Genomic DNA, 72089 nt, shown 5'->3' on the forward strand with positions numbered 1-72089 from the left:
TATGTTGTTGTAGTTTCAAATTAAATAACAGGCCTGCATTGGCTACAGCCATCCTTTGGCCTGGAGAATCACAAAGACACAGATGGTGGTGTATCAAAATGGATTCTGATTTATTGTTACAGAGAGGTAGTATTTATACAGACAAAAGCAGGTTGGACTTATAACATAACATACCAGGATTGGATGTGGAGTGCTGACATGATTGGTTATAACATAAGCTGTGGCACATGACTATTGGATAAGGCCTACTGTAATCTGCATCTCATTATTACTTTCTAAACTGGGATGACCTTTCTCATGACATAAAGGAGAATCTAAAATATTTATTTATAAACCAACATCTTACACTAATTCTAGATGTATATATCACAGCAAGAGAGATAATGATCACATGCTGTCTGACCACTCTGGTTTTGGCCTAACGATCAACAGGTTATAGAACCTCTTTCTACACACATCTTCAAAGATGAGACCCTTACCACAAACAGACAAGGAGTTATAACCCATCCATTAACATTCCACACGCCTTATCCCCTAAAGGGGTCTCTTAGACTCTAAACAGACATCCTTATAAAGCTTATATAAGAAAAAGGTTACAAGATGGAGGATGTGATCCTAACAATACCCAGCTGGGTGTCTAGTCCACAGTCCAGGTACTGTAGAGGGGCTGCCACGAATGTCCTTTGTCATTATGAGCAGGGGACGTGGGCTAGGACGTGGATATCCAGCTGTATATCCACTCCACAGTCCAGGTACTGGAGAGGGGCTGCCAGCAGCAGCAGGGGACATGGGTGAGGACGTGGATAACCAGCTGGGTATCCACTCCATAGCCCAGCTACTGGAGAGATTCAGTCAGCAAACAATTTACTCTTCCTCCTCATACTCCTCCTCCTCCTCCTACAACCCTAGCCCCTAATTCTGAATGTGAATTGTTGTTTTTTTTAATATTAAAAAAATATATATATTTCCATTATTTCCCCCCCCCCAGGGGGGTTGCAACTCAATTTTTTAGGGGACATCCCAAGGGCCAAAAAATTAAACATGCATGGCTCTGCTCACCCCAAGGGCCAAAAGCACTGTATTTTAAAGGCTCTACTCACTCTAAGGGACAAAATCTGAATCTCTGCTGTTTAAAGGCTCAACTCACCCAAAGAACCAACAAATCTCTGCTAGTGCAAGGCTGAACTAAGTTAAAGGGCCTAAAACTCTGCAGGTAGAGGCTGAAGTCATCTGAAGGGCCTCAATCTCTGCTGGTAGCTCAGCTTAAGGGCCTGTAACTTAATTTGGAAGGGCTCATGTTAAGGGCTAGAAAAGTGAATTTTGGAAGGTCTTACCACATCACACACACACACACACACACATCCACAATGACAGTTCAGGGTGGGGACTGAAGGATTTCCCAATGCCTATTCCATCTGTGGTTGTCATGGGCAATGGGATTTAACGGGGTGGTTGTTAATGTTTTTTTAGCTTAAATTGGGGTTTGTGTCCATCCATCTGGGGAGTAAAGAAGGTTTCCAGGTATTTTCTCACTTTGATAGAGGTTTTTTTGTATGTGGAAAGTGTGTAGTTGTTAGGCTGTGATGGTGGGGTAACAGAGGGTCTTTGGTGTGTTAGATGCCCCCAGACATGCTTCCCCTGCTGTCCCAGTTGCATTGCAGAGGTGTTGGCATCATTTGGTGAGGTGTCATAGTGGACTTGGTGACCCTCCTGAGTCGAATGGTGGGATCCCCTGTAGCGAAGCATTTTCTCCCATAAACTATAATGGGGTTCGATATTCGTTCGAATAGTCGAATATTGAGATGCTATTCGAAACAAATAACGAACATCGAATATTTTACTGTTCACTCATCTCTAGTGTTGACCCTTTGGGAAATTTTTTTCCTGTATTTATGTGTATTCAATTTTTAATGTTTTTCAATAAAAATCTTTTTTAGATTTTCTATATCATGTTGAGTGCTGCACCTTCTTTGTTCTTTTCTTCTCCATATTATTATTATTATTATTATTATTATTATTATTATTATTATTATTACTATTATTACTACATTATTATTACCTCTACCTCCAATGTCACCCCTTCTACCTCATAGATTGTAAGCTCTTGCGAGCAGGGCCCTCAGTCCCATTGTGTAAAATGACTTTCTTTGTAATGTATCTTTCCATCTGTATTTGAACCCTACAAATTGTACAGCGCTGCGGAATATGTTGGCGCTATAGAAATAAAATGTATTATTATTATTATCTTTTATTTTATCATTTAGATTTTATTTGTAGGTCAAAAGTGTTATAATTGTCCTGACTGATAAAGGTGTAAATGGTTCATTAGCCCCCTGGCAGCAGAAGGGTTAAGGAATGTTGCAGGACATTGGGTGAGGGTCTACAGTCATGAACCTTTGTATTAGGCGATATCCTATAACCCGTGACTACACAATACACAAATAGACACGGTGTACACTATAGGCAAATAAAGAGTCTCGGAACAGACTGAACAGGTAAATATTCTGCATATCATATGTACATAGTGCAGGCCCCATACACTATCTATACCACAAGCGTCAGCACAATGTGAACACAGCCTAGGAATAATCATTGAGGGAATCATCACCAAAAAGCTCTCATTGCAGTTTATACAATGTCCAAATGATTGTTCTCCTATCACTTCTAGTATCACATAAAGTCTAAACTGAACACAATTTAACCCCAAATGTACTGAAAATTAACAAAATGGTCTAACGTGAGCCGTATCTTGGAACCAGTTATCTTGGCATAGCGCCACCCCTGCCCTCAGGCTGTGTCTGGTACTGTTACTACTCTGTTACTGCCATACAAGATTATTTATTGAGGGGAAACCTGTTAATTGTGGACAAAAGTAGACAAATGTATTCAATACGTCTTCAAGGCTTAGAGTAACTATAGGCTAAGAACCTGGATTGCTCAGGCACAGGCTTGTATATGAAGGAGTCTTGTATACAAAGCAAGGGGTTATTATAAACCTTTATGGGCACACAAGGGTATTATTATATCAATGGGGAGTTCAGCAGAATTATTAATTTCTAGGATATTTTCAAGACTGATCAAGACTACAAGATTCCAGGTACCTTCACCTGCAGCACGCCTAATGTGGGGTATGTAATAATATGTACCAAGTGTCCCACTGGGGATCTGTATGTAGGAGAGACAGGACAGACACTTAGGATGAGGATGAATTCACACAGACATACGATTAGAGAGCAGAGAATGGAAGATTATGTAGGATTATGTAAGTTTAATAAACTAACAAACTTTGCCCTCCCATAAAAGGCCCAGGAGACCTCCCCCTCCCTGTGTTAGTCTCCAAGCACCATACAGAGTATAACCGTGTATAATCAAATAAAGCCAGAAGGGAGGGAGCTTTGTGCTGCTGTTTGGGCTAAGGGAAAACAGATTATCTACATAATCTTCCATTCCCCCTACACCCAAACAGCAACACAAGATGGGGATCTAGCGAGTAATACCCCTTCTAGGGAGGGCGATCCTGGCAGGCAGAAGTCAGGATCGAATACCCAAAGGCTTTCGCCTTGGTGGTGTGCCAGTCTAGTCTGTAGTGCCTTGCGAAAGTTAAATGTGAGCTCCAAGATGCAGCCGCACAGATTTGATCCACCGAGAGGGACTGTCTCTCAGCCCAAGACGCAGCCACCGCCCTAGTAGTGTGGGCGCGCAAAAATTCTGGGACTGGCAACCCTTGTGCCTGAAGGGCATTCGAGATGGCTTCTTTAATCCACCTGGATAGAGTGGTCTTGGATGCCTTCCTTCCCCTGTTGTGGCCAAAGAAATTGATAAGTAAATTTTCTGCCCTGCGGAATGAACTTGTCCGATCTAAGTATATCTGCAGCGTCTGCACTAGATCCAGACTATGCATTCTCTCCTCCCACTCGGAGGAGGGTGAGGGGAAGAACGCTGGTAAGGTTATTGTTTGGTTGATGTTTTGATTTTTGGTTGTAGGAACTTTCGGCAGAAATCCTTGGATAAATCTGAGTTGGACCCTGTCCGGAAAAAAAGTCGTGTATGGTTCAGAGGCCGCCAGGGCCTGAAGTTCTCCTACTCGCTTGGCAGATGTCATTGCCAGCAAAAAGGTTACCTTCCACGAGAGGTATTTGAGCTCCACCTCTGTTAAGGGCTCAAATGGCGGGGCACATAGCCCCTGCAGGACCTCAGCTAGGTCCCATTGGGGGGCCGGGGGCCGTACTGGGGGTCGGAGCCTAGAGGCCCCCTTCTGGAATTGCCTTATTAGAGGATTCTGAGATAACTGGGTCCCCAATAGAGCGGATAGTGCGAAGACGTGCACTCTTAAGGTGGCTGGGGACAACCCCTTGTCCAATCCTTCCTGTAAAAACTCCAGGACTGACTCAATAGATGATATGTCACACTGTCTCCTGGCCCCCCAGTCCTTAAATACCTGAGCAATCCTCTGGTAGCTACGATTGGATAGAATCCGCTCTAGAGTGGGCCGATGTCCTTAAGACGGCCTGGGACAATCCTCTGTCTCCACATACGGTGCGGTCAACCTCCAGGCAGTGAGGTTGAACCTGTCCAGGTCCTGGCAGAGCTGACTGTTTAGAGTTACCAGGTTTTGGACACGCGGAAGCCTCCAGTAGGTCCCTCGACTCATTAACATGAGGTGGGTAAACCATGCCCTTTTCAGCCAGAACGGCATGATGACAATGGCTGATGTCTGGTTCTGCCTGAGTTTTGCCAACACCCTGGGAATCATCGGAATTGGAAGAAAAACATATACTAGTTTGAAGCTCCAGGGTATTGACAGGGCATCGATCGTCAAGGGATTGCCCTCCCGATATAGGGAGGAAAAAAGTCCTACCTTGTCGTTGTGTTGGGTGGCCATCAGATCCACCTCGGGGAGACCCCACATCCTGGTGAGTTGTTGAAAAATCTTCGGGCTCAGAGACCACTTGGCTGTTGTTACCAGGCCCCTGCTTAGTTGGTCCACCAGGACATTGAGGTGGTCCTTAATATGCACTGCTGACAACCGGGATAAGTTCTTCTCTGCCCAGGAAAATAACTGGTTTGTCACCTGCATCAGGGAGGGAGACCTGGCACCTCCCTGTTTGTTGATATATTGCATGGCAGTTATGTTGTATGTCCTTACTCTGACCGCCTTCCCCCGTAAGTGGAGAGTCAGACTCCGAAGTGCCAGATATATTGCGGTAAGCTCTCGCCAATTGGAGGAGCGAGTCCTCTCCTGTTGGCTCCAAGTTCCTTGTATCAGGGTCTCCCCCAGATGCGCTCCCCCCTAACTCCGCCCCCTCCGTTCTTCCGCCTAATTTCACATTCGGGGAACACTCTGAAACCCCGAGCCTAATCTGGTCCCCCTTACCAGAAGGGACCCTAGCTGGGGACTCATGCCCCCTAAGAAATCCCCAGCAAAGGGCCAAAAAAAACCAAAAAACGGCCGGAGCGCTATTTTGTACTGCGCATGCGCGGGTCGGAAAGACCGCACATGCACGAAGCAAGTCCCTCGCGCATGCACAGTGACCGCCGGAAGGCCGCGGAGCACTCACGCAGTGCCCACGGCCGGAAACCTGGAAGCGCCGCAAGGTTCCCCCCCTCTGCCGGAGAAGACCTGTTCCTAGGTGGCGGGGGAGCGGCGCTGGAAGCAGATGCAGGACGCTGCACCCACCCTAGGAGAGGACCTCCACTACCCCAGGTAAGTGACCGAAGGGGGAACAGAGGCCACATCTAATCTAATCAAAATTTCGGGAGAGGAGAGGAGACCTCTCCCTCCACCTGTCCTGGTAACAGGACAGAAAAAAACACAGGGAGGGGGAGGTCTCCTGGGCCTTTTATGGGAGGGCAAAGTTTGTTAGTTTATTAAACTTTCCACCTGTCCTAACAGTACACAGGGGCAGGAATATCCCATCTTGTGCTGCTGTTTGGGCGTAGGGGGAATGGACCTCCCAGGGCCAAAACACTTCTGCAATCAAAATCATAATATCATCAATGACATGAAGATCCGGGTTTTAAGAGGAAATTTCAAAAGCAGAAAACATAGGAGGATATGGCAATATATAAACTCAAGATGACCTTTGACATACTGCAAAGGGGCTAAACCAATCACACGGTTATATGTCGTTTTACAACAATGAGACACCACATGACTGATCAAAGGAGCCATAAACCCTTAGAACCCTAAATCCTGTGAACTGATATATATATATATATATATATATATATATATATATATGGTTTTTTGAACTGTTTATTTGCATGTTCTGCTTTCCATCTATTCACTCTATTCCTGTATATATATATATATATATATATATATATATATATATATATATATATATACAGTCCTATGAAAATGTTTGGGCACCCCTATTAATCTTAATCATTTTTAGTTCTAAACATTTTGGTGTTTGCAACAGCCATTTCAGTTTGATATATCTAATAACTGATGGACACAGTAATATTTCAGGATTGAAATGAGGTTTATTGTACTAACAGAAAATGTGCAATATGCATTAATCCAAAATTTGACCGGTGCAAAAGTATGGGCACCTCAACAGAAAAGTGACATTAATATTTAGTAGATCCTCCTTTTACAAAGATAACAGCCTCTAGTCGCTTCCTGTAGCTTTTCATCAGTTCCTGGATCCTGGATGAAGGTATTTTGGACCATTCCTCTTTACAAAACAATTCAAGTTCAGTTAAGTTTGATGGTCGCCGAGCATGGACAGCCTGCTCTCAAATGATCTGAAAATAAAGATTGTTCAACATAGTTGTTCAGGGGAAGGATACAAAAAGTTGTCTCAGAGATTTAACCTGTCAGTTTCCAATGTGAGGAACATAGTAAGGAAATGGAAGACCACAGGGACAGTTCTTGTTAAGCCCAGAAGTGGCAGGCCAAGAAAAATATCAGAAAGGCAGAGAAGAAGAATGGTGAGAACAGTCAAGGACAATCCACAGACCACCTCCAAAGAGCTGCAGCATCATCTTGCTGCAGATGGTGTCACTGTACATCGGTCAACAATACAGCGCACTTTGCACAAGGAGAAGCTGTATTGGAGAGTGATGAGAAAGAAGCCGTTTCTGCAAGCACGCCACAAATAGAGTCGCCTGAGGTATGCAAAAGCACATTTGGACAAGCCAGCTTCATTTTGGAAGAAGGTCCTGTGGACTGATGAAACAAAGATTGAGTTGTTTCATCATACAAAAAGGCGTTATGCATGGTGTCCAAAAAAAAACAGCATTCCAAGAAAAACACTTGCTACTCACTGTAAAATTTGGTGGAGGTTCCATCATGCTTTGGGGCTGTGTGGCCAATGCCGGCACCGGGAATCTTGTTAAAGTTGAGGGTCGCATGGATTCCACTCAGTATCAGCAGATTCTTGAGAATAATGTTCAAAAATCAGTGACGAAGTTGAAGTTACGACGGGATGGATATTTCAGCAAGACAATGATCCAAAACACCGCTCCAAATCCTCAGGCATTCATGCAGAGGAACAATTACAATGTTCTGGAATGGCCATCCCAGTCCCCAGACCTGAATATCATTGAACATCTGTGGGATGATTTGAAGCGGGCTGTCCATGCTCGGCGAGCATCAAACTTAACTAAACTTGAATTGTTTTGTAAAGAGGAATGGTCCAAAATACCTTCATCCAGGATCCAGAAACTGACTAAAAGCTACAGGAAGCGACTAGAGGCTGTTATCTTTGCAAAAGGAGGATCTACTAAATATTAATGTCACTTTTCTGTTGAGGTGCCCATACTTTTGCACCGGTCAAATTTTGGATTAATGCATATTGCACATTTTCTGTTAGTACAATAAACCTCATTTCAATCCTGAAATATTACTGTGTCCATCAGTTATTAGATATATCAAACTGAAATGGCTGTTGCAAACACCAAAATATTTAGAACTAAAAATGATTAAGATTAATAGGGGTGCCCAAACTTTTTCATAGGACTGTATATATATATATATATATATATATATATATATATATATATACCTGCCTTCAGACATTGTGTTATACCGGCCTGATGAAGGGAGAGCTTTAATATCCCGAAAGCTCGCAATGTGTCATCATTTATAGTTAGCCATTAATAAAGGTATCAACTACTGAAGACTCCTCAAATTTTTTTATTTTGTTTTATATTACGTATCCACTGGCTAACACGGTGCAAAGATATTTTTCCTTATAGAATGTTTTTGTATTTTATAATTGGGGGATGGGGGCTTTGTGTAGGTGAGGACACTGTGGTCGAGTGCCTGGAGAAGATCAGGAGATGTCTGTACTGCAAACTTTACAGAGACAAAGTCATGACTGGAAGAAGATATCATGGCGTCCAAACCTGAAGGAATAGACAGGAAATGTGAAAAACTATAGTCAGAGACGTCACCTATAAGTCATTACATCTATTCTGTACTCTGCTCACCTAAGTGGTCTACAGAGTCCTGTATAGAGCCGGAACCTGCCACTATATGGTCACTGTATAGAGCCAGTACCTACCACTATATGGTCACTGTATAGAGCCGGTACCTACCACTATATGGTCACTGTATAGAGCCGGTACCTACCACTATATGGTCACTGTATAGAGCCAGAACCTACCACTATATGGTCACTGTATAGAGCCGGAACCTACCACTATATGGTCACTGTATAGAACTGGAACCTACCATTATATGGTCACTGTATAGAGCCGGAACTTACCATTATATGGTCACTGTATAGAGCCGGAACTTACCATTATATGGTCACTGTATAGAGCCGGTACCTACCACTATATGGTCGCTGTATAGAGCCGGTACCTACCATTATATAGTCACTGTATAGAGCCGGTACCTACCACTATATGGCACTGTATAGAGCCACAACCTACCACTATATGGTCACTGTATAGAGCCGGTACCTACCACTATATGCTCACTGTATAGAGCCGGAACCTACCACTATATGTTCACTGTATAAAGCCGGTACCTACCACTATATGGTCACTGTATAGAGCTGGAACTTCCCATTATATGTTCACTGTATAGTGCCGGAACTTACCATTATATAGTCGCTGTATAGAGCCGGTACCTACCATTATATGGTCACTGTATAGAGCCAGAACCTACCATTATATAGTCACTGTATAGAGCCAGTACCTACCATTATATAGTGGCTGTATAGTGCCGGTACCTACCATCATATGGTCACTGTATAGAGACGGTACCTACCACTATATGGTCACTGTGTAGAGCCGGTACCTACCACTATATGGTCACTGTATAGAGCCGGAACCTACCACTTTATGGACACTGTATAGAGCCAGAACCTACCATTATATGGTCACTATATAGAACCGGAACCCACCACTATATGGTCACTGTATAGTGTTAATATTGGTATACTTGGGTTATTGGCCCAATTGGATGTGTTATTTCCCCGGCTTCGCTTCTGTGTTCAAGGAGATCTTTCCCAAGCCTTGAGAAATGTCCATGATTTGGACTGAAGAGTTGCCCATCGTTCCAATATCTGTCACCAGAATGCTGTGCTGTCTCTTCAAGTTCTCTTAATTTTGGGCATATGGTCTGTGTCCTGTGGCGATTTGCACCCAGTATTGCTGCGCTACAATATTGTTTTTAGACATACAGTAATGGTACATGTGAACCCCATGCACCCTGAACTTTTATTTTCAGATGTTTGACTTTTCTGCATCTTCTTTTCAGTTTCAGTTACATTTGTATCATAAAAGTCCCCGGTGTGTATAAAGTAGTGAGATGTGAGAAATTCTATCAGATGGGCAAAAACTCCCTGCAGTGAAAGGGTTAAGGGGATGTACGAGCTGCCCCCGGGATATTGAGTAACTGTATACTGTAATACAGCCCGATAGACACAATGTACCGCTATAGGCAAATAAGGTTTCTCTAGGAAAAGAAGGAACAGGTAAATATTTCATCTATATGTCATGTTTACATAGTACAAACCCCAAACCTTATCTATTCCACCACTGTCAGCATATTACATTATTACTTCAGGTCTGAGCTGCATGTGGGCCTTTGTCCGTGGCCACTGGTCAGCCATGAGGACAAGAATGGTGGCTGATTCACTATAGGCACTTCTATAAGGGATGTGTATACAGTAATATGGGTAAATATTAAAACATAACACTTAATTCAAAATAAAATAAATATACTTGCATATAAGCCGAATTTTTCAGCACAGTTTTTGTGCTGAAAGCTTATACTCGAGTCAGCAAAATTTTTTTTTTTTTTTTTTTAGAAAGGGGGGTCTATGACCAGCCGCAATATCAATGTATAGAATCTCCCATATAATAGTGCAAAATAAATAAATAAATAAATAAATAAATATATAAAAACTCTAAATCGCTCCTTTCCCTAGAATACATACAAAAGTAGAAAATGACTGTGAAACACATACACATTAGGTCTCCCTGTGTCTGACAGTGCCTGGTCTACTGAATATAGGGTATCTGCAGTGCTCCTGTTCCATCGTGAAGGGCAGTGGCGTAACTACCACCATAGCAGCAGAGGCAGCTGCTGCAGGGCCCGGGACATTAGGGGCCCGGTGACAGCTGCTACCGCTGCTATCATTATTCTCGGAGGTCTTTTCGGACCCCTGAGTATAATGATCAGGGCCCCCTGTTGGCGGAATACTTTCCACCAACAGGGGGCCCCGAAGCTGCAGCAACGGCTGACACAAAGGAGCTACAGGTCTGGCTCCTCTCAGTGCTTCAGGACTCTCCCCCTCCCCCTCTCTCCCCCCATCCCTTTCTCTGCCTGTCCTCTGCCCACCAATGAGAGGGCTGAGGAGAGCCCAGGAGGCGGGGCTTATCCCTGCCGAGCTGCACACAAGAGAAGAAGAAGAAGCTGCTCCAGGAAAATGAAACTAAAGAAGGAAAGCAGATACATACTGGGGTTACTATACTTATTAATATCAGGCATTTGGGGTGATTACTTTTGTTTTAGTAACTCCATGTGCCTCATATTAATAGCAGTTAACCCTATCATGTCCCTCACATTAACCCCTGTGTGCCTCACTATAAGAGTTACTGATATGTGAGACATATGGGGGTAATAATAATGAAGATACTTTATTATCATCTCACATATCACTAACTCTTATGTGAGGTACACAAGAGTTAATGTGAGGGACATGATGGGGTTAACTACTATTAATATGAGGCACATGGAGTTACTAAATTGTAATGCACATGACCAGATTTTTTATCCACAATTGTCCTGGTATAGCGGTCAGCGGTTGACGTGACAGTATTTAGTCCTGTAGGGGCCACTATGGGGGATAATACTGTGTGCAGTGGCCACTATGGGGCATAATACTGTGTGCAGGGGCCACGATGGGCCATAATACTTTGTGCATGGTCCACTATTGGTCATAATAGAGTGCGCAGGAATGCGTAGGAGGGACTCGGTTGAGATCTTCGGTGTCGGGGGGGCCCCATGTCTAAAGTTTGCCACGGGGCCCCGCCATTCCTAGTTACGCCAATGGCGAAGGGGTTAATAGGAGCACTGCAGATACCCTATATTCAGCCAGACTGAATTCCAAGTGGGGGGAAAAAAAACTCAGTCCTCAAGCTCAGGGAAGGGGCAGACAGACAACCAAAACACCCCCTCCCCTTTCCCAGCACCCAGTAACTACTGCACCCAATAACTCCGACCATTTAAATTTTTGAAATTTTCCAGTAGCTGCTGCATTTCCCCCCCTCGGCTTATACTCGAGTCAATAAGTTTTCCCAGTTTTTTTGTGGTAAAATTAGGTGCCTCGGCTTATATTTGGGTCGGCTTATACTCGAGTATATACGGTATACAAATAAACCAATCAAATATAAAATATCAAATATAAGATACATTGCAGGATGGGAGATAAAATATACACATATACTACATATATGTCTCACGCCATACAGTATTGTATCCATAGTGCCTGCTATCTTTCAACATGCAAAAGTTTATGTTACCGGCTTCAGTATCGCACCCAGCCAATGTATAACTACCGGCCAGGAAAAATACCGCACCCAAATATCATAGGCCCAAAATATCCAAATATGGAACAATGACCGAAAAGGAGAAAAAAAATCTGCAACAGACAATGCGAGGTCTAAGCCAAAAGTAGACAAAAGGATGCTCAACGGCCGTCCAAAATGGCTATTTACATGTACAATTGGGTGTGTTAAAAACCTAAAGGCCTATCTGAGATACATTGTGCCTGCCAGCTCCTAGAGGAGTCATATAGAGGGGTTCACTTACTTTTTCACTGTGAATATTTACTTAATGCATGGGTGATACATCTGTTCGTGTGCTATTAGGTTAGATACATTGTATTTGTCTATAATTCTGTTTGCGTGTTATTAGATTAGATATATTGTATCTGTCTATAATGGTGACTTAGATAACAGACTCTGTTTAATAATAATCACTCCAGAAATTTAGGTAATTCCAAAGGGTTCACTTACTTTTTCTTCAACCTGTATGTTGAAAGGAAAATCCCTGTAAATTATTACATATAGCACCTTCCATTGTGACTAGTTGCCGGGTGAATGGTCGCAGGTCAGACTATTTTTGTCTTCCATGGAATGTCCGCCCTCCATCTATTGGGTAATGTAGTCAGGCTGTGCCGCGTCCAGCTCAGAAATATTTGCAAAATGATCTTTTTCCTGATTCTTAGTTGCATGACCAGATGGACCTATCACAAATCATCTAAGCCCCCACCTTATATAAGCCCAATTCTGAGAGAAGCAGCGTTACACCCCTGCACAGACACTAAGTGTGAACATGCTTCTTGTCACAACTGTTCTCCTCCTGGTCTTCCTATGTCTGCTCTGGACAATATGGCAGAAAGGAAAAAACAAGGATCAAGCTCATCTCCCTCCAGGTCCTCCTCCATTACCAGTGGTCGGGAACATTCTCCAGATAAATCCTCGGAAGTTTATACGTTCGCTCCAGCAGGTAAACAATGGGGGTTAATAATATAAGTCTGATTTTATGCAAAGAGATTGAATAGGATTAGAAAATGAACACTTGTCTGATATAGTGAAAGAGCTGCAGTACCAGACCCAGACCAGGCATAAGAGGGGCGCTGTCTCTAAAAAGGCAGAAAAAAGCAAGGGTTAATTTACAAGACGTCCATACACTTTAATCGGATGATTCATGGGGTCAATGCTTTTGGATCAATGCTCCATGGACACCAATGATTGCTAAACCAAAGGGGCAATGATTCCATGACCCTTATTCTTCTGGCTTAAAAGTCCTATAGAGCGTTCTTGGATTAGAGAGTCTCGGCCATTTAATTTTATCAAGCTTTCAGACTTAGATCCCGATGATGACATTTGTATAAATTGTAAGTAATACATCAAATTGGTCTAGGGGGATCCATTAAGCGTAATATGTATGGGCGGCCCTATTAGGGTATGTTCTCTATTAATTCTCTACTAGTTCTCTATTTGTATCCAAACACAAAAAAACCTTGAAACGCGTCATCAATAAACGGTGTTGCTTTCAATCACTTGAGTGATGAAGACATTGTGAGCGCCATCAGGGGTCTTTTTCTTGGGCTTCAATCCATTGGATCCCGTTGTACTTCCTTATCTTCCAACAGCTCTTTAATCCCAAGGTGGCGAACCATTGTCTGGATACCAATCATCTCCCATTTTACCTAATTTGAGAGGACAATAGTCCTAGGAAACGTATGGGACTTTTTTGAGAACAAGGTTCCAAACGTGACCCAATTTAATATTTCCAAAAGGAAGCGCAAGATACCCTTCTTTGTTGGTTCCTCTCCATCCAGCAACTCTAATAATATATCTAGCATAAACAATAAATTGACTTTCCGTATGATATTGATTAAAAAATCTTCTGTTTTTGTGTATACAGCTCCTATGTAGAGCGATGTGTCTCCATGGTTACAGACTACAATGTATTCCGGTGCAGTTAGACCCCATTCCATAAAATGAACATTTGCAAAAAATCAGGAGTTGATGGAATACGGAGCCTATTTGCAGGGTTAGACTATAATGGTGCGTGCTTGTAGACTTCGTAGGGGCCGTATACACAATAGAGCACAACTAAACCTGCCCAGAACGTGGAAGAGGTGCAAACAGATCCATTGTACTTTCTTTGTACAGATTCCATAACTGGATTACTACCATGTGAATGAGGTCTAAGGACAATTTCAGGAGTTAATAGGGGCAGAAGTTGTTCTTACGGCCACCAGTCCCAGCCCTCGTGCAATCTATTATATTGACCTCATTCTCTCTGCAGTTCCAGGAAAAATATGGCCCAGTGTTCACCGTGTATTTTGGATCTCGACCATCTGTGATGCTTTCTGGATATGATGTGGTAAAAGAAGCTTTAATAGACAACAAGGATGTGTTTGGTGGAAGAGGAAGGCTGCCGTTACATCAATATATTCTGAAGGGTTATGGTAAGACGTCTTGTCGTTAGTTGTCGCTTCTTAAAGGCTAACTATCATTTCCCTCATTTTAGTCTCTATTGCGCGTTTCATAATGTAATCCGTTTCACTTCATTTTATTATAATGCAGGTTCTAGAGCTTTACCTAGTAACACACGAAGCCCTGGCAGAGACTCCATCCCCTGTTCATTGTGTCATGCCAAAGATGGTGGTTGGGGTGGAGAGGGGGAAGCATCATTATGAATCACTTTACCACCTTGAATGGTGATTCTGGTGTCACATGAAAGCTCAGAGTCTCGGCTTCTATAAGCCACCTAGAGTGTAGTTCTAGTTCTAACTCAATTGGAGACATTACTTGTGAAAACATGACTGAGATTGTGAGTAGAGATGACGAACCTCCCAGGAGTCTCTTGGTTTCGGAGGATTTGTTTTTAATCGAACAAGTTTGGTACAAATCAGAAGTCAAAGGTTTATATTCTTGGGCTTGGAACTCGCTGACTAGAGCCTAGTGGTGGACAGCTGCCAATGGAAGGGTGATGCTTTATATTGGATAGTCAGCGATTAGAACATGAAAAGGAATTCTTCATTGTCAGAGTCAAAATGGCCCCTAATGGTATAAACCGGAGATATACCTATCTGACGTGAACCCTCCCTTTTGGCAGCTGCTATATCTGCACATACTAGCACTACACAGTGAATACCAGACACATCTCCCTTCCATTGCTTACCTATGGAGAATTTTATAGACTGTTTTCTACTAAATGGAAGTTACATAGGTTAATAAAGTAAATCACAAAATTGTTCACCAAACCCTCCGTACTCAATAGTAAAAAAAAGGGAAATAACACTTGCACTGCAATTTTCTTGCAGACTCCTTGTAATATTTCGAAAGTTCATCTAAGGCTCTTCTTCTTCTTCTTCATCATCATCTTCTTCTTCTTTAGGAATTGTAAGCAGTAATGGAGAGCGCTGGAAGCAAATGCGACGCTTTGCACTCACCACCCTTAGAAACTTTGGGATGGGTAAGAGGAGCATCGAGGAGAGAATCCAGGAGGAGCTCCAGTTCCTTGTGGAGAAATTTAACAAAACTGAAGGTGTGAACAATGTTATGTGCAGTGAATGTTCCCGTGTGTCGCAGCCAGTTTTGTTTTTGGGTTCCGCTTCTATCTTTACCATAAGGGTGCATTCACACGGATTAACATGCCGCGTGACCTGGCACGTATACGCCGTGTGAGATTTTGAGCGCCGTATACGCTCCCACTGATTTCAATGGGAGTTAGTCTCGTATACGCCACGTTATTTTGCAGCCGTGATTTTGCGCCCGCCCACTTTGACAGTTTACAGTAGGATCAACTCAAAAGACAAGATGGCACCTCCGGCAGAAGTGGATTAATGAAGCTTCTGTCCAGTAGATCGTAATCCATATTTATTTCATTTCTTTCCATAGGGGAAGTGTTTGACCCCACTTTTCTCATCAGTTGTGCCGTCTCCAACGTCATCTGCTCTATTGTATTTGGCCAAAGGTTTAGTTACGATGATGAACATTTTCTGTCTCTTCTCAAAAATATCACCGGGACCCTCCAGTTTATGAGTTCGGTGTGGGGATTGGTGAGTACCAACATTTCCTTTCCCTCTGGTTTTGTAACTTACCTCTTTGGCAGTTGATTCCATAATACTGAATATCTTAGTGAATCCTCCGGGGCCCTCATTAAGATGATGTATTTTAATATTGTAGATTTTCTACTACCTCCATGGGATTGTGCATCGTCTTCCGGGTCCTCATCAGAAAGGTATTAAGCATCTCACTGACCTCAGAGCATTTGTACAAGAGAAGGTGGATGAGAGCGCGAAAACGCTCAACGCGGACTCTACACGACACTTTATAGACTGCTTTCTGGTGAAGATGCAACAGGTAAGAGATCCGAAATCTCAATAGGAAGTTGTTTTATGGAGATTTCTTAGGGTCCACCTCTACAAAGCAGCCATTCTTTGTGTTACGTAGACATTGTTACGTTACATTCATGTATAAATGTGTCTTATCTATATGTTTGTAAAGGATCAACAAAATCCATCCACAGAATTCCATAATGAGAACCTTGTAGGATCTTCCATGAACTTGTTCTTTGCCGGGACAGAGACTACCAGTACCACCCTTCGCTACGGCATCCTTATCCTACTGAAATATCCTGAAATTCAAGGTACAAAAATTCAGATCGCACTTACTCTTTTATTGTATACAATAAACCATTGTGATTAATTATAGAATTGGACCTTACACAATTATCTTCTCATCCTATAACCAATATTTTCCTCCAGTTATCCCAAAAACCAATTAACATGAAAATTTTGTCCTGTTTAGCAAAAATCCAGGATGAAATTGACCGTGTGATAGGTGACCATTGTCCATCAGCAGAAGATCGAACCAAGATGCCTTATACAGAAGCTGTAATCTATGAGATCCTGAGGTTCAGCGATATTGTCCCCACCGGAGTTCCCCACTGTACGACACAGGATGTCTCATTTCGAGGCTATACTATACCCAAGGTAAAAACTATGGGTTAAGACAAAGAATGGATATAATCTGGGCATATACAGTGTATACAGTGACATCCACCATACTGCATGCCTTGGATGTGAGCCACTTATACATAGTCCTGTCTCGGCTCCCACTGTGAACTAATAGAGTATTTCCCAACCTTATATGGGATGTAGAACTCAAGTACAATGTGACATAAGCCTAAGATCCAAAAAAGTGTCTGACATTGAATGGAAACCATGAAAGCCACAAAAACCTGACCTCCTTGTACTGCCAACAGTATACATAGGCCCATAATTGTAGCAGCATCTGTACCTAGAACGAGTAAAGGTGGTTGTGGACATCAGATAGGACGTCAGATAGGACATCGGATAGGACGTTAGATAGGACGTTAGATAGGACATCAGATAGGACATCAGAAAGGAGGTTAGATAGGACATCAGATAGGACATCGGATAGGACATCAGATAGGACATTAGATAGGACATCAGAAAGGAGGTTAGATAGGACATCAGATAGGATATCAGATAGGACGTCAGATAGGACATCGGATAGGACATCAGATAGGACGTTAGATAGGACATCAGAAAGGAGGTTAGATAGGACATCAGATAGGATATCAGATAGGACATCGGATAGGATATCAGATAGGATATCAGATAGGACATCAGATAGGACATCAGAAAGGAGGTTAGATAGGACATCAGATAGGACGTCAGATAGGACATCAGATAGGACATCAGATAGGACATTAGATAGGACATCAGAAAGGAGGTTAGATAGGACATTAGATAGGACATCAGATAGGATATCAGATAGGACGTCGGATAGGACATCAGAAAGGACATCAGATAGGAATTAAGATAGGGCATGAGATAGGACATCAGAAAGGACATCAGATAGGAATTGAGATAGGACATCAGATAGGACATTAGATAGGACATTAGATAGGACATCAGATAGGACGTTAGATAGGACATCAGAAAGGAGGTTAGATAGGACATCAGATAGGATATCAGATAGGACATCAGATAGGACATCAGAAAGGAGGTTAGATAGGACGTCAGATAGGACATCGGATAGGACATCAGATAGGACGTTAGATAGGACATCAGAAAGGAGGTTTGATAGGACATCAGATAGGACATCAGATAGGGTATCAGATAGGACGTCGGATAGGACATCGGATAGGACATCAGAAAGGACATCAGATAGGACATCAGAAAGGACATCAGATAGGAATTGAGATAGGACATTAGATAGGATATCAGATAGGACGTTAGATAGGACATCAGATAGGACATCAGATAGGACATCAGATAGGACATTAGGTAGAACATTAATAGGATGTTAAATAGGACTTTAGTCCATTAGATAGGACATTAGGTAGAACATGATATAGGACATCAGATAGCTGTCACCCAAATGCTTATTGGAAGTCATTCTCTGTTGTCTCCATATAATCTTGTTTCCATCATGGTTAGTTTCACTGTATATAAGTGACGGCTGTATTTCAGGTGGCTAACACCATTGTCTTGCAGTGCTGAGGTCCTGGGACTGATCCCATCCATGGACTTCATGTATATTGTGCTCTTCCTGTGTTTGTGTAGATTTGGTTTCTTTATGACTTATGTAAATGACGACAATGTCTTTCTATTGCTGCAGAAAACTTGGCCGCTATATAATCCACATCAATATAACTGGGAACATTCAGAACATTCTCTGCCCATAAAGAACGAGTCTAATCCCTTTCCTTGTTACACTTTCAGGGCACAGATGTGTTCCCACTATTGACCACAGTCCTGAAGGATCCTGAGCAATTTCTAGATCCCGAGGTCTTCTCTCCAGAACGGTTCCTGGATGATAAAGGGGCAGTAAAGATCCCCGCAGCCTTCATGCCCTTCTCTGCAGGTAATATGTCCTTAGAGAGGAGGAACCATGCATGTACTTGGAAGTTTTTAGTTAGACATTTAACACAATTTATGTAGTTTTCATTTTTCTAAAAAAAAAATTTTCCTCACAATGTCTCTGCTTTATAGGAAGGCGAATGTGTCCCGGAGAAGGTTTGGCCCGTATGGAGCTCTTCCTATTCGTGACCACGCTCCTCCAGAAGTTCACCTTGACCTCGACCGTGTCTAGAGACGACTTAGATTTACGTCCTGAGTTTAGCAGTTCAGGCCATCTGCCCCGATCCTACAAGATGTCTGCTGTCCCTCGTCACGTTACCTCTATAGACAATTCTTGACTTTACACATTGCAATAACCTGGTTTACACTTTTAACCTAATTTTCATTAAATTATTTAGAATTAAATTCATGAGAATCTTCTATTAAGAGATTTGGCCATGATTAAGATAATGTTTAGAGCCGTTCTCCCACCATTAGAGAGACACCATCACTTGGCCACCTGATCGACAAGAATCCCATCCCTGGAACCCCATGAAGGACCGTACAGACTCTCCTGGTGGCCAAAGCAGGTTTCTAGAGTGAACGTTCACTCGGTTGATAACATTCATTGTCATATCTATCTAATGGACCACTGTTCATGTTCTTGTTTCCTGTGTCATCATAGGAAAGTTCTCCTCATCCTCAGGTTCCGACAACTTTACCAAAAATTCAGGCTTAGTGTCCAACTAGCTTTTGCCCGCAACTTCGTCTGCCGAACCCTGACCCCCTGCGGGACCCACGTGAGGCGGTGCGCAGGCTTGTTCCTTTGGCTTGTGTCTGCAGCGGGCCCTTCCTACACCCTGCGGACTGCTGGAACTGTTTACCTCCTCTCCCTCCTGGCGCCCGCCACCCCCTTTTCTCCCTACCTGCTTCCCATGTGGTCACTCCTTCCTCCTACCCCGTGCCCCTTTGCCCCCTTTGCCCCCCAGGAACGTGCCCCCTTCCCCCCCTAACCCCATGCCCCCTTCTCCCATGTTACCTACTCCGTGCCCCCCTTTTTCCCCCTACCCCATGCCCCCTTCCCCCGTCTTACCTACCCCATGCCCCCCCACCCTGCAGCCCGCTGGAACTCTTTACTTCCTCTCCCTCCTGGGGCCCACCACCCCCCTTTGTCCCTACCCGCTTCCCCATGTGGTCACTCTTTCCTCCTACCCCATGCTTCCTTCCCCCGTATTACCTACCCCATGCCCCCTTTTACCACCACCAGACCCTGCCAACTGTTTGTCCCCTTTCCTCCTACCAACCTGTGGCCCCGGCCTCACCACACCCATGGCTTCCCATGCACCGATGTTCCGACTGTGTCCAGAAACGGCAGACGCTGCGGGACAGCTGGCTGAACTGGCGTTCCAGAGCGCGGCGCAGGTGACTCCCTGTCCGGCTGTGGCAGAGTACTGCGGTCTCGTGGTGAGGCCACACAGGTGGGGCAGTGTATGGACTTGTCGCTGGCCAAGAGTAGAGGCCCTTGTGCAGGACGCTTTCCCCGGCCGATTTGCACCTCAGTCGTCTGAAATAGCCAAAGTCTAACCCGTTTATGGTTCTATGTTATAAGTTTAATCAGTTTCTGGTGTTTTTGAGACTTTTTCCAAATCAATTTACAAATTACATCAAATTGGAAAGTTTCTTATTTTTAGAACATTGTTATTTATGTGTCGAGGTTTTTTTTTTTTGTAGATTATTGTACATTCTAAAATTTGTAAAACTGATATTAACACTGAATGGTTTCTACAATGTTGCTGTGTATTTGAGATTGTGTGTCGGCCTTTTGGGGACAAGTTGACCTACAATAGACCACACTTTGTACGTTGCGGCCGTTTATATTTGTCTTCTATTTATTTATTAATGAAAATGTTTTTGTTGGAATAAAATTTTGAGTTTTTCTTGGAACGTTTGTGACGGAGTCAATGTATTAATACGCTGGTGAAATAGTAAGAAGTTGTAGAGTAATAGAGATTGCCACAAACAATCCTGAGATGGTTCAGACTTTCGTACCATTCGGGAACATCCTCATAATGAACTGGGAACATTCACTTGTAAATTGTGTCCCCTTTGGAATCTGCTGGAAAGTCTCACAAAAATAGGACAGTTGGTTCCTATAGAAATCGAGGTGTCTCAAATATAATCCAGAATTATTGGCTGAATTTAATTCTAAACAATATTATTCTTGTGGACAAGATCTTTAGTGAGACCTTAAATTCAAGATGGAATAAATCTTTATACGGATTATTGTCATTTTTGACCCATGAACTTTGTTTATCCACCTAATTTATTGATCACATTGGGACGCATCTATCAATAGATGTCCAACACGTCTCTGTCTACATTTGCACCAATTTATGGGGCGTGGCATTTACAACATAAATATGAACAGTGAGCACCGGAAAGAACAGAAAAATATGACTGGCTCAACACTTCTGAAAAATGTGCCCAGAATGGGCGTGGTTTATAATGGGTGTGGTTTGTAATGGATGTGGTTTATAATGGGTGTGGTTTAAAATGGGCGTGGTTTATAATGGGGTGAGTTATAATGGGGTAATTTATAATAGGGGTAGTTCATAATGGGCGTGTTTTATAATGGGCGTGGTTTATAATGGTATGGGTTATAATTAGGTGGGTTAAAATGGGGTGGTTCATAATGGGCGTGGTTCATAATGGGTGTGGTTTAGAATGGGGTAGTTTAGAATGGGGTGGTTTATAATAGGGGTAGTTTATAATGGGCGTGGTTCATAATGGGTGTGGTTTATAATGGGCGTGGTTCATAATGGGTGTGGTTTATAATGGGCGTGGTTTAGAATGGGGTGGTTTATAATAGGGGTAGTTTATAATGGGCGTGGTTTATAATGGGTGTGTTTTATAATGGGCGTGGTTTATAATGGGCATGGTTTAGAATGGGGTGGGTCATAATGGGGTGGTTTATAACAGGGGTAGTTTATAATGGACGTGATTCATAATGGGCATGGTTTAGAATGGGGTGGATTATAATGGGGTGGGTTAGAATGGGGTGGTTTATAATAGGGATAGTTTATAATGGGCGTGGTTTATGATGGCCGTGGTTTAAGATGAGTGTGGTTTATAATGGGAAACCCTCCATATTATGAAGGTCCATATAACAGATTCTAAATATGAATGGGATTTGTAATTTAAGACTAATTGAAATGATTGATAATAGAGCCCCTCTGAGTAAACACCTACAGTGCAGAGAGAAGAAGTAAGTGAACCCTTCCTATTATTAATCTATAGCCCCCTCTTAGGCGCAGTTGCCTCCACTAAATTTTCTTTATTTACAAATAAGATTTTAACAACGTTGAGGAGGAATTTTGGATCTTCCTCCCAGCACTTGTGTCTTCGTCCAACATTGTTGGAAACAAAGTCCGGCCTTGGCTTCCTTATCCTTGGCCTTGGCTTCCTCACCCTGTCTGTACACCACGGACTTTGTTTCCAAGTTTTAATCTGTGTCTAGATCTTGATGATCCAATAAAAGTTATGTTTTAAAAGAAATATGCTTATCCTATATAAGCAGAGTGCTGGATATATGTTATTGCTACTCTCAAGATACATGGTTTCAACCAAGGAAACCTATATCTTTGTGCCCCTGCCATCTTGTCTCCTCACACAAGTAAGAGATTGTCAGCTGAACTCATCCGCACAGTGAGTGTTATAACATGTATTTCCTTCGCTGGGCTTTGTATTATCTCTTTATCTTCCTGGACGATACAACTGCTTGTGTTTTATTAGTTTAGATGGATTGTATTTGTCTAGAATTGTGGCTTAGACAACAATCGGACCGTGTCAGACTGTCCACATGTATTATACAATGCAGTCTGCTTGAGCTCTGGCCATTTCATTATTGCCCTGTTTCTCATTATGCGACCACTAGTAGACGAGCCACGGGTCACCTGAGCCCCCACCTAGGAGGACGTGTAATGTTTTTCTTTTTTGCATAATTAAGTTCTGAGTAGGTCACCTAGAAAGTCCAAGGATCCATTAACCATATCAGATGTGAATACGACCCTTCAAGGATCTGACCACCATTAATGCATCTCAAATAAACATCAGCTCTACAAATAGCCTTAATTAAAGGGGATTTCCATCCTTATCATGATATTTTGTGGGTAGGTCATCAATTGAAGATTGGTGAGGATCTAAAGCTCAGGCCCCCGGAGCACCATCCATACTTTTTACAGTTTGGTATTGAAGCTCAGCCCCAGTCAATTGAAGGTCATGTGACCAATAATTGTGAAGTCATATGACCTGTGCAGGAGAAATGGACCTGGTACAGTGTCGTTGCCCATGAATTGATAAGTCCAAAAAATCTCCTATGGTTTTGTGTTTGTAACTTCTATGTCGGTCTATGTATCTCCATGGTTACAGACTACAAACAGAATCCTGTCCTGAAATCATTCCCCTTTTCATCTGTCCTCTCTTTTACTCCTTAAAAATGTACATTAAAGAGAACTATGGAGTTGGTGTAATATGAAGCAGTAGATTGTCAATCAGACTTCTGCCCCTCTCAACAGGGATTTTGGATCCCTCCTCTGCTCCAGTTGTCTCGGGGGTGAAGGGGCCTTTTCCAGACGACATGTTTCAACTCCTTCCAAAGATGCTCCATAGGATTTAGGTGCGGGCCCATAGAAGCCCCTTCAGAATAGTCCAATGTTCTCCTCTTAGCCATTCTTGGGGGGTTTAGCTGTGTGTTTTGAGTCATTATCCTGTTACAAGACCCAGGATCTGCGACTGAGACCAAGATTTCTGACATTGGTCAGCACATTTCTTTCTAGAATCCCTTGATAGTCTTGAGATTTCATTGTACCCTGCACAGATACAAGACATCCTGTGCCAGATGCAGCAAAGAAGCCCCAGAACATAACAGAGCCCCCTCCATGTGTCACAGTAGGGACATAACAGAGCCCCCTCCATGTGTCACAGTAGGGACATAACAGAGCCCCCTCCATGTGTCACAGTAGGGACATAACAGAGCCCCCTCCATGTGTCACAGTAGGGACATAACAGAGCCCCCTCCATGTGTCACAGTAGGGACATAACAGAGCCTCCTCCATGTGTCACAGTAGGGACATAACAGAGCCCCCTCCATGTGTCACAGTAGGGACATAACAGAGCCTCCTCCATGTGTCACAGTAGGGACATAACAGAGCCCCCTCCATGTGTCACAGTAGGGACATAAAAGAGCCCCCTCCATGTGTCACAGTAGGGACATAACAGAGCCCCCTCCATGTGTCACAGTAGGGACATAACAGAGCCTCCTCCATGTGTCACAGTAGGGACATAACAGAGCCTCCTCCATGTGTCACAGTAGGGACATAACAGAGCCCCCTCCATGTGTCACAGTAGGGACATAACAGAGCCCCCTCCATGTGTCACAGTAGGGACATAACAGAGCCCCCTCCATGTGTCACAGTAGGGACATAACAGAGCCTCCTCCATGTGTCACAGTAGGGACATAACAGAGCCTCCTCCATGTGTCACAGTAGGGACATAACAGAGCCCCCTCCATGTGTCACAGTACGGACAGTCTTCTTCTCAGGATAGGCTTCATTTATCTGTCTGTGACCATAGAGCTGATGTGCTGGCCGAAAAGTCTCCTCTGTCCACAGAACATTGTCCCAGAAGCTTTGTGGTTGTCAGCATGGAGTTTGGTTATTACTTGTGTCAGATTCCGGTTAATTCTGTGACCATTGTGGGGTTTTCTTTCACTATACAAGGGGAACGACCATTATCTTCACGTGTGTAATTTCACATCTTTTTTCCGTGATAAATAAGCTTCACTTTTATATATTTTTCGTTGTCTTTATTTATCATGTTTTTTCTTTATGTTTTAAAATTTGAGAAAATGTAAACAAAAAAAGGAGAAATCGTCTATTTTTCATGTTTTCTTTTTCTCCATAGCCAAGATCTCGCTGTTTTTATCAATATGTAAATGAGTTATGCAGAGCAATGTTATAATGCCGAGTCCCTCTTTGGAGGAAAGGCACCGCCCTCATGACTCCACAGATCTCATTTGCATATTGTGCTTTCTTTGTGCAAATTCTCCAATTAGTTTTAATTTACAAATTCTGATGCAAATTCCTTGTGAGATAGTTGGGGCAGAGCCCTGTGTTACGGCCTCGAGTCCCAGGCATCTTCCCATTCACACCACTATATGGCGTCCGTATGAATGGAAGGAAATTTATCATGTAACTGTGTTTTTTGTATCAGAAGTTGCCAGTGATAACACATAAGAAGGGGTAGTGACTTCTTTATCTCACCAATGGCCTTAACATGGCCATGACCTTCTAAAGGTGGCTGCTGATTCCACCAACACCTATATATTCAGCCATATGTTCTACAAGTGTATAGAAATGAGCAGCCAAAGATTGTACTTTGCAGCTGAACATGACTCTCCCCTTGTTGGGGGTAATTGGAAAGTTCCTCCACAATCTGATGATTCAGGTGACTTTTAGGTGTATGGAGACCTAAGTGAAGGCTCTACATGACGCACCAGTGTAATCTTGTACAATGTACAATGTTTGCATTGAGGTCAGGTCAAACGTCTGTTCCAGTACAGTAAATAATTCTATACAACCTACCTGAGCAATCCTGGACCAGAACAATTCTACAAATGGCCTCCAAAACCATCTCTGGATTTTGACCTCACCATTATCTCTGCAGTTCCAGGAAAAATACAGTATGGCCCAGTATTCACAGTGTATTTTGGATCTTGGCCAACTTTGTCTAATTGATGCGGTAAAAGAGGCCTTAGAGGGATTGTATCATTAGAATCCCGTTGTAAGCTAAACCCACGTCGGAATAGCCTTAAGAAAGTCTATTCTTCCCCTACCTTTAGATGTCTTCTCCGTGTCGCCATTCCTTAGATATTCCATTTTTCATTCATATATTAATTAGTTTTCTTGCAGCACTGGGGGCGTCCCCAGTGCTACGAGAAAACTATCCAGGCCTGCCTTCTTCTTGTTCGCCTCCTCCGCCTCGTCTTCCTTGTCCTGTTACGTCTTCTTCAAAAAGCGCCGACTGCACATGTCCGTCATCATTTTCCTGTAGCCGAATGGGAAAGGCCACAGAAAAATGGCCGACGGACATGCGCAGTAATGGAATATTCTTCTATCTTGCTACGTTGTTGGTGAATTTGCCAAAGTTGAAGAAGTCACATGTGATATTTATGGGAATCCATTGTCCAAATGTTTCCAATTCTCTGTTTCTAGACTTGAGTTGATCATATACCATGTACAGCTGTCAGAGGGAGACTGATCTGGTCATTCCTTATTCCGCCAGACTCTTTGTCATACTCCTGTGATCTGATTATCTTCTCCATTACCTCCATCTTCCATTAACTCAATATGCTCGATGCTTCTTTTCCCAGATATGACCTGTTGGGGAATATTAACCCTTCTATTTCTGAAAGCATTTTACTTTGCAGTATTTTTCCCATATCTGCCGGAAACTTTTACACATTATTGTATGTTGCATATGATTTAGTTCAACCTGGATAATGTTTCGGGCCCTGGTACCTTATGTGATGTTCGATCCTTTAAGAATGGTTCATAGTGGTTGGATCACCATATCTATCTCCACTTTGGGATTTTCTTTGCATGATTTCTGGTGCATTTTTTAATTCGAGTTAGAAGAAGAATACGCTCGTGCAAAAACTGAGCAAGGTCACGTATAAGGAGTTAGACTTACAATTCTGCACCTTGTAAACCTAGCCCACATTGCAACAATTTTGGTGCCAACAATAAAGAAAAAGGTGTTGGGTATGTAAATATGGTGGCCATTCAAGAGCTGATCTGCTGCCATAGCTGCTGGGTCTTTATGGTGTTTGAATGGAAGGGACTCAAAAGGGGAAGGGAATCAAAAGCAAAAATTGAAAAATGCTGCAGCAGGAAGGGGTTAAAAATATTTGTCGCAACCATTCAAAAAATTGCAGAATAGGTTAAAAAGATACAAAAATTCTGGAGCAAAGCCCTATTGTTTTCAGTTTATGGATCAATGTCCCGGTCAGCAATGTCTCTGCCAAGCTTTGCCAAAAACTGGTAACTCCATTTCCAAACAGATTAAAGTTTACCATCCGTGTTCTCTGCTGATACAAAATGATCATGTTCTTGATTATTTACTAAATGGCCATGACCACAAGGTTGCCTAAGCGAGCGTTACGTCACCAGTGACGTTAGATAAAAAAGAGATCTGGCAATTGACAGCGATACCTCTCATTTCATCAGGAGAGAAAACAAGTGAACATGTTCCTGGCCACGGCTCTTCTCATTGTCGCCCTGATATGTCTAATCTGCACCGTATGGTGGAAAGACAAACTGAGGGATCAGTCCCCTCTGCCGCCGGGTCCTCATCCACTCCCAGTGATTGGCAATGTCCTCCAAGTGAATGCCAGGGAATTGTTAGTCTCACTCAATAAGGTAAGACTAAATAAGAAATAAGATAAGATAATCCTTTAATAGTCGCACCCCGAGGATATTCAGTATGTTACAACAGCAGATAATACAGTGATATATTAGGACAGACATGTATAAGCTCATAGCAGATAGAAGATACCAGGAGTCACAGCAACTAAAGGAAATATGCAGAGCTATTTGAGGCTCAGACCCCGTGCAGCGGGTGGGTCCCTTAATACGGGGTAAATGGCGTCTGCATCATGAGGGCTTTGTCTTACTTTACATCTACACATTAGGATTAGAGGGTAAACTTGATGCATCCGATAAATCTTTTTTACCCCATTATCTTAGTTACTAAGTATCGTGATGTGAATTATATCCTGAGATGTTACTGAGATATGCAGCAGACATAGATAATACCCTGCTATATATACTGGAGTGACATCAGAGACACTGACACTCCTGGACCCCTGTGCGAAATCTGCTCCCTATTTATTAAGTGCCATTTATAACACTGGAGTCCTCTCATGAGATAGAAGAGCCCTCGAATCCTTATAGGTAACATAGTCGGGTATAAGTGTTAGGCGCTTTACATAGAAGTCCACAGAGGTTTCTGCTTCTAGTGAACTGTGTACTCCAGACATCATGTCATCCTCAGTACCTCGCCCTCAGTATAAGATAAGATAATCTTTTAATAGTCCCATAGTGGGGATATTTCAGTATGTTACAGTACTGTAATACAGATACAGGATAATACACAGTAATATATTACAGAGGTAGACACACATATGCTGATGAAAGAGGACCAAGGGCAGGTACACGATGTCACACAGACACACACAGTGTTTTCATTCCCAGGACAAAGTTTACTGAATAAGTCACAGAATAGAGATCTGAGAAAATATGAAACAAGGTATAAACAGAGAAGAAATGCAAACTAATATGGAACAGAATATTGCAGCAAACTAACACTATACTCCTACTTCCCACAGTTACTTAACAGGTAACAGATACAAGTCCTTTAAGAATACGGTTCTCCTGGATCGGTCCCTCGTTGGGGTGCACCCTAAGTATTGCACAATACTATTTGTAATCCACAGGGAAATGGTGTCTTCACTTAAAAGTACAGTTATATCCTACTAGCAGTTACCTGCGACTTTGTCTGCGGGTTGGCGGTGGCGCTGATGTCCCCCTATCTCTGCTCCAGTTTCATGTCCCCCTATCTCTGCTTCCAGTTTCATGTCCCCCCATGTCTGCCTCCAGTTTCTTGTCCCCCCATCTCTGCTCCCAGTTTCATGTCCCCCAATCTCTGCCTCCAGTTTTGTGCCCCAGTGTCATGCTGTTCTCTTTCCTGCTTGTTATGTGCCCTCAGTTTCATAGGCCCCTTAGATTATGTCCCCCTTGGATGTGTAACACAAATAGTTGTACTCACCTTCCCACGCTCCCTCGCCGCTCTCTCCGCTCGCTCCCTTCACTGACGCCGGCACCCGGAGGAGTCTCCGGGGCCGGCGTCAGGTTGCTATGACAGCCAGAAGCCTTGCACTGGCTCCCCGGTCTGTTAGTGTTTCGCTTCGATTGCAGCCTATGGCAGGTAGACTACAATTGAAGCGCCGGTTTTATGCAATGCACTGCATAATATCGGTGCCTCTATTGCAGCCTATGCAATATCAACCTGATACCAGCCCCGGAGACTCGTCCAGGTGCCAGCGTGGAGAGGGGACATGGCTGCGCCGACGGATGACATTTGTACAGGGGGTTGGGGACACACACCCCCCCCCCGGGAAACTTACCCCCCAACCCGCTGCACTGACCTGTTAAGGGGATGTGTCGGGTGCAGCAGCCTCCTCTGTGTGTAGGCGGTGTGGGATAGCTGTGGCACTGGGACCATGTGGGCTGTCGCCATCTTCCTCACTGTATCCCTGCTCAATTGGCACGCCCACATGCAGCCCCCAACATACGGTGCTGCATCCCTGGCTCCATAGCCCACCCACACCCAGCCATGCACCAAGAGGAGGTGCGTGGACAGACCAGCGCTGGTGGAATGCCAGCTGCTACAGCCGCGCCGGGGGGTTCTTTGGAGGGTGACGGTGGCGATTTGGGGTGAGTGACCCACATTTAAAGTAGCCTATTACCTTTTCCTGTTCAAAAAGTGAACTGGATTCACTAAAAAAACCCGGGTGGGCGCACAGTCCCTTGTGGATGCAATGATTGAAACCGATACTTGAATTACGGCAACAGTATATTGAAGGACAATTTTAAAATTTTTGAAAATTGTCCTTCAATAAACCATTGCTGTAATTCAAGTATCGGATTCAATCATTCCATCCACAAGGGACTGTGCGCCCACCCGCGTTTTTTTAGTGAATCCAGTTCACTTTTTGTTGATCCACTTACAGCTCGTCCCCAGGAAGCAGCTGTTGTTCCAGGTGAAGGCGAACCCCATATACGACCTCAGAGCCGTAACAATATTTATATTTATTTTCTATCAAAACACCATAAAGGTTCCATCAAGAGTATCTGGTTCTTTAGAGGAGAACAACCAGCCGTTACTCTCCAACTATTAGTGCTTTTTTCCGCTACAAAGGAAGCGCGGTTACCCTCTCTTTTTTTATCCTCCCAGTTATCATCCTTTTCCTGGGCAATGTGTGTGTGTGTGTGTGTGTGTGTGTGAAATTTCAATAAAATCCATTCAGCCGTTTGGCTGTGATTGAGGAACAAACATCCAAACACACAAACTTTCACCTTTATAATATTAATTAATTAATAGGATGCTCCAGCTCTCCACTTAACAGACAGGCCAATTTCTCAGATGATAAGGTGTCAGTTTAAGAGTCCCTTATATATCACCACGTGGAACACGTGGACACGGCCAAGCCGTACTTACAAGTCCTTGAGGCTTTTCTCTCATATGGTCTCCTTTACCTTCTGAGCTTCAGAGCTTTCCAGACTCAGTCCCAAAAGTAGCACCACAAACTCTGTGTCTCCAGACTCAGTCCACAGCCAGCATGACAGTTCTTCCATCCAGCACAGTTCAGGTCTCCACTCCCCTCAGCACATCTCCTCCTGCTGTAGCACAGGACCCTTCTCGACACAGAACTCTCTTCCTTCACTTGGTCTGATGTAGATTATACAGCCTGATTGCGGTTGGGAGGAAGGAACTCCGATAGCTCCTTCTCACACTTGGGGTGAAGCAGTCGGTCACTGACTCATACATGGGGTGGGATTTATTCTCCCGCATGGAGGTCACCACGGACAGTATCCTTCTGTCACCCACCACCTGTACTGGGTCCAGGGGGCTCCCTAGGACAGAGCTGGCCCTTCTGATCAGCCTGTGAAGTCTATTTCTGTCCCTGGTTGATATACTGCTCCCCCAGCAGGCCACTCCGAAAAAGATGGCTGAAGCAACCACAGAGTTGAAAAAGGCCCTAAGAAGTGTCCCCTGGACTCCGAAGGCCCTCAGCCTCCTGAGCAGGTAGAGTCTGCTGTGGCCCTTTCTGTACAGCGCCTCCAGGTGATCAGCCCAGTCCAGTTTATTATTGAGGAGCACACCCAGATACTTATAGGTCCTGACTATCTCAATGCATGTTCCTTGGATCTCCACTGGGATCGGAGCACCTCTCCGTTTACTAAAGTCCACCACCATCTCCTTGGTCTTCCCAGCGTTAATCCTGAGCTGATTCTGCTGGCACCATTCAACAAAGTCCCGGTTTAAGTCTCTGTATTCCCTATCGTCGCCATCAGTGATAAGGCCTACTATTGCAGAGTCATCGGAGTACTTCTGTAAGTAACAGCTGGATAAGTTGTGCCTAAAGTCAGCAGTGTACAGTGTGAAGAGAAATGGGGCAAGAACTGTACCTTGTGGTGCCCCCGTACTAAAGATCACAGTGTCAGACACACCGTCCTGGGCTCTCACATACTGAGGGCGGTTTGTCAGGTAGTCTAGGATCCAGTAGGACAGGTGATGGTCCACTCCAACAAGGTTCAGCTTCTCCCTCAGTAGCCCTGGCTGAATGGTGTTGAACGCACTGGAGAAATCACAGAACATTATTCTCACAGGGTTCCCGGGTTTCTCCAGGTGAGAGAGAGCTCTATGAAGAAGATGGATGATGGCGTCATCTACCCCAATGCCCGGCCGATAGGCAAACTGGAGGGGGTCCAGAGCGGAGCTCACTAGGGGGCGTAGGTGTTTCAGGACCAGTCTCTCTAGGACCTTCATCAGGTGGGATGTCAGTGCTACAGGTCGTTATTCATTGTAGCCCATCGGGTTGGGTTCTTTGGGACTGGTACCTCATTATCTCACTCTATACAGAACCTTCCTTGGATTTACCCTACATGTAAGGGACAATGAGTTTGCACTGTTGCGCTCCAATGTTGATCTGGGCCAAACTACTTGACTCCTCACCATGAAATCTGAATTTATCTAAGTTTAACTTAATTCTGATAAATGTAATAAGTAAAGATGCCGACAAGGACAGTAACACATGAAAAACATGGACTGACAGTAAACCGTAATCTGGGCACACACATACATGGCGGTCCTACATTAACCAAGGGGACCCGCCAGTCTCCAGACAGTAATCAGACACCTGTCTTGGAATGAGTCATTCACCTGTCACATGACCATGGACTGTACATCACATGACTGTGGACCGTATATCACATGACCATAAACTGTATATCATATGACCATGGACTGTATATCACATGACTGTGGACCGTATATTACATGACCATAAACTGTATATCATATGATCAACTTAAAAAGATATATGAAGGTAGTGGCACCGTTCTGTGTTAAAATGCAACACCTCAATGTGTATACGGCAACAAGGTATGAATCGCAGGCAAGGTGATGTGGTATCTAGGTGGTGCTCACTGTTCAAAGAATTATTAAAGAAGTCTTAGATGAAAAATATTGTTTAGAGAAACAGGGCACTCACCAACCAAAAGTAAAATTTTCAAGCTTTAATTCATCATCATAAAAAAAGGGCACTTTGACAGCTTACACAGTCGGAGATGGATTAAATGGAATGCAGAGACAATGAAGCAATGACCGTTTCGTGCTAGACGCACTTCATCAGGCTTCCGCCTGCCAGGAATTAAAAGTTGACTCAACCTCTGTCCTGTGTCCTTGTGTGCACCACATTGAGCATGGAGAAAAGAAAGAAGACCAAAGAACTGTCTGAGGACTTGAGAAGTAAAATTGTGAGGAAGCATGATCTCAAGGCTACAAGTCCATCTCCAAAGTCCATCTACCGTGCGCAGTGTCATCAAGAAGTTTAAAGGCCATGGCACTGTGGCTAACCTCCCTAGATGTGGACGGAAAAGAAAAATTGACGAGAGATTTCAATACAAGATTGTGCGGATGGTGGATAAAGAACCTCGACTAACATCCAAACAAGTTCAAGCTGCCCTGCAGTCCGATGGTACAACAGTGTCACCTCGTACTATCTGTCGGCATCTGATTGAAAAGGGACTGTATGGTAGGATACCCAGGAAGACCCCACTTGTTACCCAGAGACATAAAAAAGCCAGGCTGGAGTTTGCCAAAACTTACCTGAGAAAGCCAAAACCGTTCTGGAAGAATGTTCTCTGGTCAGATGAGACAAAAGTAGGAAAAGGCATCAACATAGAGTTTACAGGAAAAAAAGAGGCCTTCAAAGAAAAGAACACGGTCCCTACAGTCAGACATGGTGGAGGTCCCTGATGTTTTGGGGTTGCTTTGCTGCCTCTGGCACTGGACTGCTTGACCGTGTGCATGGCATTATGAAGTCTGAAGACTACCAACACATTGTGCCAAGTTTGTGCTTGCAATCATTTTCTGGAGGAAAATAAGTATTATCTGACAGAATTGCAGGGGTGCCAATACTTTTGGCCAACACTGTATCTTTTACCTTTTGGCACTGTTCCTACTTGCATTTCTGACTTGACATCGCATCATGACCAGCACGACAGATCCATTTACAAATAGTTATTTATGGATCCCGACCGATCCCATTCAATTCCCATTTCAATAGGGTCTATCAGATCTCCTTTAACGTTTCTGGTGTTTTTAGGTTAGGGTAACCCAGCCAGAATATAATGTTCAAGGGATTGTTCATATGAATGATTCTACCTACAAGATGTAAGAATAAACTATCCAATCATGTAGTCAGTCATTCCAAATACATGTAGTTTTGGCAAACCATCGATAAAATGTTCCAACCTGGCCAATCGCATTTTCAGCTCATGACCATGTCGTATTCACTTACGGTTTTATCTGAACTTGTCCAACCCAAAATGAATCAGGGACCGGACCCACCAAAATAAAATGAATCTTGGGGGGTTCGCTATCTCTATTCACGGATTCCCTACAGTCCTCACAAACAGTAGGTATCTGTGAGCCATGACATCATGCAGCCAAGTAACCACGAAGCATCCTGTGATGCTATCGGTGATATTATGGAGTATGATGATGGTTATTACGGTATATTCATCATCAGATCTTGTTTTTTCATTAGGGAAGATGTTTGACCCAACCTTTCTCCTTGGTTGTGCCGTATCCAACATCATCTGTTCTATTGTTTTTGCGAAGAGATTCAGTTATAACGATGAACGTTTCTTGTCTCTTCTCTGCAATGTCACTGGAGGTCTACGTTTCATGAATTCTTCATGGGCACTGGTGAGTCGCCCCGACATAATCCCCCGTATACCCACAGGGTACTTAAGAAATGTTGTATGTTTGTGGAGTGTGTTAGTGTCTGTCTACATTATCTGCTTAATCTTCCTGAACAATCTTCTGTATATTGGAGTTTTTCGTAGCATCAGCTATTACTCTTAGACCGTAGATCTGTTCCTCCAGGCCAGCTAAGCATGCATGTGTTCTCAGACTAGAGAGGGAGTTGAACCTTTGCAGGATGTCTATGGCTTTTCTTCTGTGAAGACACATGATCAGGCACATTGAAATCCAGTATGACCCACCCTTATTTCCATTGACATCTCCTGTTGGAGGAAAGTCGAGGCACTATCATGTACATTAGATGGCCGGCTCCACCAAATTTAGTTGGATGGCCCATTGTTTTTGTAATGTGAATGTATCGTAATGACTTTGGTATATCTGCAATGATTGACCTAGGTGATATTAACATTACAGATTTTCTACTACTTTAATGGAATCCTAAACCACATCCCGGGACCTCATCAGAAAGGGCTGAAACATTTCACAGACCTCAAAAAATTTGTACTTGAAAGAGTGGATGAAAGTGAGAAGACGCTGAATACGGACTCTCCACAACACTTTATTGACTGCTTTCTGATTAAGATGAAGGAGGTAAATGGACAAGACTTTAAATGTTATGTTTTCAAGCTGCAACCCAACTTCCATTCACTCAGGAGCTGATATAGTCCTGCCTGGCCATTACATAGTCTACAGAGCCTTCTACTTCTAGCTCCTTATATTGTATGGTGACCACAGTGGGAGCGACTGAGAATACCGGATGGGTGGGGGTGCTGGGCGTCGGATCCTCACCAATCTGATATTGATGTAGTGGTAGTCTTAATTGTGGTAACCCATAGGGAGCAGGAATTTTGGCCTTTGTGTTGACTACATTTACCTGCATTCTGTTCCCCAGTCCTGGACTGTATATATGGACATCCTTGTACGTATGATTCTAATATATTAAACTATGACTCCCTCTGTGTATGACCAGGTATTAGTTTCTTTCAGGAAGAACAAAATCCAGACACAGAATTTCATAAGGAGAATCTTGTGGGGTCTACAATGAACTTGTTCTTTGCAGGCACCGAGACCACCAACACCACCCTTCGATACGCCTTCCTCATTCTACTGAAACATCCCGAGATCCAAGGTAAGGACTGGTAAATATCAACAAATCAATAAGCTCATTGAGATACCAACTTCTTTGAGACTTCTCAACAGAACTCAGACCCCTCTAAACACTTGTTGAAAAGACAGCCACATAAACATGACCCCACTGCATTTTGGCAGGTTATTACCAAACAGCCTTCAGGAAATTTCTATTACCTATAAGATGGTGGTCCCAGAGGTGACAAATGTATATTCCACCCCCATAAATAGTGAGTAACATTGGTTTGGTCAGGGAGACATTTTGTAAAGGCCCCAAGATGGTGGATGACCCAGGGCCTGTCCACCATGTGGTTGGTTACTCACTCGGTATTGGGTTCCATTATGTGTATTCGTACTTCGTGTTGATTGACCACATGGAAGAGTTAAAGCCCATTATCTTTGTGTATTTGTTAGCAAAGATCCAACATGAGATAGACCATGTAATAGGACATCATTGCCCATCAGCAGACGATCGAGCCAAGATGCCTTATACGGAAGCTGTAATCCACGAGATCCAGAGATTCAGCGATATTATCCCAACTGGTCTTCCCCATTCTACAACGGAGGACATCTTCTTCAGAGGTTATTTTATCCCCAAGGTAAAATGGATTTGAATGTATAAGATTATATGAAACTGGGAAAGGGAGGAAGAGATATATATGAGATGTTATTGATGTCTTGATTTTTTTTTGACCCTTGCTTGATTTTTTTAACCAGATTATGGTTGCATCGAACACAATGACAGCAGATTAACTCCAGTGGGAGCAAAGGATTGGGCATGCTGAAATTCAACATGCCCAATATTTTTTTCCCAATACCATCTGTGGGAGAAAAGTTGATTAGTCCAACAAAAACAGACGGGTTTTGATGCCCTTTCTCTTTTGTGTATGGGCACTTTGAAGTCCTCCATCACTGAAAAGCTAATTCACTGGTGATAAACAATATGGCCGCAATTGCTGCTGTTTCGGATTTACAAACATACCGATAAGTTTATGCACCGGGTTGAAATTTTATTAACAAGGGTTTTCTAGAAACCTGATGTTGATGATATCGAGGTCATCAGATCAATAGGGGTCCGACAGCTGATACCCCCACTGATGAGCTGTTGAAAAGTGGTTGGTATTTAGAAAAGTGCTGCAACCTCATCGCTGCTTACCAATATGTTGTATAGTGGCCATACTTGGTATTGCAACTGAAGCCCATTCATTTGAATGGGACTGAGCTTCAACATGGCCATCTGACCAAGGAATGGAGACTGCAAAAGCTCCATGGCCTCTTCAAACACCCTATTGTAGGGGAATCAGGGGTTGGACCCCTGCTAATATGATAGTGATAACTTCGGCCATAAATGTTATGGTACCAGAAATGCCCTTTAAGGTGAATGTCACCTTTAAACACGCTAAATAAATCCAAAATACAGATTAACTTCTTAATATTTCCATATATTGGTCCAATCCAAATCTCTGCGACAACTTCTGATTTCCTGCAGCGATGTTACTTATGAGCTCGATTAGGTAAAAACACGGAATGTGATCAGCTCAATATGGCGGCTGATAATGAAACCAACAAACCTACAATCAATGGGGTGGATTCCGCCTCAAGGTGCCAGTCACATGATAAGGTGGAGGCAAAATACTGCTTCATTCAGGGGACCATAACCTACCTATAGTGGGCCTTGGTTCTGGTGACCCCTTTAACAGGTAGAGCCAAGTACTATCAAATAACTCCAAAAAGATCATCCGTGACTTCGTGATTATGACGGAAATATGTATTAGATAAAGCAAGTGATGAGCGAAGTCCATGCAACATATTCGTAGATTAACCTACATAACATTTAGGTCAACTATTCGTAATAGCAGAAAGATCAGGAATCATAAGGAAGACTATTAGGAATATTCTCAAGAAATAATTGGACTAATCCTTCTTGTCATCTGTCAGGGCACAGACGTATTTCTTGTATTGACCACCGTACTGAAGGATTCCCAACAGTTTCCACAGCCAATGGTGTTCTCTCCAGATCGGTTCTTGGATGATAAGGGTGAAGTAAGGAAGCACGCTGCCCTCATGCCCTTCTCTGCAGGTATGGGGCAAAATCAGTAGGACATTTACTCCTTATCTTTGGGCTCCTTCTCTTCCATTTACACCAACAAGTAGAGTATCCCAGGTGCACCAGGAGAGTAACTTATGGGGACCCATGTGCTAAATGCGAATAATACAAGCCGTCCATTTTTTTTCAGTACTATCCTGCAAACTTCTCCTCTCTTTACACTCGGGCCCCCTTAGCTCTTTGAGAAGATGATTGGTAATGGGCAGAGGTGGGCAAATCAGTTCCCAACTAACCGGACTCAATTTGAATATTCCAAATTGTTGGGTTATTAACAAAACCCAACATTTTGGAATTTGTCTCGAACAAATTAAAATGGCTGCTGCTGGTAAATTATCATACTCTGGGGTTTCTTCAGGCCCAGGGGCAGTGACAAAAAAAACAAAAAAACATCTATACTCACCTTCCATTATCTCGTCACACGCTCTGTGTCTTCCTCCTCTCGGTATCTGGCACTCTGTGTCTTCTTCCTTTCGGTGTCTAGTGCTCTGTTTCTTCCTACTTTTGGTGTCTGGCGCTCTGTGTCTTCCTCTTTTTGGTGCCTGGCTCTCTGTGTCTTCCTCCTTTCGGTGTCTGGCACTCTGTGTCTTCCTCCTTTCGGTGCCTGGCTCTCTGTGTCTTCCTCCTTTCGGTGTCTGGCACTCTGTGTCTTCCTCCTTTCGGTGTCTGGCGCTCTGTGTCTTCCTCCTTTCGGTGTCTGGTGCTCTGTGTCTTCTTCCTTTTGGTGTTTAGTGCTCTGTGTCTTCCTCCTTTCGGTGTCTAGCGCTCTGTGTCTTCTTCCTTTCAGTGTCTAGCGCTCTGTGTCTTCCTCCTTTTGGTGTCTGGCGCTCTGTGTCTTCCTCCTATCGGTGATAAGTTCCCCCATTTGGTTGTTAATTTTGTAGTTTCTATGATATTTTGCACCATTGTAGGCAGCAGTGATATCTTCTGATCTTCTCTGACCATGATATGGTTAAATTCCTCATGATAGCATCTCCTTCCATTACAGGAAAGCGGTCATGTCCCGGAGAAGGTTTGGCTCGTATGGAGCTCTTCCTGTTCCTCACCACACTCCTCCAGAAGTTTACCCTGACCACAACCGTGCCTAGAGACCAACTAGACTTACGCCCTGAATTCAGCAGCGCAGGCCATCTACCCCGTGGCTATAAAATGTCTGTTATTCCTCGACGATAGCGTTTATTGTACTCACAGACGAACAAGGCTTTCACCAAGTGTAAAGATTAAGTTTGATGCCCCTTCTAAATATACTGTACTAGTCTATATATTGAAGTGAAGTATCCTCCTACTAAGTGTGTCATTAGCTTACTTCATTACCACCATGCAAAGTGGATTATGTCCCATCCCTGACCACCCTAGCTCCACACCTGAGCACCCTAGCTGCATCCTTGACCACCCTAGCTCCACCCCTGACCACCCTAGCTGTATCCCTGACCACTCTAGCTCCACCCTTGACTACCCTAGCCCCACCCCCGACCACCCTAGCTCCACCCGTGACCACCCTAGTTCCACCCCTCACTATCTTAGCTCCACCCCCTGCTTTACTTCAACAATTTCCAACTACTCCATTAATGGTGGTCCATTGGGCTTCCATTGTGTACCTTAATTTCCTACAAATAGCTCGTCTTTGCATGTTAGGCACACCAGAATACAGACTCTTTATTAGGAGCTGTAATTTGTCAGCTGTTTAGGATGTATTAGAGAAATATATATATTATTGTTTACATATAGGAAGTATTAAGGTAAGGTGTTACCTCTAGTTACTGCTAAAGCTGCACATATACAAGGGAATAGTTGACCAGACCCATCTGTGAAGATGGGATTGGCCAACACTCTAATGTATATGGGCAGATACTAAGCAGAATGTGTTAAATTATTTTGTTAAATCAAATCATTACAATTTTATTTTCTTCTTTAAACCTTTTTTGTGTTTTTTTGTGGTTGAAGCTTCATTATGATATTTTTTATAAGATGAAGAATTATATTCACCTTTTGAAGTGAACTGTGACTAATTTCTGACAATCTGCTCTTTTCCTATTAAAGGGGTTTTCCCATCTCCAGGATCATATTCAGACTCATAGCTTAAGCCAAGTGTTTTACCCAATGCATTCTCTGGCTGAGCTGGTGACTCCCTGTTGCCGGCTACCTATATTCTTTTCTCTTACTCTTTAAGTTGCTTTCACTTGTTGAGCCCTGATAAGATCTAGTACAGTATCTTGATCAGTATCTCTGTTATCTATGTATGTAAACTGTATAATTTAGAGTAAGCACCAGCACATTACTGGTGAAATCTGAAAACCATGAAGTGAAGGAGAGAGGAGACAGGAAGGCAAGAGAAACCCTGAAATGGGAAAACTCTTTTTATTATTTAAGAAATGATCATTCTGCAATATTATGAATGAATGGAGGATGACTAGAATCAGACTACACAGAGTTTGTAGTCTGTTACCATGGTGATCAGTAGGCGCTGCTGTATATCATTAAATAACAGGCAATTTCTTGGTACACCATTGCCCCATGACTGCATTGTGTCCAAGCAACCTAATGGGGGCATCATCAGACCGCATAGGCCTGTAAATATGTCCGCTTCTTTATCTATCTATGATATGGCCAATCCACACAGTATATCTGCAAACGGTAACTCTAACACAAGAACATCGAGACTTTGATCCCTGACTTGGATTTCACAATGGTCATTCTTGAATAGGTAGAACCACGTGCATGTGAATACAGGAGCGGCCATAGGAGAGAACGAATAAGACAGGATAATGATTTATTCTACTGATATATAGAGTATATACACTTCAGAGAGTAAAAGCTGTGCCCCTCCCCCACCCCCCCGGCTGAATATAGTGGTGGTTGAGCAGATCTACTGCCGTATATGGGGCAACTCAGGGTCCCCAATCTCGTGATCTCTGATTAGTTAGACCCCCCACTGTTTAGATATTTGTTTCCCCTATTCCCTCGACAGGTAATCCATATCTTTAGTGAGAACATCCTTCTAAGGAGGCTAAAAAGATCCCTCTGTTCCATATAAGACCAATACTATACATGACATTGAATATTTTGGGGACCCTGTTGCAGATTGTGCACTGGGGGCCAGGATATTCTATTTACGTGATTGGTCAATAATACCGGGGGGGCGCTGTCCCTCCTGTCACATCTCAGTCATTGTGCCCACGTGAGCCCAAAATCTTCTCCATATTATACACGGCCTATGGTATGGTGGTGGAAAACTTACAGACTGGGCAAAGAAGCCGAGAGGCAATGAAAACATCTCACAAGAACATTGGGGAAAGAACTAGCCAAGCTAGTAGATGAGGTTGGATAAAGACATCAGTCCATCAAGTCCAACCTACAATCCCTACAGTCAGTGGCGTAACTAGGAATGGCTGGGCCCCGTGGCGAACTTTTGACATGGGGCCCCCCCAACCGACGCCAAAGACCTCGACTGATCCCCCCCCCGCATTCTTGCACGTTCTATTATGCCCCATAGTGGCCCCTGCATACAGTATTATGCCCCATAGTGGCCCCTGCACACAGTATTATGCTCCATAGTGGCCCCTGTACATACTATTATGCCCCATAGTGGCCCCTGCACACAGTATTATGCTATATAGTGGCCCCTGTACATACTATTATGCCCCATAGTGGCCCCTACACACAGTATTATACCCCATAGTGGCCCCTGCACACAGTATTATCCCCCATAGTGACCCCTGCACACAGTATTATCCCCAATAGTGGGCCCTGCACACAGTATTATCTCCAATAGTGGCCCCTGCACACAGTATTATCCCCAATAGTGGCCCCTGCACACAGTATTATCCCCAATAGTGGCCCCTGCACACAGTATTATCCCCCATAGTGGCCCCTGCACACAGTATTATGTCCCATAGTGAGGTAACCGATACCTAAACTTATTCTGGTCTTTAGAGTAGATCATGTTCTTCTCTTTTCCATCACCATATGCTTCATTGGGCTGTAAAACCATCAAGTACCATCCAGGTCAGATGAATGGAGGACTAGAGAGAGTGGATCATAGAGGCGGGAGCTGATATTACAAGAACATCACATGATGCCAAAATATTCAGTACAAAATGAAGTTTATTAAACACATTGTACAAAGTAAAGCAAAAATATTGTCAGACATTGACGTTGGTCACTCGTTGGTCACTCGGTCACTCGTTGGTGACTTGTGCTCAGGGAATGTGGAGTTACTTTCTGGAGATTCTTCACTCTAGCTCCTAAATAGGTTGTGGGACTAAAGAGGTTAATATAGGAGGAAATGCATTGCCCCATATTCATAACAAAATCATTAACAAAATCTGTCCCTTGGGTGTCACTAAACCTTCAAACACAAGGGCAATGTCACAAAAACATTGGGCTGGGTCATCTACAGGTTCCTTATTAGCCATAAGGTCATGACCACTGAGAATTTCCATGGACGTTATTAGAATATCTCAAAAGTCTTTGACTAAGGTTGTGAGAACTAAGAGCAGGTAACAACAATCTTACTTTGGGGCAGTAGGTGCACAAGAGAAGATGTCTAAAAGGCAAATCCACCAAAGTCAAACCCATTGAAATCCTGGTCCATGCCTTCAAAATCCACATCGTACTGGCATCCTTCTACATCTGTCGATGGGTGGTAGCCCAGCTCTCGGAAATCTGGTGGAGCAGTGTCCATACAACGAGTACCATGACTCGAAGTCACCATGTATCCCAGGGTTGGACCTGCGGCGGCTCCTCCCATTAGCACACATGCTGTCTTCACCCCCCAGTGCAGTTGGGAACCATGACGGAGGCAATGTGGAGGGCACTTTTCCTTACATTGAGATGCTCTTCCTAGAAAAGAATGTGATTAAAGAAGCACCATATAAGAAATATAAATATGAATGCGCTACAACATGGTAATAAATCCAACTAAGCATAAAAAAAGAAATTAGCTGAAGAAGGTCAAGAACAGTCAAGGCTTAGCCCTGATTGAGTGCTCTGCCTGTCTAGTCCTGATTGAGTGCTCTGCCCATCTAGTCCTGATTGAGTGCTCTGCCCGTCTAGTACTGATTGAGTGCTCTGCCCGTCTAGTCCTGATTGAGTGCTCTGCCCGTCTAGTCCTGATTGAGTGCTCTGCCCGTCTAGTCCTGATTGAGTGCTCTGCCCCTCTAGTCCTGATTGAATGCTCTGCCCCTCTAGCCTTGATTGAGTGCTCTGCCCCTATAGTCTTGATTGAGTGCTCTGCCCCTCTAGTCCTGATTGAGTGCTCTGCCCGTCTAGTCCTGATTGAGTGCTCTGCCCCTCTAGCCTTGATTGAGTGCTGTGCTCCTCCAGATCTGATTGAGTGTTATGTCCCTCTAGCCTGATTGAGTGCTCTGCCCCTCTAGTCCTGACTGAGTGCTATGTCCCTCTAGTCCTGACTTAGTGCTATGTCCCTCTAAATCTGATTGAGTGCTATGCCCCTTTAAATCTGATTGAGTGCTATGTCCCTCTAGTCCTGACTGAGTGCTATGCCCCTCTAGATCTGATTGAGTGCTATGCCCCTCTAGATCTGATTGAGTGCTATGCCCCTCTAGATCTGATTGAGTTCTCTGCCCCTCTAGATCAGATTGAGTTTTCTGCCTCCCTAGCCCTGATTGAGTGCTATGCCCCTCTAGATCTGATTGAGTTCTATGTCTCTCTAGATCTGATTGAGTGCTGTGCTCTTCCAGATCTGATTGAGTGTTATGTCCCTCTAGCCTTGATTGAGTGCTCTGCCCTTCTAGTCCTGATTGAATGCTATGTCCCTGTAAATCTGATTGAGTGCTATTCCCCTCTAGATCTGATTGAGTGCTATTCCCCTCTAGATCTGATTGAGTGTTATTCCCCTCTAGATCTGATTGAGTGCTATTCCCCTCTAGATCTGATTGAGTGCTATTCCCCTCTAGATCTGATTGAGTGCTATTCCCCTCTAGATCTGATTGAGTGCTATTTCCCTCTAGATCTGATTGAGTGCTATTCCCCTCTAGATCTGATTGAGTGCTATTCCCCTCTAGATCTGATTGCGTGCTATTCCCCTCTAGATCTGATTGAGTGCTATTCCCCTCTAGATCTGATTGCGTGCTATTCTCCTCTAGATCTGATTGAGTGCTATTCCCCTCTAGTTCTGATTGAGTGCTCTGCCCCTCTAGATCTGATTGAGTGCTATTCCCCTCTAGATCTGATTGCGTGCTATTCTCCTCTAGATCTGATTGAGTGCTATTCCCCTCTAGATCTGATTGAGTGCTATTCCCCTCTAGTTCTGATTGAGTGCTCTGCCCCTCTAGATCTGATTGAGTGCTATTCCCCTCTAGATCTGATTGAGTGCTATTCTCCTCTAGATCTGATTGAGTGCTATTCTCCTCTAGATCTGATTGAGTGCTATTCCCCTCTAGATCTGATTGAGTGATATTCCCCTCTAGTTCTGATTGAGTGCTCTGCCCCTCTAGATCTGATTGAGTGCTATTCCCCTCTAGATCTGATTGAGTGCTATTCTCCTCTAGATCTGATTGAGTGCTATTCTCCTCTAGATCTGATTGAGTGCTATTCCCCTCTAGATCTGATTGAGTGCTGTGCCCCTCTAGAGCTGGAATAAGTGGTCTCCTGACTCATAGACCTGTTTAGGCTTGTACACCACTCAGTCCCCTCTTTGAAGAATGTCGGGTAGAGCTGCTAAGCACTAACCTCACTCCTCGCGCGACCTGAGTGGGTCAATTATGAGAAAAGTCATATCACAGCCTGCTCGTGGCCTCCACTTATTGATTTTCATGGAGAGCAGATTCACTTCCCATCTTAGTAGACACCATAGACATCACTCACCGTCTTTTCCTTGAGCTTTGTCCTTGGAGATGTCGCTCCAACAGCATTTTCGGATTGGAGATTTATTGTGAAGTCTACAACTGTTTGGGGAGAGTGGGGGTTGTGACAAACTCTAAAAGACGTGGAAACACAAGTGTTATGTATAGACAGTAGGGATTTGTAAGATTAATGGGGTTTTCTGGGCTTTACCATTGATGACCTGTCCTATCAGCTGTTTGAAGAGACTGTAGTTTTCAGGTGAGAGCTGCGGCCCCTCCACAGCAAACCAAGCTCAGCGTCAAACCTTGTATAGTGACTGCTTGGCTGACAGCTCAACCAGCTCCACTCACTTGAATGGGACTGAGCTGTAAACAGGCCATGTGACCAATGAATTTCACATCACTCGGCCTGTGAAGCGGAGCTCTGGGAGCACAGATACTGCTTTGAACAGCTGATCTGTGGGGGTCTTGTGTGTTGATCCCCACTGAGCAATTGTTGAACTAACCTAAGACAAAGCCATCAACTGGTAAAGCCCAGAAAACTCTACTGAACTCAAAGAAAAACAAAAACTTTTTGACATTTATGTCTCTTACTCTGATAGATATTCCTCACAGCTACAATTTACTGTATGTTCAATAATTCCCTTCCTATTGTAAACAGGGGCAGGAAGTTGGGCTCAGAGGCGGCCATTTTGGAGGATATAGGACGCTGTAGTTTGTCACCCAGTCACAAAAATAATCCATTTCTAATAATCTCTCTCAGTGGCCGCCGATGTCCGTATACTATGGCTTTAGCATCACCTCTGTGTCACAACACAATAAAGGGGTTGTCCCATCTCAAGGATCCTATCTATACTGGTAGCTTATGTAAATTGAAGACTTTTCCTAAATATATTACTTTAGAAATTCCACTTTTTTTGCCTACAATGTGACCTTATTCCACCCATTGTTTGCACTGCGATGCTATAACCACGGACCTATAGGACAAGTGATGTCACTTACTCAGTGCCGACAGGACAATCAGCTAATTGCAGTTTGATGATAAATCCAGGTCTGTTATCTGTCTATGTAAACACACAGATAACACTGAGTCCATTCTGTACAAGCATCTTCATATTATCTTATCTGTATAAGTGTTGTGTGTCCAACTCAGGAGGGGGGCAGAGGGGAAATACAGGAAGTGAGAAGCAGACACTGCAGGCAGAGATACTGAGATCGGAGAACCCCTTTAAGTTCACATGGACCTATATCAGTTATAGGGATCCTGTTAGGCTGTTTGGGATCAACAAACCACCAGCATCTCACCAGAGACTGAGGACCTTCATCCTGTTAAGGATACTGGTTGGGAGTGTTGTGGGATACAGAAATTTGGAGCCCTGAATCCTAGATGGTTAATGGTGAGTTAGCGATTTGATGATCAAACAGCCTGACAGATTCCCTTTAAATTGTCATGTGGATTCTCGTTGTCATCTCCATCTCCTTCTCCCGTCCAGTCTACATCTGGCTCTGTCTAGGATAGAATACTGCCATATACACTATGTGATCAAAAGTATCCGGACACCTGGCTGAAAATGACTTACAAGTTGGTGGCGCCCTCCATCAGTAATGCTGGAATTCAATATGGTGTTGGCCCACCCTTAGCCTTGATGACCGCTTCCACTCTCGCAGGCAGACGTTCAATCAGCTGCTGGAAGGTTTCTTGGGGAATGGCAGCCCATTCTTCATGGAGTGCCGCACTGAGGAGAGGTATCGATGTAGGTCAGTGAGGCCGGGCACCAAATCGGCATTCCAAAACATTCCAAAGGTGTTCTATAGGATTCAAGTCAGGACTCTGTGCAGGCCAGTCCATTACAGAGATGTTATTGTCGTGTAACCACTCTGCCACAGGCCGTGCAGTATGAACAGGTGCTCCATCGTGTTGTAAGATGCAATCGCCATCCCCGAATTGCTCTTCAACAGTGGGAAGCAAGAAGGTGTTTAAAACATCAATGTAGGCCTGTGCTGTGATAGTGCCACGCAAAACAACAAGGGGTGCAAGACCCCTCCATTACTGATGGAGGGCGCCACCAACTTGTAAGTCATTTTCAGCCAGGTGTCTGGATACTTTTGATCACATAGTGTATATAGTACAGAGTCCAATAAACTAGGACACTTTTCTTTCCAGTGGAATCCAATGGAGAATTTGTAAAACTTTGAAAACAATGGAGCCACAATACAGCCATGTGAACAATCACTAATCTCAGGTTTTTCTTCCTGATTCCCAGGTTTATATTAAGTGAAGTTTTTGATATTACAAGTTTCACTCATTGAAATACAAAGCTGAGAATAGCAGAAGCCCCTGTGACATATACAGTACATACAATGCAGTGACAATTAGGGTTGAGCAATCGGGATCGGGTGGAAAATGATCAAAAATCAGATTTTAAAAAAGATCCTGAAATCTCAAGATCGGCTCAACCCTACTCCATAAACATAAAGTAACTACGGTTGAGCGATCGGGAAAGATTAGATCCCAATCGGCGATCGAGCAAATTTCACGATCGGGATCGGCTGGAATATGATCGGCTCAACCCCAGTGACAATATCTTCCATCTGCGTCTTACTCACCTCTTTTACTTTCCGTAAGATATTTATCCATTTGCTTAAAAAAAACAAAAACAAAGGAAAAAACCATGAAAAACTGATTTTAACAGATTGGGGTGTTTTTTTAGATCAACAATACAGGTGATAATAATAAACTGTAGACTATTTCATTAAAGTGCCCAAATCTTCACTTATTTTCCTTATTTTGCACAACAAAGTCTGTTCAGCTTTAACCCCTTCACAGCCAATTTTTTTTTTTACTTTTGATTTTTACTCGCCCGTTTTCCAACTCTTTAATTTTTCTATTCTTAGGGCCATGTGAGGGCGTAATGTTTGCAGGATAATGTACGTTGTAATGTTAGTATTTAATATTCCATAGGATGTACTGGAAAGCTGGGAAAAAAAATACTGAATCGAGTGGAATTAATACAAGGCGCTGCAATTCTAATGGATTGCAATGCATTGTAAAATAGCACACCTTCTATCATAGGCTGCCTAGCGCGGCTTGTAATAGAAGTCTAGACAAGACAAGCCAGATGTGTTTGATTAAGGTCACATTTGGCAAAGGGTTAAAGGAGTTTTGTGGGACTATGATATTGAGCTCCGCTTCCACCTGTCAGGCCAATAACATCATGTCTATTGCTCTCATGGTCATGCTCAGTTTCTTTCAAATGAATGGGATTCAGCTGAAACACCAAGCACCGGCACTACACCATGTCCAGCGCTGTGCTTGGTAATGTAGAAGAGACCACAGCAATTGTTAGTATTGTCCAGAAAACCTTTATAAGAGGCAGACAATAGAAGTCTATGGAGAGGAAGGAGAACAGATCCTTAGTGACTTCTGTGTAGGGACAGGATCGTCTGCGCCATTCATTAACAGCAGCCGGTTAGCAGATGCTCATGTGCAACCGGCTTAAGTTTGTTAACTTCACCTGCACTATGGAACGTTTAGGTAGACACATACACATACATACATAATACATATATATATATACACAAGGAGGTGGGCTTAAAGGTGGGAAGATCCATTACACAAGGACACAAAGGAGAAGCCACAGAAAGTCACTTGAGATGGAAGAACCTCACAAGATTCACTTAGAGTAAGGCCGGAGTCCCATGGGCCGGAAACGCCGTGATTTGGCCTCGGCGGAAACACCGCTGGAAAAATTGCGCTTTTTACAGTACTTGCAAAGTGGATGGGATTCATGCGAATCTCATGCCCACTTTGTGGAAAAAATGGCAGCGCAGACACGCTGCGATTTCCAAAACCGGTGCGGTTTTGAAAGTTGCAGCCGGCAGCTGTCCCATAGATATAATTGTAACAGAAAGTCTGCAGAGGAAAACTCCCTGAACTTTCTGTTCAAAGCACTACGAGAAGAACCACAATGCGTTCACGCCGCGGTTGTTCTCGTTCCGGCCATTGGGGCCTTCGCCTTAGTGATATTTTCATGAGGTTTTTCCATCTGCATCTAAAGTTCTGTTATCACATTCTGAGGTCTGAAGACACCTCAGAGCATAATAGTAATTTGTAGCTGGTGAACCCCATAAGTTTTTGGAAATTTTTGGAAAAAACTAACACTGAATTTGTTTTGTCTGTCCTAGAGATGAGCGAGTACTATTCAAAACTCTCATTTTGAATAGCACGCACCCATAGGAATGAATGGCACGCAGGGGGTTAATCGGCCGGCCGGCCGCCCGCAAAGTCAGCGTTCCGGCTGCTTCCATTCATTCCTATGGGTGCGTGCTATTCAAAATGAGAGTTTCGAATAGTACTCGCTCATCTCTAGTCTGTTCATCTCTAAAAGCCACAATGGGTCATTTTCCTTCCGGTCCTCAGCTGAACATAAACCCCACTGTATTTGGCCGGACTGTAGAAGTCTCATCAAAGCCGGGGGCCGGGCAATAGGTTTTACCTATGGAAGTAACACGATATAGGTGACTAAAGACCTATGAAATGGGGAACATATGTAGATACCTGCACTCCTGTGAATCTGGGGCGAGCAGGAGAAGTATTCTCCCATCACTCAAGGAGACACCTAGACAGCTGGTCCTCTGTACTCCGCCCGGCAGTTTGGGCAGGTCTCCCAGCTCAGTGCCCTCGAGTATTGCCTGGCACCGCGTAAGAAGAGGAATTTCTAGATCTGCTGAAGACTCTGGATCTCTAGACAGGAGAAGGCTACCGTCATGGGTGAGCTGCAAATATCGTTCTTTCCACTGCTTGAAAAGGAACCCACCTAAGAGCGAGAAGACAAAAAATATTTTACATATACAGTACTATGGAGAAGTGTCAGGCAGGTGCGGGGCAGTAAGAAAGCCTCCAGAAATAGAAGGGTTAATGGTTTATTTTTGTCAATTAACAAACTGAAGTGGATGAAGAACAGAGAAATATAAATCCCATCAATATTTGGTGTGACCTTTGCCCTTTGGAGTCCTGGAGGTGATGATCCGGCCCCCACAGATATAGCCCTGATCTCATCATCATCCAGTCTGTCTGGGATGACATGAAGAGACAGACGGATTGGAGCAAGCGACATCCACAGAGGATCTTGGATTCGTTCTCGAAGATGGCAAAAACACCCAACCTGTCGAGTCGTTTCACGAATTGTCTGCAAGTACCGAGAAGAAGGTAAAGGGCAAAGGTCACACCAAATATTGATGGGATTTACATTTTCTTTTTTTCATTCAGGAACTTTACAAAAATAAACTATTAAATGGTCACTAAATTTTCGGACAACTTAGTCTCAGTTAATGGACCACGTGATTCCGAACCAAAAATGTAATGCACTTTAATTAAAAATGTTGCAACTTTGAAAAACCTTTCTAAAGTTCCTGCCATTCATTGTCTCTATTCTAACCAATTTGCTGTTCACTTCCAGTTACTAGAGAATTCCTGTCCATAGCGACATGACGGATTAACAGTGACTGGGGGAAAGGGTCTGTTCTATCATCACAGCATGACTGCAGAGGGGAGGGCTGATTCTCCTCACATTAGGTCTGTAATCTACTGTCTCTGGACTGAAACTGCATCTACTGTACTGAACATTCTGCACATCTCACAGGTTACAATGTAAGATAAGTCTTCTATGTATCTGCACTGATTGTGATTACAGATAGGATATTATTCACAGGCAATGGCAGCTTTCCTTACGGTGCTTATAGATGGATCTTCCTCTGTGTTAGTGTTATCTATCTATCTATCTATCTATATATCATCTATCTATCTATCTCCTATCTATCTATCTATCTATCTATCTATCTATCTATCATCCTATTAATATTATAAATGTGAAAGTTTGTGAGTTTGTGGGTTTGTGGGTTTGTGTGTTTGGATGTTTGCATGTTCGGATGTTTGTTCCTCAATCACGCAAAAACCGCTTGACCGATTTGGCTGAAATTTTCCACAAACATAGTTAATACACCCGATTAAACAATAGGCTACTTTTCGTCACAATAGCGCACATACGTTTTTCCCAGGACCCCCACAAACCCCAAACTCACATCACTATCTCTGCAATCTTACACACTTTGGACCATAGCAAGCCACAAAATTCATATTGCCCTCTACAGCCTCGCCCCTAACCCCACACAATCACATATACATATACTTTACCACTTTGCCCCTCACCTTAACGATACTCCAGGAGGCGCTCTTTAACGCTCCGGAGCAGCCATGTTTGCCGACCCCCACCGCTCTGACAATCCGTGACACCGCCCACCCATGTCAATACCCCTAGGGGGTCTAATAAATGCAAAAAAAAAGTTTAAAAAAAGTAAAAACAAATATAAAAAAAAAATAAAAAGGATTAAAAATTCAAATCACCCCCCTTTCCCTAGAACACATATAAAAGTAGTTAAAAACTGTGAAACACATACATGTTAGGTATCCCCGCGTCTGAAATCGCCCGCTCTACAAAGCTATACAAATATTTTTCCTGTTCGGTAAACGCCGTAGCGGGAAAAATGGTCACAAGTGCCAAACTGCCGTTTTTTCACTGTTTTAATTCTGATAAAAATTTGAATAAAAAGTGATCAAAGCAATAACATTTCCCGAAAATGGTAGAACTACAAAGTACACCCGGTCTCGCAAAAAAAGACACCCTATACATCTCCGTACAAGCACGTATAAAAAAGTTACGGCTGTCGGAATATGGCGACTTTTCAAAAAAAAAAATTTTAACACACTTTTGGATTTTTTTTTAAGGGGTCAAAATGTAAATAAAACCGTATAAATTTGGTATCCCCGGAATCGTAACGAAACACAGAATACAGGGGACATGTCATTTTGGTTACACAGTGAACGCCGTAAAACCAAAGCCCGTAAGAAAGTCGCAGATATGCATTTTTTCTTCAAATCCACCCCATTCTGAATTTTTTCCCTGCTTCCCAGTACATTATACAGAATAATTAATGGTGGCATCATGAAGAAAAATTTGTCCCGCAAAAATTAAGACCTCATATGGCTCTGGGAGCGGAGAAATAAAAAAGTTATGGGGTTTAGAAGGAGGGGAGTCAAAAACGAAAATCAAAAAATGCCATCGGCGGGAAAGGGTTAACTTCAAATACTTCTGTCCCAAAGTCACTATGTCACGTTTCTCACAAAACCGTATAGCAGCTCTAATACAAATTACATCCAACACAAAAGTCTCACGTATTCTCTGAATTACAGCAAAAACAAGATACACAGTTACATTTTATATCCCATACCTTATACACAGTACGAAAACCTTACCCGCGCCTGTATATACCCACTGCTACAATCACCGCAGACGAAGTCGCGGGTACCAGCTAGTCTATCTATATATCATCTATCTATCTATCTATCTATCTATCTATCTATCTATCTATTATCTATCTATCTATCTATCTATCTATCTATCTATCTATCTATGTATTTATCTATCTATCTATCTATCTATCTATCTATCTATCTATCTATTATCTATCTATTTATCTCCTATCTATCTATCTTTCTATCTATCTATCTATCTATCTATCATCTATCTATCTATCTATCTATCTATCTATCGCCTATCTATCTATCTATCTATCTATCTATCTATCTATCTATCATCTATCTATCTATCTATCTATCTATCTATCTCCTATCTATCTATCTCTATCTATTTATCTATCTATCTATCTATCTATCTATCTATCTATCTATCTATCTATTTATCTATCTATCTATCTATCTATCTATCTATCTATCTATCTATCTCGTATCTATCTATCTCCTATCTATCTATCTATCTATCTATCTATCTATCTATCTATCTCCTATCTATCTATCTTCTATCTATCTATCTATCTATCTATCTATCTCCTATCTATCTATCTATCTATCTATCTATCTATCTATCTCCTATCTATCTATCTATCTATCTATCTATCTATCTATCATCTATCTATCTATCTATCTATCTATCTCCTATCTATCTATCTATCTATCTATCTATCTATCTATCTCCTATCTATCTATATATCTATCTATCTATCTCCTATCTATCTATATGTATCTGGACATTCAATGTATTACATAAACCTTTAATAAAAATTTTTTTTTTAAAATAGAACAAAACGTAGATTGGAAAGTATTCAAGGGCCAAGGCGAACCCAAAACTTGGCAGTAATTGTACGTCAGGGGCCAAGGCTAACTAATCTATAACCCAGCAATTGTGCATGGGGGTCAAGGCTAACTAATCCCAAATGTCCCTGTAATAGTGAGTCAGCTACTACCTGCTGCAGCTAAACAAACTGTGTTATCTAAGTGAGGTCGGGGACATCAATCTGTGCCTGGTGTCTCACCAAGGTCAGTGCTACTACTGGCTTACAGCTTGTCCTAATATCTATCTATCTATAAATATATCTATCCATCCATCTACACATAGGTTGTAGCCTAATGTAGATGCTACCCTACAACTCCACTTGTTGCCCCATCTTTCCACGGCTGCGACCCTACAATATGCACCTTGTAGATATCCGCAGTGCACACAGGAATACAAGTGGTGCTGTTCCTTTAACCCCCCCCCCCCCCCAACAGCCCCATTAAGGCCGAGGCCCCACATTGCAGAAACGCAGCTTTTTTTTCTTTGTTCCAGATTTTACTGCATTTTTTTGAGACAAAGCCAAGACTGACTTGGAGATTGGAGTTTGAGTGGAGATTGTCGCTGCTTATCTTAATTTTTTTTTTTTAACCCCCTAAGGTCACAGCTGCGTTGCGGTTTCCATTGAAACACAGAAACACAATCCACTTAAAAAGCGCCTTCCATGGACCCCATAGATTTTAATAATATTTTTAGGACGTTTCTCAGGTAGAATGGGGGGCAGACTCCCCAAACGCACCCCCAACATTGCCTTAGTGACTAACGCTAACCTTCTGGCCAGTATCATCTCCCCCTGTGTTCATGCGGCCGTATCTGAGCTGAGGTCTTGTATTTTGTGGGACAGATTGTAATTTTGATAAGATAAATCTGGAGATATGCAGATATATACACTCTCTACATATATACCCCCCCCCCCCCCATTTCCCATTGTCTTAGGACGCAGGGATTTTATTCTGCAGATCATCACAACTATTACAATAACAAATCTCTATTTTATTTTTTTATGTTCTACTTCTCCTGCTCTGTAGAGATTAGGAAACTTATAAAGACTTTATAAAAGCAAGATAAGGGGCAGGAGAGATGTGTACTGCAGCACTGAGGGGGTTAATCCTCAAATAATGCCAATAATAATGGAGACAATGATGATATATAGGAGCTGTATACACAGGGACTGCCTATAACATAGCTCCCAACTGTCCTGCATTCCGCGGGACAGTCACAATTTTAGACTGCTGTCCCGCGGTACTGCACGGCCTACCGCATGTCCCCAACTTCCCCCAATCACCATCCAGATAAGAAGTTGCATCTGGGATAAGTGCAGGGGGGGGGGGTGATCGGGGGAGAGTGTGACTACTGTACTCAGAAGGACCTATGTGACATCAGACGGTCACATGACTAGGTAGGCGTGTCTTTGTATCCCGTGCAGTGCAGGGAAAGATGGAGAGATGTGTGGTCTAAGGTACGGGGTGGGGGATGTGAGATGCATAGTGGACTGTGTGTGTGAGGGGAAGATATGGGGTTCAGGGTGTACTGTAAGGGGATGTGGGGTGAAAGGTTGACTGTGGGTGGTGGAGAGATGTGAGGTGCATTGTGTACTGTGGGGGGGGGGGGATCTGGAGTGCATGGGTGTACCCAATGAGAAATGGATGGGAATGGGCAGAATCAATTTAGAATTTTATACATAAATAACGTTGTCACTTTCAGCAACCAATCAAGTTTCAGTCTGAGATTTCCTTCCTGTCCCTTTAAATTGATTCCTCTCGTGCTGACCATCACGTTTGAGGGCCTGAATCTGCAGACACATCTGTCCGTCACTTCATCTCTTTCATATTAAATCTGAGCCTTGGGACAAGCTTGGTGGATTACACAACATTCCCGGAGCTCAGAAGCAGTTCCTATGGATTAAAGTGCAATTATATCTGTAGCAGTGACACTAATCTGCCAGAGGACACATAATATACCCGGGCACTGAGCGAGGGATTATCGGCCATGTACCCCTAGAGTGGGTGCGAGAGGTGATGTCCTGAATGGCACGTACCACACGACCCCAGTGCTCAGGGACGAGACACTAAAACCAACAATAATGTCATATACAAGGCGGACTGACCGGGGACCACGTGTATAACTCACACACCTACACGCGAGGATTATCAGACACTTGTTCACAAATTCCTGGTCTGTCAGTAGCCATTGTCTAGTCCTCACCTCTGTCCTGAGGTCTGTCAGTAGCCGCGGTCTAGTCCTCACCTCTGTCCTGAGGTCTGTCAGTAGTCATTGTCTAGTCCTCACCTTTGTCCTGAGGTCTGTCAGTAGCCGTGGTCTAGTCCTCACCTCTGTCCTGAGGTCTGTCAGCAGCCGTTGTCTAATCCTTGCCTCTGTCCTGAAGTCTGTCAGTAGCCATTGTCTAGTTCTTGCATCTTTCCTGAGGTTTGTCAGTAGCCGAGGCCTAGTTTTTCCTCTGTCCTGAGGTCTGTCAGTAGCCATTGTCTAGTCCTCGCCTCTGTCCTGAGGTCTGTCAGTAGCCGAGGCCTAGTCCTTGCCTCTGTCCTCAGGTCCTGCTGGATATGATGTATTCTGAGTATCTGTATAGAGTATGGTGCGTGTTCTTTCCATGTCAGGGTAGACTGGAGGCCCCCCAGCTCAAGGGCCCACCGGGGGAGTCACCGTATCAGGCCAAATCTGGTCATATATTATCGCTAATATCTCACAGGGTAATAAAATAAACTGTGTCATCAGTCTTCTAAAACATCAAATCCCTTCAATATCATTACACATCATTACAAGGGGGCAAATCTGTGCGGTGAACTTCATCTATTGAGAATGAATGCCGAACATGCAAAAGACGAGGATCCATCGCCGATCACCCCGGCCTGATCTCCGGAGCCCTAGAATTTCCCTTGAGCATACAAGCTCAGCCACTGCTATATCCATTTTTATAGGACACCCAGAATGGATCTCCAGCTGGATGACCAGATACACAACACCACTCCATTCATATTCTGGGGCACTTATGGACCCTGTTCTCATAAGAGTTGGGGGTCACAAGAACTGGACCCTGAGCAACCAGATATTTACCCCCCTAACCTGTCTATAGGGAATAGATACAAATAGTGGGAAAGCCCCTTTAAGAGATATTAAGCAGGAGCAGCCTGTCTGTCTGACTGTGGCTGGGGACGGTGGGAGTCAGACCCACATCAATCAGCTGCAGTGCCTTTAATATGGAATATCCCTTTAAGCTGACAATGTGACAATCAGAAGCTCAGAGACAGATCAGCCTCCCGAGGGTTAATGTCACCATATGTCACAACTTACTTATATCACAGCCCGAGATGTCTCTCTAGTCACAGATATAGCAAAATGTGTCACATAACCAGAAAACAACACAAACTCTGCTACATTGGTGTATACAAGAGCGAGAGGACTGAGAACTATCCCGGGTCCTGGTCAGGATATATAAACCAGGATACACATACAGCATCATATCCATCTATCTATCATCTATCTATCTATCTATCTATCTATCTATCTATCTATCTCCTATCTATCTATCTATCTATCTATCTATCTATCTATCTATCTATCTATCTATCTATCTATCATCTATATATCTCCTCTATCTATCTATCTATCTATCTATCTATCTATCTATCTATCTATCTATCTCATATCTATCTCCTATCTATCTCTCTATTTATCCATCTATCTCCTATCTATCTATCTATCTATCTATCTATCTATCTATCTATCTATCTATCTAGCTATCTATCTATCTCCTATCTATCTCTCTATTTATCCATCTATCTCCTATCTATCTATCTATCTATCTATCTATCTATCTATCTCCTATCTATCTATCTATCTATCTATCTCCTATCTATCTATCTATCTATCTATCCATCCATCCATCTATCTATCTATCTCCTATCTATCTCTCTATTTATCCATCTATCTCCTATCTATCTATCTATCTATCTATCTATCTATCTATCTATCTATCTGTCTATCTCCTATCTATCTATCTATCTATCTATCTATCTATCTATCTATCTATCATCTATCTATCTATCTATCTATCTATCTATCTATCTATCTATCTATCTATCCTATCTATCTATGTGTCTATCTAATATCTATCTATCTATCTATCTATCTATCTATCTATCTATCTATCTATCTATCTATCATGTCTATCTTGTAGTTATGCAGCCTCCTGACACAGGTAATGTAATGTATCTATATGGGAGACTTATAGCACCCTATATGCGGGGACTATAGACCACCTCTATAAGGTTTCCTAGGATACAACTAGACCACCCAGATGTTCTGTTATGTAACATCTGCTTCACTCATCCCCTCTCCCCATATTCTACGACCTCACCCACTATGGTGTCTGCGCCAACCCTCGCCCCCATCGTCCGCTCACTACCCCACTCACCATATTTCTTGAGGTAGCCTTGGTGTATGGGGGACGAATCCATCTCCGATCAGATCTTCCATGAGAGACAGAGAGAGACAGATGGAGAGGGGGCTGCGCAGGCAGCAGCAGCCGCAGCAATGTGACTGATCTCTTAATCCCACTTGTGTCCTATCAGAGCACAAACCTCCCCCTCCCCGAGATCCAGCGATTCCCAGTGATCTACAATCCTATAGATCTCAATGTGTTTACTCTGATATTCCCTGCAGTCACCCTATTAGATCTCCCCGGTCATACACCACCTGCAAGGAGGACAGACCTGCTTCATGGACATCAGTGTCATGGACATCAGTGTCATGGACATCAGTGTCAGGGCTTCTTTACTTCATGGAGGGAAGGGGCTGCTTGGTCTTTATTTTAGAAATACTCGTCCAATATCTTTGTAGGCTATGGCTAACTAATATAAGGAAGCGTCTGATCACTGAGGACACCGCAGCTGGGAACCCCACCAATCACAAGAATGGGGATCCCCAAGATCTCGGTGTATACGGAGTGGTAGTGTGCAAGCTCAGCCTCTGCCCTATTCACTTCTATGGAGCTGAGACAAGGGAACTAACTAAGCACAGAGCTCCATCAGTCTCATAGAAGTCAATGGAGCGATGCACAGGAGTCTGCACTACTGTACATCGCTATGTAGACAACAGACGTCCATCTCATGATCATTGGGGTCCAAAAACCAGACATTTATTCCTTATCCAAAGTGTTAAATTGACTATTTTTTAATCCAAGTTATTATATATATATATATATATATATATATATACAGTCCTATGAAAAAGTTTGGGCACCCCTATTAATCTTAATCATTTTTAGTTCTAAATATTTTGGTATTTGCAACAGCCATTTCAGTTTGATATATCTAATAACTGATGGACACAGTAATATTTCAGGATTGAAATGAGGTTTATTGTACTAACAGAAAATGCGCAATATGCATTAAACCAAAATTTGACCGGTGCAAAAGTATGGGCACCTCAACAGAAAAGTGACATTAATATTTAGTACATCCTCCTTTTGCAAAGATAACAGCCTCTAGTCGCTTCCTGTAGCTTTTAATCAGTTCCTGGATCCTGGATAAAGGAATTTTGGACAAACAATTCAAGTTCAGTTAAGTTAGATGGTCGCCGAGCATGGACAGCCCGCTTCAAATCATCCCACAGATGTTCAATGATATTCAGGTCTGGGGACTGGGATGGCCATTCCAGAACATTGTAATTGTTCCTCTGCATGAATGCCTGAGGATTTGGAGCGGTGTTTTGGATCATTGTCTTGCTGAAATATCCATCCCCGGCGTAACTTCAACTTCGTCACTGATTCTTGAACATTATTCTCAAGAATCTGCTGATACTGAGTGGAATCCATGCGACCCTCAACTTTAACAAGATTCCCGATGCCGGCATTGGCCACACAGCCCCAAAGCATGATGGAACCTCCACCAAATTTTACAGTGGGTAGCATGTGTTTTTCTTGGAATGCTGTTTCTTTTTGGACGCCATGCATAACGCCTTTTTTTTATAACCAAACAACTCAATTTTTGTTTCCAAAATGAAGCTGCCTTGTCCAAATGTGCTTTTTCATACCTCAGGCAACTCTATTTGTGGCGTACGTGCAGAAACGGCTTCTTTCTCATCACTCTCCCATACAGCTTCTATTTGTGCAAAGTGCGCTGTATAGTTGACCGATGCACAGTGACACCATCTGCAGCAAGATGATGCTGCAGCTCTTTGGAGGTGGTCTGTGGATTGTCCTTGACTGTTCTCACCATTCTTCTTCTCTGCCTTTCTGATATTTTTCTTGGCCTGCCACTTCTGGGCTTAACAAGAACTGTCCCTGTGGTCTTCCATTTCCTTACTATGTTCCTCACAGTGGAAACTGACAGGTTAAATCTCTGAGACAACTTTTTGTATCCTTCCCCTGAACAACTATGTTGAACAATCTTTGTTTTCAGATCATTTGAGAGTTGTTTTGAGTAGCCCATGATGCCACTCTTCAGAGGAGATTCAAATAGGAGATCAACTTGCAATTGGCCACCTTAAATACCTTTTCTTATGATTGGATACATCTGGCTATGAAGTTCAAAGCTCACTGAGGTTACAAAACCAATTTTGTGCTTCAATAAGTCAGTAAAAAGTAGTTAGGGGAATTCAAATCAATAAAATGATAAGGGTGCCCATACTTTTGCACCGGTCAAATTTTGGTTTAATGCATATTGCACATTTTCTGTTAGTACAATAAACCTCATTTCAATCCTGAAATATTACTGTGTCCATCAGTTATTAGATATATCAAACTGAAATGGCTGTTGCAAACACCAAAATATTTAGAACAAAAAATGATTAAGATTAATAGGGGTGCCCAAACTTTTTCATAGGACTGTATATATATATTCCCTCTCAATGTGTATCAATAATGTATCAATATGTATCAATTGATGCTCATTAAGTCACCTTGCACTTTTTAACACTATGATTGCTGATATGGTCTGACAGTGATCAGTCTGATGCTGATAGTTTGTTGCTTGCGAAAGGTTTTCATAGGAACCGAAATGTCATCTCGGATTAAAGATTCACTTCATCAGTTTTCATCTGTAGGACGGCTGCTGTTTGGATTTTTTATTGATATGTATAATTTTTAAAATAAATATGTATAGTACTATACATGTAAATTACTAGCCTGCAATTTTTACTCTGGCCACTAAGCCTAGTAATAGACTAATTTTGTAGCGGTCTTCTTTGCAGCAGTCAACTTATTTCCATCACAGGCAGGATTACAATGGAAAATAACACCACTGACCCATCATTACATCCACTACTGACAATAGATGATTTCACAGTTTATCTTCTCCCCCTCCTTGCACAGAGAATGTCTCCCATAGACCTCAATGATGTCTATTTGTCGATTCCTGCCTTCGGTCATGACTATGCTGTAAAGCAGATCACTAAATGCTGTTAGCACAGATTTATTTGCATAGCGAGATTAATAATTATAGTCTTGATTGGCTGCATCACCTCTTCGAAACGTCTCGAGCTCAGTCTGTATAAGGCTCAATAGCTGTCGGTTACTGATTTACCAACTTTGACCACTAGATGGCGAACATACATAAATTATAGAGTTATACTATGGGGTTCTATATGGGGTTATATATGGGTATTTACCTCCTCCTATATGTCTGCTTATACCAGAAGAGCCCTAGAAATATAAGAGCAAATGAATAAATCTAAGAAATCTTATATCACTGAGGATTTACACAGTTCCTATTAAAAAGATGGAACTCCTGCATAAAAGAGAATCTTCCTACTATCCTATAAATGTGAATATCCTATCCTATCATTATAAATCCTATCATTATAAATGTGATAGTTTGGATGTTTGTTCCTCAATCACACAAAAACGGTTAAACGGACTTGGATGACATTTGTCCCATAGATAGTCTGTAACCTGGAGTAACATATCGGCTACTTTGTATCCCGGTATGGTCACATACTATATTACACTGCTCCTGCAGCAGCTTATCTCAGGTCCCAGGTCTGTTATCTCTATGTAACACTCAGCTAACCCTCAGTCCATTGTGTACAAGCATCTGCATATTATCTGATCTGCTCCAGGCAGAGCTGACACACTGGATGGGAAAGCGCCTTTAATCCAAATTGGTAGTTTTCTAATATTAAACATGGCGGGAAAAAGAAAATCTAATTTGTTGCAAAAGTCTAAAACAATGAGAGCTATGAAGGAGCCAGAAGTCACAGATTTCTCCTCAAGCTGAGCAGGCGGGGATCATTGGCACCAACAACACGCTCATTATATGGTGTCCCAGCAAGCTGCTAAGATGCCGGAACAATCACAGGCATGAATTCAGCAGCAGGACAGCTTGACAGCTGCCAAAACGCCGGAGCAGGCAAACCATCGACGGAAGCAATTTGCTGAATATAGGCGGATCATCAACACCAACAACCCGTAGATGAAGTGGCAGGCAGAGGCTAGTAATAATTAAAAATTATAAGATAGAAACCAGAAATATCTTCAATAGTGTCAATACTGCAGAATATGACAAAAGAGAGAAGCTAAGCACTGATATTTATATTTATATAGGGTTATATGATAGAGGAGAGAAGCTGAGCTGTGTGATATTAAGGGTATAGGACAGAGGAGAGAAGCTGAGCTCTGTGATATATAAGGGTTATATGACAGAGGAGAGAAGCCAAGCTGTGTGATATATAGGGCTATATGATAGAGGAGAGAAGCTGAGCTGTGTGATATATAGGATTACATGATAGAGGAGAGAAGCTGAGCTCTGTGATATATAGGGGTATATGATAGAGGAGAGAAGCTGAGCTATGTAATATACTGTATAAGGGTATAGGACAGAGGAGAGAAGCTGAGCTCTGTGATATATAGGGGTATACTGTATATGATAGAGGAGAGAAGCTGAGCTGTGTAATATATAGAAGTATATGATAGAAGAGAGAAGCTGAGCTGTGTGATATATAGGGTTATATGATAGAGGAGAGAAGTTGAGCTGTGTGATATATAGGGGTATATGATAGAGGAGATAAGCTGAGCTGTGTGATATATAGGGGTATATGATAGAGGAGAGAAGCTGAGCTCTGTGATATATAGGGTTATATGATAGAGGGAGAAGCTGAGCTCTGAGATATAGGGTTATATGATAGAGGAGAGAAGCTGAGCTGTGTGATGTATAGGGTTATATGATAGAGGAGAGAGGCTGAGCTGTGTGATATATAGGGTTATATGATAGAGGAGAGAAGTTGAGCTCTGTGATATATAGGGGTATATGATAGAGGAGAGAAGCTGAGCTCTGTGATATATAAGGGTATTGGACAGAGGAGAGAAGCGGAGCTGTGTGATATATAGGGGTATATGATAGAGGAGAGAAGCTGAGCTCTGTGATATATAGGGGTATATGATAGAGGAGAGAAGCTGAGCTGTGTGATATATAGGGTTATATGATAGAGGAGAGAAGCTGAGCTGTGTGATATATAGGGTATATGATAGAGGAGAGAAGCTGAGCTGTGTGATATATAGGGTTATATGATAGAGGAGAGAAGCTGAGCTGTGTGATATATAGGGTATATGATAGAGGAGAGAAGCTGAGCTGTGTGATATATAGGGTTATATGATAGAGGAGAGAAGCTGAGCTCTGTGATATATAGGGGTATATGATAGAGGAAAAGAAGCTGAGCTGTGTGATATATAGGGGTATATGATAGAGGAGAGAAGCTGAGCTGTGTGATATATAGGGTTATATGATAGAGGAGAGAAGCTGAGCTGTGTGATATATAGGGTATATGATAGAGGAGAGAAGCTGAGCTGTGTGATATATAGGGTTATATGATAGAGGAGAGAAGCTGAGCTGTGTGATATATAGGGTATATGATAGAGGAGAGAAGCTGAGCTGTGTGATATATAGGGTTATATGATAGAGGAGAGAAGCTGAGCTCTGTGATATATAGGGGTATATGATAGAGGAAAAGAAGCTGAGCTGTGTGATATATAGGGGTATATGATAGAGGAGAGAAGCTGAGCTGTGATATATATATATATATATATATATATATAGTTATATGATGTATACGCACAGATACTGAGAGCCATAGGTCCTGTGTTTCTATACTGGATTCGATCACTGTGTACGATGTAGAAAGATTTACTGAATGTTTATGAGGCCTTAGATTTGTTTCTGTCATATTTTATTCATTTCCCTCTGGCCCGGACTATTACATGATGGATTCGTTTTCTGCTGTGCTTATAAGTGAAACCTTGGCCATTGGAATGGATTTGGCAGCACATTCTCTCCGTAGCCTTTCTGGAGTCTTATAACAAGTGGAGCCTCGTGGGGGCCACAACATCCAGAGATCTGCTGGCTCAGCCGCTTTCCTAGAACATGAGCACAAGTCCAGCCAAAGGAGCTTTCCCAGGCACCTTCTCCGCTGACTTTGGGGCCTTTATAGCACCTCTGCCGATTCACCTATGACCTTTGCGCCGGTGAAGCCGCGTTACCATAAAGCAGATCTTCTAATAGGAAATAACTTTTTATGAAAGAATGGTAAAGTGTGAATGTAAGAAACTTTGTAATATATCTTATATAAGGAAAATGCTTCTTTCTCCACGTATCCGTCTCTTCTCCCTTCACTCAGTCTCTTATCTGTATCTGGACTCACAGAGAAGTCTATGGAGAGTGTAATAGGGAGGAGGAGGCTGCCACCAGCTACAGATGATTTATTGCCTACGGGTGTCTGGAATACTCTCATTGGGATAAACATCATGTGATGCGGATTTTCTAAGAGTAATTTTTGAGATTTTGAACCTGTAGAAGTTTCTTCATGATATTGTCAGAACTGGCAAATCCTCCATGTGCAATAAGTGCATATATGTGCAGATGCTGGAGAAGGACCTGCACTGATAAGGTCACATGTTCACACGTGTGCAGGTCCAGGGTGCAAAATATTGGGCTGAGGCCCCTTTCTGTGCTTGTGCCTGGAGGCTGCTCATATGTGACAACTAATGGTGCCTTGTGCGACCAGCAGAACAGGGGTCTCCGCACGACTCAGAGAAGACCTCAGCAAGGTAAGACGACAGCGCTACAGGCCGGACCCCATGTATGAGCAGGGCTCAGATTATCACGAGTTGTGTCTTTTCAGGCCTGTTCACACAGCAGGATAGAAGCAGGTCCCCCCAAGCCCGCGGATCGGCTGCCTGCGAAAGTCATTATGGACGGACATGACAGCTGGCCGCAGCCTTGACACTAACCATGGTCACACTAATGGATGCGTTATGGGAATCTGCTCTTCTCTGCAGTGGAAAGGCCATTGTGGTTTTTGGAATGTTTTTTCCATCCTCCTCATCGTCTACCCACTCCCCACATTGTTTATTTCCAAGATCACGGAAAGACTGTGAAAGACGGACTGCATGGAAATAAGACAGGGTCGAAGTATCCCCCAGAAGATCAGGAGATTACACCCATAGGTCCTGGTTATCCACCAAGCCTGTGATCCGCCATGACAGTGCAGCCTTATGTATCAAACCTGTCTCATAGTAAGACCCAGAGCAGCCAATCACAGGGCAGATTTCATTCTGTATTCCGCCCCTGAGTAATGTAAGCTGAGCCTTGGAGATTTGCCCTCTTGTACCCAGTTTTCGAAACCTTTTCACTTACACCCCCCCCCCAACCCCTCTAGTACAACCCAACACAAGAGCTCATTTCATTACATCAGTTCTCACCTTTGATCAATTCCTTTATGATTGACGTGTCCTGAACTATAAGCTCATAGCGGGGACACACTGCCGGGATCACCGGCGATCAGCTTGTGGGCTTGTTCCATTCTTGTGCAGCACCTCCACAGGGGAAGTAAAGTATTACAACATGACCACTGATATGAATTGCTGTCCATAGACACTCTGGCTAATACATAAGGATCTTGAAGGGCAGATTCGCTGATGTTGACCGCAAGCAGACGGAAGGGCGTGAGGGGTTAAAATGGATTTTCTAAACCAGACAGTCCCTTTAAAATCTGTAGTGTATTATATCTGTATCACATAAGCACAAGACGGCCGATCCAATGGCTTATTACACACGTGCACTTAATGGGGGTAACTAATGTGTCCGCCATATAATATTTCGAGTGCGCACCATTTACCCATAGCCTTGTGGGAATTCTAGGACGTTATAGGAATTGGGTGTAACTGATGTTTTACAATCTGCCTGCGGTGACGTTCCTGGTCTGGATTCCTGACCCACCCAAATGACATAAGGGAGACCCTTGCAGAGTTAACTCTGTCCCAGCTGGACCATAAGACTTTGCAAAGTACAGCTGTCGTCACCATGTGGTGTAAGTCGTAGGACCAGCATGATACACTATATGGGAGGAGACCCCATCCCAAAGAAGAAGACCTCTGCAACCTTCTGGGACATGGATTGTGCATCTTCAGCTGTTTATCTGACATCCCCACCCAGAGCTGTACAGAAGGGTGGAGGTCGGACCCCCCATTTGGCAGCTCGGAGTAGATTATACTTTATAATGTTTGAGAAGGGACATCGAGGAGATTCCTAAAACTGGAACGAAAAAAAAAAAACTGGAGAAAAATCACATTTATAAAGGACACAAACATAACACACGACTTACAGCATCAATACAACTAGCTCTGACCTCTACAAGATACCCCCCACCAATACAGAACCCAGAGCAGCCCCCCACCATATTCTACATTGTGGTCCAGAGACCAGTCTGTGTCTGACATTTACTGTGAGAGCAGAGGCATAACCTGAGGCTCCCGAGCCCCAATGTAAAATATGTCATGGGGCCCCAATGTGCTGTGAATAATACCAATGTCTTCTGATATTGGGGACAGTCCTTTAGGCCCCCTGAGTCTCCCACCTTGGTAGTGATTGCTTCATCTGTCTCAGGAGTCTGGAAGGTCTAACATTATCTTAACAGCCGAGACATTGCACTCCCCACGGGTGAGATTCAGCCGCTTCTCCTTGTTCTGCCCAGAACCAGAGCAAAGAGGTTCGGCTACCTTCATGACCCTGGACCCCTGCCCTACCACCCTAAGACTTGTGTGCTAAAAGTCAGGTATCTGTGTCCGGGTGATGTCACTGCATTGTGCGTCCTACGCGGAGACACTCGTGTCCTAACCGTGGTCCTGTAATAATACAAGAAGGACATCAGGAGACAATAGGGGGGATAATAATAATAATATGGGGGGGGGCCTCAGGGGATATTATAGGGGAAATCAGGAAACATTGGGGGAATATTAATATTATGGAGGCAGCAGTGATCATTATCCTACTAATATTATAAGTGTGAAAGTTTGTGTGTTTGGATGTTTGGATGTTTGTGAGTTTGGATGTTTGTTCCTCAATCACGCTAAAACGCCTGGACGGATTTGCGTGCAATTTTCCACAAACATAGTTTTCCCTTAGGATTGAGTCATAGGCTACTTTTGGTACCACTAAACAACATGGCTTCCTAGCAGGAGACTCACAAAAGCAGGACTCCTAGCCCCAGCTATAGACTCACACACACTGCCTGGCATTTCCTGCCTCAACCTGCCTGCACACTCCTTACTGTCACCTCAGGAGTAGCCCTCACTCTACTCACTCACATTTACATATAGCTAAACACATCACATTGTCTGTATCACTACATACACAATACAACACATCACATTGTCTGTATCACTACATACACAATACAACACATCACATTGTCTGTATCACTACATACACAATACAACACATCACATTGTCTGTATCATGACATACACAATACAACACATCACATTGTCTGTATCACGACATACACAATACAACACATCACATTGTCTGTATCACGACATACACAATACAATACAACACATCACATTGTATCACGACATACACAATACAACACATCACATTGTCTGTATCACGACATACACAATACAACACATCACATTGTCTGTATCAGTACATACACAATACAACACATCACATTGTCTGTATCACTACATACACAATACAACACATCACATTGTCTGTATCAGTACATACACAATACAACACATCACATTGTCTGTATCACTTCATACACAATACAACACATCACATTGTCTGTACCATGACATACACAATACAACACATCACATTGTCTGTATCACGACATACACAATACAACACATCACATTGTCTGTATCACTACATACACAATATAACACATCACATCACATTTGCTAGCTCACCAAACTTTTTAAAGCACTTTTACAGTTTCACACGTCTGTGTCCGCCCAATTCTCAAATCACCACAGACAAAGTCGCGGGTAAAAGCTAGTGGAGACATATGTTTGCATGTTTGTGAGTTTGGATGTTTGTTCCTCAATCACGCTAAAACGCCTGGACGGATTTGCGTGCAATTTTCCACAAACATAGTTTTCCCTTAGGATTGAGTCATAGGCTACTTTTGGTGCCACTAAACAACATGGCTTCCTAGCAGGAGACTCACAAACGCAGGACTCCTAGCCCCAGCAATAGACTCACACACACTGCCTGGCATTTCCTACCTCAACCTGCCTGCACACTCCTTACTATCACCTCAGGAGTAGCCCTCACTCTACTCACTCACATTTATATATAACAGATGACATTGTCTGTATTACTACATACACAATATAACAGATGACATTGTCTGTATTACCACATACACAATATAACAGATGACATTGTCTGTATTACTACATACACAATCTAACACATCACATTGTCTGTATTACTACATACACAATCTAACACATCACATTGTCTGTATTACTACATACACAATATAACACATCACATTGTCTGTATTACTACATACACAATCTAACACATCACATTGTCTGTATTACTACATACACAATCTAACACATCACATTGTCTGTATTACTACATACACAATCTAACACATCACATTGTCTGTATTACTACATACACAATATAACACATCACATTGTCTGTATACTACATACACAATATAACACATCACATTGTCTGTATTACTACATACACAATCTAACACATCACATTGTCTGTATTACTACATACACAATATAACACATCACATTGTCTGTATTACTACATACACAATATAACACATCACATTGTCTGTATACTACATACACAATATAACACATCACATTGTCTGTATTACTACATACACAATATAACACATCACATTGTCTGTATTACTACATACACAATATAACACATCACATTGTCTGTATTACTACATACACAATACAACATATCACATTGTCTGTATCAGTACATACACAATATAACACATCACATTGTCTGTATTACTACATACACAATATAACACATCACATTGTCTGTATTACTACATACACAATATAACACATCACATTGTCTGTATTACTACATACACAATATAACACATCACATTGTCTGTATTACTACATACACAATATAACACATCACATTGTCTGTATTACTACATACACAATCTAACACATCACATTGTCTGTATTACTACATACACAATCTAACACATCACATTGTCTGTATTACTACATACACAATATAACACATCACATTGTCTGTATACTACATACACAATCTAACACATCACATTGTCTGTATTACTACATACACAATATAACACATCACATTGTCTGTATTACTACATACACAATATAACACATCACATTGTCTGTATTACTACATACGCAATATAACACATCACATTGTCTGTATTACTACATACACAATATAACACATCACATTGTCTGTATTACTACATACACAATATAACACATCACATTGTCTGTATTACTACATACACAATATAACACATCACATTGTCTGTATTACTACATACACAATATAACACATCACATTGTCTGTATTACTACATACACAATATAACAGATCACATTGTCTGTATTACTACATACACAATATAACACATCACATTGTCTGTATTACTACATACACAATATAACACATCACATTGTCTGAATTACTACATACACAATCTAACACATCACATTGTCTGTATTACTACATACACAATCTAACACATCACATTGTCTGTATTACTACATACACAATCTAACACATCACATTGTCTGTATTACTACATACACAATATAACACATCACATTGTCTGTATACTACATACACAATCTAACACATCACATTGTCTGTATTACTACATACACAATATAACACATCACATTGTCTGTATTACTACATACACAATATAACACATCACATTGTCTGTATTACTACATACACAATATAACACATCACATTGTCTGTATTACTACATACACAATATAACACATCACATTGTCTGTATTACTACATACACAATATAACACATCACATTGTCTGTATTACTACATACACAATATAACACATCACATTGTCTGTATTACTACATACACAATATAACACATCACATTGTCTGTATTACTACATACACAATATAACAGATCACATTGTCTGTATTACTACATACACAATATAACACATCACATTGTCTGTATTACTACATACACAATATAACACATCACATTGTCTGTATTACTACATACACAATATAACAGATCACATTGTCTGTATTACTACATACACAATATAACACATCACATTGTCTGTATTACTACATACACAATATAACACATCACATTTGCTATCCCACCAAACTTTTTAAAGCACTTTTACAGTTTCACACGTCTGTGTCTGCCCAATTCTCAAATCACCGCAGATGAAGTCGCGGGTAAAAGCTAGTAGTTTATATAAAAGGCACATTAATGTGGGGTGCAGGGGACACTCAGGGGTATCGGGGTGTTATTTGGGTTGTCAGGGATCAGCTCATTTTGCAAAGGCAGAGTTTTACCTCCAGGACTGACGTGAGCTCATCCACTGAGGATCTCTGCTATGTTATCTGACCTGAGGATTTAGGAATGTTAGTATATCTAATGATGTGGTATATATATATACAGTGTAGCCAATGATGTGATGTATATACAGTGTAGCCAATGATGTGATGTATATACAGTGTAGCCAATGATGTGATATATATATACAGTGTAGCCAATGATGTGATGTATATACAGTGTAGCCAATGATGTGATATATATATATATACAGTGCAGCCAATGATGTGATATATAGTATAGCCAATGAGTATAGTGTAGCCAATGATGTGATGTATATATACAGTGTAGCCAATGATGTGATATATATATACAGTGCAGCCAATGATGTGATATATAGTATAGCCAATGATGTGATATATATATATATACAGTGCAGCCAATGATGTGATATATAGTATAGCCAATGAGTATAGTGTAGCCAATGATGTGATGTATATATACAGTGTAGCCAATGATGTGATATATATATACAGTGCAGCCAATGATGTGATATATAGTATAGCCAATGATGTGATATATATATATATATATATATATATATATATATATATATACAGTACAGTGTAGCCAATGATGTGATGTATATATACAGTGTAGCCAATGATGTGATATATAGTGTAGCCTGTTCCATCCTACTAATATTATAAGTGTGAAAGTTTGTGTGTTTGGATGTTTGGATGTTTGTGAGTTTGGATGTTTGTTCCTCAATCACGCTAAAACGCCTGGACGGATTTGTGTGCAATTTTCCACAAACATAGTTTTCCCTTAGGATTGAGTCACAGGCTACTTTTGGTGCCACTAAACAACATGGCTTCCTAGCAGGAGACTCACAAAAGCAGGACTCCTAGCCCCAGCTATAGACTCACACACACACTGCCTGGCATTTCCTGCCTCAACCTGCCTGCACACTCCTTACTGTCACCTCAGGAGTAGCCCTCACTCTACTCACTCACATTTACATATAGCTAAACACATCACATTGTCTGTATCACTACATACACAATACAACACATCACATTGTCTGTATCACTACATACACAATACAACACATCACATTGTCTGTATCACTACATACACAATACAACACATCACATTGTCTGTATAACTACATACACAATACAACACATCACATTGTCTGTATCACGACATACACAATACAACACATCACATTGTCTGTATCACGACATACACAATACAACACATCACATTGTCTGTATCACGACATACACAATACAACACATCACATTGTCTGTATCACGACATACACAATACAACGAATCACATTGTCTGTATCACGACATACACAATACAACATATCACATTGTCTGTATCAGTACATACACAATATAACACATCACATTGTCTGTATTACTACATACACAATACAACACATCACATTGTCTGTATCACTACATACACAATACAACACATCACATTGTCTGTATAACTACATACACAATACAACACATCACATTGTCTGTATCACTACATACACAATACAACACATCACATTGTCTGTATCACTACATACACAATACAACACATCACATTGTCTGTATAACTACATACACAATACAACACATCACATTGTCTGTATCACGACATACACAATACAACACATCACATTGTCTGTATCACGACATACACAATACAACACATCACATTGTCTGTATCACGACATACACAATACAACACATCACATTGTCTGTATCACGACATACACAATACAACACATCACATTGTCTGTATCACTACATACACAATACAACACATCACATTGTCTGTATCACTACATACACAATACAACACATCACATTGTCTGTATAACTACATACACAATACAACACATCACATTGTCTGTATCACGACATACACAATACAACACATCACATTGTCTGTATCACGACATACACAATACAACACATCACATTGTCTGTATCACGACATACACAATACAACACATCACATTGTCTGTATCACGACATACACAATACAACATATCACATTGTCTGTATCAGTACATACACAATATAACACATCACATTGTCTGTATTACTACATACACAATATAACACATCACATTGTCTGTATTACTACATACACAATATAACACATCATATTGTCTGTATTACTACATACACAATATAACACATCACATCACATTTGCTAGCCCACCAAACTTTTTAAAGCACTTTTACAGTTTCACACGTCTGTGTCCGCCCAATTCTCAAATCACCGCAGACGAAGTCGCGGGTAAAAGCTAGTATGACATAATGGCTGAAACTCACTCAATCTGTTCGAGGATCGGAGTCTTTTCCTCTTGTAAGAGATTTTCTGGTTTTGCTTTTATATTATAAGACTTTTTTATCAGTCAGACATTGGTGCAGATTTATTGGGACCTTCCATCGGCTTCCTGGCATAAAACATTACAACTAGAGATGAGCAAACAGTGAAATATTCGAGATTCGATATTCATTTTGAGTAGAGCCTCAATATTCGACTACTCGATCGAATATGGAATCCCATTATAGTCTATGGGAAAAAATGCTCGTTTCAGGGAAAACCACTATTCGCCTAAAGGAGAGTCACCAAGTCCATGAACCCCATTATAGTCTATGGGGTCCGTGCGCTTTAACAGTACAGCGCTTGCAGCTGCGCTGATAAAAAGTAAGCTCCCTCGTAACCGCAAACTGCCAGCTCTCCTGACTAGCAAAGACCAGCCTGCTGCAAATCAACGCTGGTTCTACCGGAGGCTTGTCTGTGAGAACGCAGAGTCTTAGATTGGACCATAATGGAGACTGCTGTGGTCCAATCTTAGACTCCGCCTCCTACGCTATAAGCCAGTGCATGGATCTCTGTATCAGCGCACAAACTGCGGGGGACGTCTGTGACTTGTCATATTATTATTGACATTAG

The 72089-nt window shown here is 42.5% G+C and overlaps 2 protein-coding genes across 2 annotated transcripts; one reads left to right on the forward strand and one right to left on the reverse strand.

Moving 5' to 3' along the window:
• The first annotated feature begins 12805 nt into the window (after window positions 1-12805).
• LOC142185459 (cytochrome P450 2A4-like) lies at window positions 12806-38439 on the forward strand. The gene is made up of 15 exons (XM_075260888.1): window positions 12806-12979; window positions 14291-14453; window positions 15386-15535; window positions 15889-16049; window positions 16177-16353; window positions 16498-16639; window positions 16801-16985; window positions 18747-18888; window positions 19017-19193; window positions 33817-33977; window positions 34449-34625; window positions 35022-35163; window positions 35577-35761; window positions 37101-37242; window positions 38255-38439. Exons 1-15 carry the CDS (start codon window positions 12806-12808, stop codon window positions 38437-38439), a joined length of 2463 nt encoding a protein of 820 aa, XP_075116989.1.
• A 2982-nt stretch (window positions 38440-41421) lies between these two features.
• On the reverse strand, window positions 41422-56805 carry LOC142185299 (uncharacterized). The gene is made up of 5 exons (XM_075260637.1): window positions 56694-56805; window positions 48631-48889; window positions 46680-46713; window positions 44095-44206; window positions 41422-42108 (listed from the first exon to the last, which is right to left on the reverse strand). The coding sequence occupies exons 1-5, from the start codon at window positions 56734-56736 to the stop codon at window positions 41813-41815; spliced, it is 744 nt and encodes a 247-aa protein (XP_075116738.1). The 5' UTR covers window positions 56737-56805; the 3' UTR covers window positions 41422-41812.
• Window positions 56806-72089: the final 15284 nt, after the last annotated feature.

Source organism: Leptodactylus fuscus, chromosome 11 (genome assembly GCF_031893055.1).
Source record: "Leptodactylus fuscus isolate aLepFus1 chromosome 11, aLepFus1.hap2, whole genome shotgun sequence".
Classification (NCBI taxonomy): domain Eukaryota; kingdom Metazoa; phylum Chordata; class Amphibia; order Anura; family Leptodactylidae; genus Leptodactylus; species Leptodactylus fuscus.

Excerpts from the sequence above, each read along its gene's own strand:
- LOC142185459 (XM_075260888.1), top strand. The coding sequence starts at position 12,806 with ATGCTTCTTGTCACAACTGTTCTCCTCCTGGTCTTCCTATGTCTGCTC. Across the intron at positions 16,640-16,800 it reads GAAATATCCTGAAATTCAAG|CAAAAATCCAGGATGAAATT; the intron begins GTACAAAAATTC and ends TGTCCTGTTTAG. Across the intron at positions 37,243-38,254 it reads CCTCATGCCCTTCTCTGCAG|GAAAGCGGTCATGTCCCGGA; the intron begins GTATGGGGCAAA and ends CTTCCATTACAG.
- LOC142185299 (XM_075260637.1), bottom strand. The coding sequence starts at position 56,736 with ATGGATTCGTCCCCCATACACCAAGGCTACCTCAAGAAATATG. Across the intron at positions 46,714-48,630 it reads CCAGATTCACAGGAGTGCAG|CAAATGGATAAATATCTTAC; the intron begins GTATCTACATAT and ends GTTTTTTTTAAG. Across the intron at positions 42,109-44,094 it reads CAAAGCTCAAGGAAAAGACG|GAAGAGCATCTCAATGTAAG; the intron begins GTGAGTGATGTC and ends ATTCTTTTCTAG.